General features: G+C 47.7%; 1 protein-coding gene across 1 annotated transcript; it reads left to right on the plus strand.

The window, feature by feature from the left end:
• Window positions 1-25172: 25172 nt before the first annotated feature.
• Window positions 25173-54950, plus strand: LOC137351657 (protein rapunzel-like). Its single transcript, XM_068016331.1, has 2 exons — window positions 25173-25314; window positions 51343-54950. The coding sequence occupies exon 2, from the start codon at window positions 51392-51394 to the stop codon at window positions 52574-52576; it is 1185 nt and encodes a 394-aa protein (XP_067872432.1). The 5' UTR covers window positions 25173-25314; window positions 51343-51391; the 3' UTR covers window positions 52577-54950.
• The last annotated feature ends 17139 nt before the right edge of the window (window positions 54951-72089 follow it).

Here is a 72089-nt window from a genome sequence, read left to right on the forward strand (position 1 = left end):
AGAGAGACAGTAGGGGACAAACAGAAAGACAGCGAGTGTGGGAGAGAGAGAGAGTCAGGGACAAACAGAAATACAGCAAGAGAGGGAGAGAGAGAGAGACAGGGACAAACAGAAAGACAGTGAGACAGGGAGAGGGAGAGACAGGGACAAACAGAAAGACCGAGAGACGGAGAGAGAGAGACAGGGACAAGCAGAAAGAGAGCCAGAGGGGTAGAGAGGGAGAGACAGGGACAAACAGAAATACAGCGAGAAATCGAGAGAGAGAGAGACAGAGACAGAGCCAAGCAGAAAGACAGAGAGAGAGGGAGAGAGAGACAGTCAGGGACAAACAGAAAGAGAGCCAGAGGGGTAGAGAGGGAGAGACAGGGACAAACAGAAAGACAGCGATAGAGGGAGAGAGAGAGAGAGACTGAGACAAGCAGAAAGACAGCGAGAGAGGGAGAGAGAGACACAGGGATAAACAGAAAGACAGCGAGAGTGGGAGAGAGAGAGAGACAGGGACAAACAGAAAGACAGCGAGAGTGGGAGAGAGAGAGACTCAGGGACAAACCGAATGACAGCGAGAGAGGGAGAGAGAGACACAGGGACAAACAGAAAGAGAGCCAGAGGGGGCGAGAGGGAGAGACAGGGACATACAGAAAGACAGCGAGAGAGGGAGAGAGAGAGACAGGGACAAACACAAAGACAGCGAGAGGGAGAGAGAGACACAGGGACTAGCAGACAGTCAGCGAGAGTGGGAGAGAGAGAGAGTCAGGGACATACAGAAAGACAGCGAGAGTGGGAGACAGAGAGAGACAGGGACAAACAGAAAGACAGCGAGAGTGGGAGACAGAGAGAGACAGTCAGGGACAAACAGAAAGACAGCGAGTGTGGGAGAGAGAGAGAGTCAGGGACAAACAGAAATACAGCAAGAGAGGGAGAGAGAGAGATTGGGACAAACAGAAAGACAGCGAGAGTGGGAGAGAGAGAGAGACAGGGACAAACAGAAAGACAGCGAGAGTGGGAGAGAGAGAGAGTCAGGGACAAACAGTAAGACAGCGAGTGAGGGAGAGAGAGAGAGAGACAGAGACAAGCAGAAAGACAGCGAGAGTGGGAGAGAGAGAGAGTCAGGGACAAACAGAAAGACAGCGAGTGTGGGAGAGAGAGAGAGTCAGGGACAAACAGAAATCCAGCGAGAGAGGGAGGGAGAGAGATAGGGACAAACAGAAAGACAGCGAGAGTGGGAGAGAGAGAGAGACAGGGACAAACAGAAATACAGCGAGAGAGGGAGAGAGAGAGAGACAGGGACAAACAGAAAGACAGCGAGAGTGGGAGAGAGAGAGAGAGACAGAGACAATCAGAAAGACAGCGAGAGAGGGAGAGAGAGAGACCCGGACAAACACAAAGACAGCGAAGAGGGAGAGAGAGACACAGGGACAAACAGAAAGTCAGCGAGAGGGAAAGCGAAAGAGAGAGAGACAGGGACAAACAGAAAGACAGCGAGAGTGGGAGAGAGAGAGAGACAAGGACAAACAGAAAGAGAGCCAGAGGGGGAGAGAGGGAGAGACAGAGACAAGCAGAAAGACAGCGAGGGAGGGAGAGAGAGAGACAGGGACAAACACAAAGACAGCGAGAGAGGGAGAGAGAGAGAGTCAGGGACATACAGAAAGACAGCGAGTGTGGGAGAGAGAGAGAGTCAGGGACAAACAGAAATACAGCGAGAGTGGGAGAGAGAGAGAGTCAGGGACAAACAGAAAGACAGCGAGAGTGGGAGAGAGAGAGAGTCAGGGTCAAACAGAAAGACAGCGAGTGTGGGACAGAGAGAGAGTCAGGGACAAACAGAAATACAGCGAGAGAGGGAGAGAGAGAGATAGGGACAAACAGAAAGACAGCGAGAGTGGGAGAGAGAGAGAGACAGGGACAAACAGAAAGACAGCGAGAGTGGGAGAGAGAGAGAGACAGGGACAAACAGAAAGACAGCGAGAGTGGGAGAGAGAGAGAGAGACAGAGACAAGCAGAAAGACAGCGAGAGTGGGAGAGAGAGAGAGTCAGGGACAAACAGAAAGACAGCGAGTGTGGGAGAGAGAGAGAGTCAGGGACAAACAGAAATCCAGCGAGAGAGGGAGGGAGAGAGATAGGGACAAACAGAAAGACAGCGAGAGTGGGAGAGAGAGAGAGACAGGGACAAACAGAAATACAGCGAGAGAGGGAGAGAGAGAGAGACAGGGACAAACAGAAAGACAGCGAGAGTGGGAGAGAGAGAGAGAGACAGAGACAATCAGAAAGACAGCGAGAGAGGGAGAGAGAGAGACCCGGACAAACACAAAGACAGCGAAGAGGGAGAGAGAGACACAGGGACAAACAGAAAGTCAGCGAGAGGGAAAGCGAAAGAGAGAGAGACAGGGACAAACAGAAAGACAGCGAGAGTGGGAGAGAGAGAGAGACAAGGACAAACAGAAAGAGAGCCAGAGGGGGAGAGAGGGAGAGACAGAGACAAGCAGAAAGACAGCGAGGGAGGGAGAGAGAGAGACAGGGACAAACACAAAGACAGCGAGAGAGGGAGAGAGAGAGAGTCAGGGACATACAGAAATACAGCGAGAGTGGGAGAGAGAGAGAGACAGGGACAAACAGAAAGACAGCGAGTGTGGGAGAGAGAGAGAGTCAGGGACAAACAGAAATACAGCGAGAGTGGGAGAGAGAGAGAGTCAGGGACAAACAGAAAGACAGCGAGAGTGGGAGAGAGAGAGAGTCAGGGACAAACAGAAAGACAGCGAGAGTGGGAGAGAGAGAGAGTCAGGGACAAACAGAAAGACAGCGTGTGTGGGACAGAGAGAGAGTCAGGGACAAGCAGAAATACAGCGAGAGAGGGAGAGAGTGAGATAGGGACAAATAGAAAGACAGCGAGAGTGGGAGAGAGAGAGAGACAGGGACAAACAGAAAGACAGCGAGAGTGGGAGAGAGAGAGAGATAGGGACAAACAGAAAGACAGCGAGTGTGGGAGAGAGAGAGAGTCAGGGACAAACAGAAAGACAGCGTGTGTGGGACAGAGAGAGAGTCAGGGACAAGCAGAAATACAGCGAGAGAGGGAGAGAGAGAGATAGGGACAAATAGAAAGACAGCGAGAGTGGGAGAGAGAGAGAGACAGGGACAAACAGAAAGACAGCGAGAGTGGGAGAGAGAGAGAGTCAGGGACAAACAGAAAGACAGCGAGAGTGGGAGAGAGAGAGAGTCAGGGACAAACAGAAAGACAGCGAGTGTGGGACAGAGAGAGAGTCAGGGACAAACAGAAATACAGTGAGAGAGGGAGAGAGAGAGATAGGGACAAACAGAAAGACAGCGAGAGTGGGAGAGAGAGAGAGACAGGGACAAACAGAAAGACAGCGAGAGTGGGAGAGAGAGAGAGACAGGGACAAACAGAAAGACAGCGAGAGTGGGAGAGAGAGAGAGTCACGGACAAACAGAAATACAGCGAGAGAGGGAGAGAGAGACATAGGGACAAACAGAAAGACAGCGAGATTGGGAGAGAGAGAGAGACAGGGACAAACAGAAAGACAGCGAGAGTGGGAGAGAGAGAGAGACAGGGACAAACAGAAAGACAGCGAGAGTGGGAGAGAGAGAGAGTCAGGGACAAACAGAAAGACAGCGAGAGTGGGAGAGAGAGAGTGTCAGGGACAAACAGAAAGACAGCGTGAGAGTGAGAGAGAGACACAGGGACAAACAGAAAGAGAGCCAGAGGGGGAGAGAGGGAGAGACAGAGACAAGCAGAAAGACAGCGAGAGAGGGAGAGAGAGACACAGGGACAAACAGACAGTCAGCGAGAGTGGGAGAGAGAGAGAGTCAGGGACAAACAGAAAGACAGCGAGTGTGGGAGAGAGAGAGAGTCACGGACAAACAGAAATTCAGCGAGAGAGGGAGAGAGAGAGATAGGGACAAACAAAAAGACAGCGAGATTGGGAGAGAGAGAGAGACAGGGACAAACAGAAAGACAGCGAGAGTGGGAGAGAGAGAGAGACAGGGACAAACAGAAAGACAGCGAGAGTGGGAGAGAGATAGAGTCAGGGACAAACAGAAATACAGCGAGAGAGGGAGAGAGAGAGAGACAGGGACAAACAGAAAGACAGCGAGAGTGGGAGAGAGAGAGATAGGGACAAACAGAAAGACAGCGAGAGTGGGAGAGAGAGAGAGTTAGGGACCAACAGAAAGACAGCGTCAGAGGGAGAGAGAGAGACAGGGACATACAGAAAGACAGTGAGACAGGGAGAGGGAGAGACAGGGACAAACAGAAAGACAGCGAGACGGAGAGAGAGAGACAGGGACAAGCAGAAAGTCAGCGAGAGAGGGAGAGAGACAGAGACAAGCAGAAAGACAGCGAGAGAGGGAGAGAGAGACAGTCAGGGGCAAACAGAAAGACAGCGAAAGAGGGAGAGAGAGAGAGTCAAGGAGAAACAGAAAGAGAGCGAGTGAGGGAGAGAGAGAGAGATAGAGACAAGCAGAAAGACAGCGAGAGAGAGAGAGAGAGAGACAGGGACAAACAGAAAGACAGCGAGTGTGGGAGAGAGAGAGAGTCAGGGACAAACAGAAATACAGCGAGAGTGGGAGAGAGAGAGAGTCAGGGACAAACAGAAAGACAGCGAGAGTGGGAGAGAGAGAGAGTCAGGGACAAACAGAAAGACAGCGAGAGTGGGAGAGAGAGAGAGTCAGGGACAAACAGAAAGACAGCGTGTGTGGGACAGAGAGAGAGTCAGGGACAAGCAGAAATACAGCGAGAGAGGGAGAGAGTGAGATAGGGACAAATAGAAAGACAGCGAGAGTGGGAGAGAGAGAGAGACAGGGACAAACAGAAAGACAGCGAGAGTGGGAGAGAGAGAGAGATAGGGACAAACAGAAAGACAGCGAGTGTGGGAGAGAGAGAGAGTCAGGGACAAACAGAAAGACAGCGTGTGTGGGACAGAGAGAGAGTCAGGGACAAGCAGAAATACAGCGAGAGAGGGAGAGAGAGAGATAGGGACAAATAGAAAGACAGCGAGAGTGGGAGAGAGAGAGAGACAGGGACAAACAGAAAGACAGCGAGAGTGGGAGAGAGAGAGAGTCAGGGACAAACAGAAAGACAGCGAGAGTGGGAGAGAGAGAGAGTGAGGGACAAACAGAAAGACAGCGAGTGTGGGACAGAGAGAGAGTCAGGGACAAACAGAAATACAGTGAGAGAGGGAGAGAGAGAGATAGGGACAAACAGAAAGACAGCGAGAGTGGGAGAGAGAGAGAGACAGGGACAAACAGAAAGACAGCGAGAGTGGGAGAGAGAGAGAGACAGGGACAAACAGAAAGACAGCGAGAGTGGGAGAGAGAGAGAGTCACGGACAAACAGAAATACAGCGAGAGAGGGAGAGAGAGACATAGGGACAAACAGAAAGACAGCGAGATTGGGAGAGAGAGAGAGACAGGGACAAACAGAAAGACAGCGAGAGTGGGAGAGAGAGAGAGACAGGGACAAACAGAAAGACAGCGAGAGTGGGAGAGAGAGAGAGTCAGGGACAAACAGAAAGACAGCGAGAGTGGGAGAGAGAGAGTGTCAGGGACAAACAGAAAGACAGCGTGAGAGTGAGAGAGAGACACAGGGACAAACAGAAAGAGAGCCAGAGGGGGAGAGAGGGAGAGACAGAGACAAGCAGAAAGACAGCGAGAGAGGGAGAGAGAGACACAGGGACAAACAGACAGTCAGCGAGAGTGGGAGAGAGAGAGAGTCAGGGACAAACAGAAAGACAGCGAGTGTGGGAGAGAGAGAGAGTCACGGACAAACAGAAATTCAGCGAGAGAGGGAGAGAGAGAGATAGGGACAAACAAAAAGACAGCGAGATTGGGAGAGAGAGAGAGACAGGGACAAACAGAAAGACAGCGAGAGTGGGAGAGAGAGAGAGACAGGGACAAACAGAAAGACAGCGAGAGTGGGAGAGAGATAGAGTCAGGGACAAACAGAAATACAGCGAGAGAGGGAGAGAGAGAGAGACAGGGACAAACAGAAAGACAGCGAGAGTGGGAGAGAGAGAGATAGGGACAAACAGAAAGACAGCGAGAGTGGGAGAGAGAGAGAGTTAGGGACCAACAGAAAGACAGCGTCAGAGGGAGAGAGAGAGACAGGGACATACAGAAAGACAGTGAGACAGGGAGAGGGAGAGACAGGGACAAACAGAAAGACAGCGAGACGGAGAGAGAGAGACAGGGACAAGCAGAAAGTCAGCGAGAGAGGGAGAGAGACAGAGACAAGCAGAAAGACAGCGAGAGAGGGAGAGAGAGACAGTCAGGGGCAAACAGAAAGACAGCGAAAGAGGGAGAGAGAGAGAGTCAAGGAGAAACAGAAAGAGAGCGAGTGAGGGAGAGAGAGAGAGATAGAGACAAGCAGAAAGACAGCGAGAGAGGGAGAGAGAGAGTCAGGGACAAACAGAAAGAGAGCCAGAGGGGGAGAGAGGGAGAGACAGGGACAAGCAGAAAGACAGCAAGAGAGGGAGAGAGAGACACAGGGACAAAAAGAAAGTCAGCGAGAGAGAAAGCGAGAGAGAGAGAGACAGGGACAAACAGAAAGACAGCGAGAGTGGGAGAGAGAGAGAGTCAGGGACAAACAGAAAGGCAGCGAGAGTGGGAGAGAGAGAGAGTCAGGGACAAACAGAAAGACAGCGTGAGAGGGAGAGAGAGAGAGACAGGGACAAACAGAAAGACAGTGAGACAGGGAGAGGGAGAGACAGGGACAAACAGAAAGACCGAGAGACGGAGAGAGAGAGACAGGGACAAGCAGAAAGAGAGCCAGAGGGGTAGAGAGGGAGAGACAGGGACAAACAGAAATACAGCGAGAAATCGAGAGAGAGACAGACAGAGACAGAGCCAAGCAGAAAGACAGAGAGAGAGGGAGAGAGAGACAGTCAGGGACAAACAGAAAGAGAGCCAGAGGGGTAGAGAGGGAGAGACAGGGACAAACAGAAAGACAGCGATAGAGGGAGAGAGAGAGAGAGACTGAGACAAGCAGAAAGACAGCGAGAGAGGGAGAGAGAGACACAGGGATAAACAGAAAGACAGCGAGAGTGGGAGAGAGAGAGAGACAGGGACAAACAGAAAGACAGCGAGAGTGGGAGAGAGAGAGACTCAGGGACAAACCGAATGACAGCGAGAGAGGGAGAGAGAGACACAGGGACAAACAGAAAGAGAGCCAGAGGGGGCGAGAGGGAGAGACAGGGACATACAGAAAGACAGCGAGAGAGGGAGAGAGAGAGAGAGAGACAGAGACAAGCAGAAAGACAGCGAGAGAGGGAGAGAGAGAGACAGGGACAAACACAAAGACAGCGAGAGGGAGAGAGAGACACAGGGACTAGCAGACAGTCAGCGAGAGTGGGAGAGAGAGAGAATCAGGGACATACAGAAAGACAGCGAGAGTGGGAGACAGAGAGAGACAGGGACAAACAGAAAGACAGCGAGAGTGGGAGAGAGAGACAGTCAGGGACAAACAGAAAGACAGCGAGTGTGGGAGAGAGAGAGAGTCAGGGACAAACAGAAATACAGCAAGAGAGGGAGAGAGAGATTGGGACAAACAGAAAGACAGCGAGAGTGGGAGAGAGAGAGAGACAGGGACAAACAGAAAGACAGCGAGAGTGGGAGAGAGAGAGAGTCAGGGACAAACAGAAAGACAGCGAGTGAGGGAGAGAGAGAGAGAGACAGAGACAAGCAGAAAGACAGCGAGAGTGGGAGAGAGAGAGAGTCAGGGACAAACAGAAAGACAGCGAGTGTGGGAGAGAGAGAGAGTCAGGGACAAACAGAAATCCAGCGAGAGAGGGAGGGAGAGAGATAGGGACAAACAGAAAGACAGCGAGAGTGGGAGAGAGAGAGAGACAGGGACAAACAGAAATACAGCGAGAGAGGGAGAGAGAGAGAGACAGGGACAAACAGAAAGACAGCGAGAGTGGGAGAGAGAGAGAGAGACAGAGACAATCAGAAAGACAGCGAGAGAGGGAGAGAGAGAGACCCGGACAAACACAAAGACAGCGAAGAGGGAGAGAGAGACACAGGGACAAACAGAAAGTCAGCGAGAGGGAAAGCGAAAGAGAGAGAGACAGGGACAAACAGAAAGACAGCGAGAGTGGGAGAGAGAGAGAGACAAGGACAAACAGAAAGAGAGCCAGAGGGGGAGAGAGGGAGAGACAGAGACAAGCAGAAAGACAGCGAGGGAGGGAGAGAGAGAGACAGGGACAAACACAAAGACAGCGAGACAGGGAGAGAGAGAGAGTCAGGGACATACAGAAATACAGCGAGAGTGGGAGAGAGAGAGAGACAGGGACAAACAGAAAGACAGCGAGTGTGGGAGAGAGAGAGAGTCAGGGACAAACAGAAATACAGCGAGAGTGGGAGAGAGAGAGAGTCAGGGACAAACAGAAAGACAGCGAGAGAGGGAGAGAGAGAGAGTCAGGGTCAAACAGAAAGACAGCGAGTGTGGGACAGAGAGAGAGTCAGGGACAAACAGAAATACAGCGAGAGAGGGAGAGAGAGAGATAGGGACAAACAGAAAGACAGCGAGAGTGGGAGAGAGAGAGAGACAGGGACAAACAGAAAGACAGCGAGAGTGGGAGAGAGAGAGAGACAGGGACAAACAGAAAGACAGCGAGAGTGGGAGAGAGAGAGAGAGACAGAGACAAGCAGAAAGACAGCGAGAGTGGGAGAGAGAGAGAGTCAGGGACAAACAGAAAGACAGCGAGTGTGGGAGAGAGAGAGAGTCAGGGACAAACAGAAATCCAGCGAGAGAGGGAGGGAGAGAGATAGGGACAAACAGAAAGACAGCGAGAGTGGGAGAGAGAGAGACTCAGGGACAAACCGAATGACAGCGAGAGAGGGAGAGAGAGACACAGGGACAAACAGAAAGAGAGCCAGAGGGGGCGACAGGGAGAGACAGGGACATACAGAAAGACAGCGAGAGAGGGAGAGAGAGAGAGAGAGACAGAGACAAGCAGAAAGACAGCGAGAGAGGGAGAGAGAGAGACAGGGACAAACACAAAGACAGCGAGAGGGAGAGAGAGACACAGGGACTAGCAGACAGTCAGCGAGAGTGGGAGAGAGAGAGAGTCAGGGACATACAGAAAGACAGCGAGAGTGGGAGACAGAGAGAGACAGGAACAAACAGAAAGACAGCGAGAGTGGGAGAGAGAGACAGTCAGGGACAAACAGAAAGACAGCGAGTGTGGGAGAAAGAGAGAGTCAGGGACAAACAGAAATACAGCAAGAGAGGGAGAGAGAGAGATTGGGACAAACAGAAAGACAGCGAGAGTGGGAGAGAGAGAGCGACAGAGACAAGCAGAAAGACAGCGAGAGTGGGAGAGAGAGAGAGTCAGGGACAAACAGAAAGACAGCGAGTGTGGGAGAGAGAGAGAGTCAGGGACAAACAGAAATCCAGCGAGAGAGGGAGGGAGAGAGATAGGGACAAACAGAAAGACAGCGAGAGTGGGAGAGAGAGAGAGACAGGGACAAACAGAAATACAGCGAGAGAGGGAGAGAGAGAGAGACAGGGACAAACAGAAAGACAGCGAGAGTGGGAGAGAGAGAGAGAGACAGAGACAATCAGAAAGACAGCGAGAGAGGGAGAGAGAGAGACCCGGACAAACACAAAGACAGCGAAGAGGGAGAGAGAGACACAGGGACAAACAGAAAGTCAGCGAGAGGGAAAGCGAAAGAGAGAGAGACAGGGACAAACAGAAAGACAGCGAGAGTGGGAGAGAGAGAGAGACAAGGACAAACAGAAAGAGAGCCAGAGGGGGAGAGAGGGAGAGACAGAGACAAGCAGAAAGACAGCGAGGGAGGGAGAGAGAGAGACAGGGACAAACAGAAAGACAGCGAGTGTGGGAGAGAGAGAGAGTCAGGGACAAACAGAAATACAGCGAGAGTGGGAGAGAGAGAGAGTCAGGGACAAACAGAAAGACAGCGAGAGTGGGAGAGAGAGAGAGTCAGGGTCAAACAGAAAGACAGCGAGTGTGGGACAGAGAGAGAGTCAGGGACAAACAGAAATACAGCGAGAGAGGGAGAGAGAGAGATAGGGACAAACAGAAAGACAGCGAGAGTGGGAGAGAGAGAGAGACAGGGACAAACAGAAAGACAGCGAGAGTGGGAGAGAGAGAAAGACAGGGACAAACAGAAAGACAGCGAGAGTGGGAGAGAGAGAGAGAGACAGAGACAAGCAGAAAGACAGCGAGAGTGGGAGAGAGAGAGAGTCAGGGACAAACAGAAAGACAGCGAGTGTGGGAGAGAGAGAGAGTCAGGGACAAACAGAAATCCAGCGAGAGAGGGAGGGAGAGAGATAGGGACAAACAGAAAGACAGCGAGAGTGGGAGAGAGAGAGAGACAGGGACAAACAGAAATACAGCGAGAGAGGGAGAGAGAGAGAGACAGGGACAAACAGAAAGACAGCGAGAGTGGGAGAGAGAGAGAGAGACAGAGACAATCAGAAAGACAGCGAGACAGGGAGAGAGAGAGACCCGGACAAACACAAAGACAGCGAAGACGGAGAGAGAGACACAGGGACAAACAGAAAGACAGCGAGAGGGAAAGCGAAAGAGAGAGAGACAGGGACAAACAGAAAGACAGCGAGAGTGGGAGAGAGAGAGAGACAAGGACAAACAGAAAGAGAGCCAGAGGGGGAGAGAGGGAGAGACAGAGACAAGCAGAAAGACAGCGAGGGAGGGAGAGAGAGAGACAGGGACAAACACAAAGACAGCGAGAGAGGGAGAGAGAGAGAGTCAGGGACATACAGAAATACAGCGAGAGTGGGAGAGAGAGAGAGACAGGGACAAACAGAAAGACAGCGAGTGTGGGAGAGAGAGAGAGTCAGGGACAAACAGAAATACAGCGAGAGTGGGAGAGAGAGAGAGTCAGGGACAAACAGAAAGACAGCGAGAGTGGGAGAGAGAGAGAGTCAGGGTCAAACAGAAAGACAGCGAGTGTGGGACAGAGAGAGAGTCAGGGACAAACAGAAATACAGCGAGAGAGGGAGAGAGAGAGATAGGGACAAACAGAAAGACAGCGAGAGTGGGAGAGAGAGAGAGACAGGGACAAACAGAAAGACAGCGAGAGTGGGAGAGAGAGAGAGACAGGGACAAACAGAAAGACAGCGAGAGTGGGAGAGAGAGAGAGTCAGGGACAAACAGAAAGACAGCGAGTGTGGGAGAGAGAGAGAGTCAGGGACAAACAGAAAGACAGCGTGTGTGGGACAGAGAGAGAATCAGGGACAAGCAGAAATACAGCGAGAGAGGGAGAGAGAGAGATAGGGACAAATAGAAAGACAGCGAGAGTGGGAGAGAGAGAGAGACAGGGACAAACAGAAAGACAGCGAGAGTGGGAGAGAGAGAGAGTCAGGGACAAACAGAAAGACAGCGAGTGTGGGACAGAGAGAGAGTCAGGGACAAACAGAAATACAGTGAGAGAGGGAGAGAGAGACATAGGGACAAACAGAAAGACAGCGAGATTGGGAGAGAGAGAGAGACAGGGACAAACAGAAAGTCAGCGAGAGTGGGAGAGAGAGAGAGACAGGGACAAACAGAAAGACAGCGAAAGTGGGAGAGAGAGAGAGTCAGGGACAAACAGAAAGACAGCGAGAGTGGGAGAGAGAGAGTGTCAGGGACAAACAGAAAGACAGCGTGAGAGTGAGAGAGAGACACAGGGACAAACAGAAAGAGAGCCAGAGGGGGAGAGAGGGAGAGACAGAGACAAGCAGAAAGACAGCGAGAGAGGGAGAGAGAGACAGGGACAAACACAAAGACATCGAGAGAGGGAGAGAGAGACACAGGGACAAACAGACAGTCAGCGAGAGTGGGAGAGAGAGAGAGAGAGTCAGGGACAAACAGAAAGACAGCGAGTGTGGGAGAGAGAGAGAGTCACGGACAAACAGAAATACAGCGAGAGAGGGAGAGAGAGAGATAGGGACAAACAAAAAGACAGCGAGATTGGGAGAGAGAGAGAGACAGGGACAAACAGAAAGACAGCGAGAGTGGGAGAGAGAGAGAGACAGGGACAAACAGAAAGACAGCGAGAGTGGGAGAGAGATAGAGTCAGGGACAAACAGAAATACAGCGAGAGAGGGAGAGAGAGAGAGACAGGGACAAACAGAAAGACAGCGAGAGTGGGAGAGAGAGAGATAGGGACAAACAGAAAGACAGCGAGAGTGGGAGAGAGAGAGACAGGGACAAACAGAAAGACAGCGTCAGAGGGAGAGAGAGAGTCAGGGACAAACAGAAAGACAGCGAGTGTGGGACAGAGAGAGAGTCAGGGACAAGCAGAAATACAGCGAGAGAGGGAGAGAGAGAGATAGGGACAAATAGAAAGACAGCGAGAGTGGGAGAGAGAGAGAGACAGGGACAAACAGAAAGACAGCGAGAGTGGGAGAGAGAGAGAGTCATGGACAAACAGAAAGACAGCGAGAGTGGGAGAGAGAGAGAGTCAGTGACAAACTGAAATACAGCGAGGGAGGGAGAGAGAGAGAGACAGGGACAAACAGAAAGACAGCGAGGGTGGGAGAGAGAGAGATAGGGACAAACAGAAAGACAGCGAGAGTGGGAGAGAGAGAGACAGGGACAAACAGAAAGACAGCAAGAGAGGGAGAGAGAGACACAGGGACAAAAAGAAAGTCAGCGAGAGAGAAAGCGAGAGAGAGAGAGATAGGGACAAACAGAAAGACAGCAAGTGAGGGAGAGAGAGACACAGGGACAAAAAGAAAGTCAGCGAGAGAGAAAGCGAGAGAGAGAGAGACAGGGACATACAGAAAGACAGTGAGACAGGGAGAGGGAGAGACAGGGACAAACAGAAAGACAGCGTCAGAGGGAGAGAGAGAGACAGGGACATACAGAAAGACAGTGAGACAGGGAGAGGGAGAGACAGGGACAAACAGAAAGACAGAGAGACGGAGAGAGAGAGACAGGGACAAGCAGAAAGACAGCGAGAGAGGGAGAGAGAGACAGTCAGGGACAAACAGAAAGACAGCGAAAGAGGGAGAGAGAGAGAGTCAAGGCGAAACAGAAAGAGAGCGAGTGAGGGAGAGAGAGAGAGATAGAGACAAGCAGAAAGACAGCGAGAGAGGGAGAGAGAGAGTCAGGGACAAACAGAAAGAGAGCCAGAGGGGGAGAGAGGGAGAGACAGGGACAAGCAGAAAGACAGCAAGAGAGGGAGAGAGAGACACAGGGACAAAAAGAAAGTCAGCGAGAGAGAAAGCGAGAGAGAGAGAGACAGGGACAAACAGAAAGACAGCGAGACAAAAACAAGAAATGCTGGATTCACTCAGCAGGTCTGGCAGCATCTGTGGAAAGAGAAGCAGAGTTAACGTTTCGGATCAGTGACCCTTCTACGGAACTGACAAATATTAGAAAAGTCACAGATTATAAACAACTGAGGTGGGGGTTGGGCAAGAGATAACAAAGGAGAAGGTGCAGATTGGACCAGGCCACATAGCTGACCAAAAGGTCACGGAGCAAAGGCAAACAATATGTTAATGGTGTGTTGAAAGACAAAGCATTAGTACAGATTAGGTGTGAATATACTGAAACATCAGAGGAATGTATGATGGCATGAAGAGAGCTCTTGGGCCAACCATCAAGAAGATCACCCCCCTCAAATCTAAATCGGGGGACATAATCACTGACCAACGCAAACAGATGGACCGCTGGGTTGAGCACTACCTAGAACTGTACTCCAGGGAGAATGCTGTCACTGAGACTGCCCTCAATGCAGCCCAGCCTCTACCAGTCATGGATGAGCTGGACATACAGCCAACCAAATCGGAACTCAGTGATGCCATTGATTCCCTAGCCAGCGGAAAAGCCCCTGGGAAGGACAGCATTACCCCTGAAATAATCAAGAGTGCCAAGCCTGCTATACTCTCAGCACTACATGAACTGCTATGCCTGTGCTGGGACGAGGGAGCAGTACCCCAGGACATGCGCGATGCCAACATCATCACCCTCTATAAAAACAAAGGTGACCGCGGTGACTGCAACAACTACCGTGGAATCTCCCTGCTCAGCATAGTGGGGAAAGTCTTTGCTCGAGTCGCTCTGAACAGGCTCCAGAAGCTGGCCGAGCGCGTCTACCCTGAGGCACAGTGTGGCTTTCGTGCAGAGAGATCGACTATTGACATGCTGTTCTCCCTTCGTCAGATACAGGAGAAATGCCGTGAACAACAGATGCCCCTCTACATTGCTTTCATTGATCTCACCAAAGCCTTTGACCTCGTCAGCAGACGTGGTCTCTTCAGACTACTAGAAAAGATCGGATGTCCACCAAAGCTACTAAGTATCATCACCTCATTCCATGACAATATGAAAGGCACAATTCAACATGGTGGCTCCTCATCAGAGCCCTTTCCTATCCTGAGTGGTGTGAAACAGGGCTGTGTTCTCGCACCCACACTTTTTGGGATTTTCTTCTCCCTGCTGCTTTCACATGCGTTCAAATCCTCTGAAGAAGGAATTTTCCTCCACACAAGATCAGGGGGCAGGTTGTTCAACCTTGCCCGTCTAAGAGCGAAGTCCAAAGTACGGAAAGTCCTCATCAGAGAACTCCTCTTTGCTGACGATGCTGCTTTAACATCTCACACTGAAGAATGCCTGCAGAGTCTCATCGACAGGTTTGCGTCTGCCTGCAATGAATTTGGCCTAACCATCAGCCTCAAGAAAACGAACATCATGGGGCAGGATGTCAGAAATGCTCCATCCATCAATATTGGCGACCACGCTCTGGAAGTGGTTCAAGAGTTCACCTACCTAGGCTCAACTATCACCAGTAACCTGTCTCTAGATGCAGAAATAAACAAGCGCATGGGTAAGGCTTCCACTGCTATGTTCAGACTGGCCAAGAGAGTGTGGGAAAATGGCGCACTGACACGGAACACAAAAGTCCGAGTGTATCAGGCCTGTGTCCTCAGTACCTTGCTCTACGGCAGCGAGGCCTGGACAACGTATGCCAGCCAAGAGCGACGTCTCAATTCATTCCATCTTCGCTGCCTTCGGAGAATACTTGGCATCAGGTGGCAGGACTATATCTCCAACACAGAAGTCCTTGAAGCGGCCAACATCCCCAGCTTATACACACTACTGAGTCAGCGGCGCTTGAGATGGCTTGGCCATGTGAGCCGCATGGAAGATGGCAGGATCCCCAAAGACACATTGTACAGCGAGCTCGCCACTGGTATCAGACCCACCGGCCGTCCATGTCTCCGTTATAAAGACGTCTGCAAACGCGACATGAAATCGTGTGACATTGATCACAAGTCGTGGGAGTCAGTTGCCAGCATTCGCCAGAGCTGGCGGGCAGCCATAAAGACAGGGCTAAATTGTGGCGAGTTGAAGAGACTTTGTAGTTGGCAGGAAAAAAGACAGAGGCGCAAGGGGAGAGCCAACTGTGCAACAGCCCCAAGAAACAAATTTCTCTGCAGCACCTGTGGAAGAGCCTGTCACTCCAGAATTGGCCTTTATAGCCACTCCAGGCGCTGCTTCACAAACCACTGACCACCTCCAGGCGCGTATCCATTGTCTCTCGAGATAAGGAGGCCCAAAAGAATACTGAATATTGAACATCAGCAAGTGCAAACCTGAAGAAAAACAACCTGAAAAAAACAGTGGGTGAGCAAACTGAACAAACTAAGATGAACTGAAATAAATACAAAAAAAGATTGTAAAAAATGTAAAAAGGAATGCCAAAAAAAAATAAAAAGGAAGAAAAAATAACTAAAAATGACTAAAAATGAAAGTAAAGTGGGGGGCTGTCATGCTCTGAAATTATTGAACTCAATGTTCAGACCGGCAGGCTGTAGTGTGCCTAATCGGTAGATGAGATGCTGTTCCTCGAGCTTGCGTTGATGTTCACTGGAACACTGCAGCAATCCCAGGACAGAGATGTGAGCATGAGAGCAGGGGGGAGTGTTGAAATGGCAAGCAACCGGAAGCTCAGGGTCCTGCTTGCGGACTGAGCGGAGATGTTCCGCAAAGCGGTCACCCAGTCTGCGCTTGGTCTCCCCAATGTAGAGGAGACCACACTGTGAGCAGCGAATACAGTATACTACATTGAAAGAAGTACAAGTAAATCGCTGCTTCACCTGAAAGGAGTGTTTGGGGCCTGGGATAGTGAGGAGAGAGGAGGTAAAGGGACAGGTATTACACCTCCTGCGATTGCAAGGGAAGGTGCCCTGGGATGGGGACGAGGTGGTGGGGGTAATGGAGGAGTGGACCAGGGTGTCGCGGAGGGAACGATCCCTTCGGAATGCTGACAGGGGAAGGGAGGGGAAGATGCGACTGGTAGTGGCATCACGCTGGAGGTGGCGAAAATGGCGGAGGATGATCCTTTGGATATGGAGGCTGGTGGGATGAAAAGTGAGGACAAGGGGAACCCTGTCACGGTTCTGGGAGGGAGGGGAAGGGGTGAGGGTAGAGGTGCGGGGAATGGGTCGGACACGGTTGAGGGCCCTGTCAACCACAGTGGGGGGAAATCCTCGGTTGAGGAAAAAGGAGGTCATATCAGAAGCACCGTCATGGAAGGTAGCATCATCAGAGCAGATTCGTCGGAGACGGAGAAACTGGGAGAATGGAATGGAGTCCTTACAGGAGGTAGGGTGTGAAGAAGTGTAGTCGAGGTAGCTGTGGGAGTCAGTGGGCTTATAATGGATATTGGTAGACAACCTATCCCCAGAGATGGAGACAGAGAAGTCGAGGAAGGGAAGGGAAGTGTCAGAGATGGACCATGTAAAGGTGAGAGAAGGGTGGAAATTGGAAGCAAAGTTGATAAAGTTTTCTAGTTCGGGGCGGGAGCAGGAAACGGCACCGATACAGTCATCAATGTACCGGAAAAAGAGTTGGGGGAGGGGGCCTGAGTAGGACTGGAACAAAGAATGCTCGACATATCCCACAAAAAGACAGGCATAACTAGGACCCATGCGGGTACCCATAGCGACACCTTTTACTTGAAGGAAATGCATGGAGTTGAAGGAGAAGTTGTTCAATGTGAGAACAAGTTCAGCCAGGCGGAGGAGGGTGTTGGTGGATGGGGACTGGTTGGGCCTCTGTTCCAGGAAGAAGCGGAGAGCCCTCAAACCATCCTGGTGGGGGATGGAGGTGTAGAGCGATTGGACGTCCATAGTGAAGAGGAGGCGGTTGGGACCAGGAAACTGGAAATTGTCAAAATGACGTAGGGCGTCAGAAGAGTCACGGATGTAGGTGGGAAGAGACTGGACCAGCGGAGAAAAGATAGAGTCTAGATAGGAAGAAATAAGTTCAGTTGGGCAGGAGCAGGCTGACACAATGGGTCTGCCAGGACAGTCCCGTTTGTGGATTTTGGGAAGGAGGTAGAAGCGGGCTGTCCGGGGTTGCGGGACTATGAGGTTGGAAGCTGTAGAGGGAAGATCTCCAGAGGAGATGAGGTCAGTGACAGTCCTTTGGACGGTGGCTTGATGTTCGGTGGTGGGGTCATGGTCCAGAGGGAGGTACTTGTACTTCTTTCAATGTAGTATACTGTATTCGCTGCTCACAGTGTGGTCTCCTCTACATTGGGGAGACCAAGCGCAGACTGGGTGACCGCTTTGCGGAACATCTCCGCTCAGTCCGCAAGCAGGACCCTGAGCTTCCGGTTGCTTGCCATTTCAACACTCCCCCCTGCTCTCATGCTCACATCTCTGTCCTGGGATTGCTGCAGTGTTCCAGTGAACATCAACGCAAGCTCGAGGAACAGCATCTCATCTACCGATTAGGCACACTACAGCCTGCCGGTCTGAACATTGAGTTCAATAATTTCAGAGCATGACAGCCCCCCACTTTACTTTCATTTTTAGTCATTTTTAGTTATTTTTTCTTCCTTTTTTTTTTTTTTTTTGGCATTCCTTTTTACATTTTTTACAATCTTTTTTTGTATTTATTTCAGTTCATCTTAGTTTGCTCAGTTTGCTCACCCACTGTTTTTTTCAGGTTGTTTTTCTTCAGGTTTGCACTTGCTGATGTTCAATATTCAGTATATTCACACCTAATCTGTACTAATGCTTTGTCTTTCAACACACCATTAACATATTGTTTGCCTTTGCTCCGTGACCTTTTGGTCAGCTATGTGGCCTGGTCCAATCTGCACCTTCTCCTTTGTTATCTCTTGCCCAACCCCCACCTCACTTGTTTATAATCTGTGACTTTTCTAATATTTGTCAGTTCCGAAGAAGGGTCACTGATCCGAAACGTTAACTCTGCTTCTCTTTCCACAGATGCTGCCAGACCTGCTGAGTGAATCCAGCATTTCTTGTTTTTGTTTCAGATTTCCAGCATCCGCAGTATTTTGCTTTTATTATAGAAAGACAGCGAGAGTGGGAGAGAGAGAGAGTCAGGGACAAACAGAAATGCAGCGAGAGTGGGAGAGAGAGAGAGTCAGGGACAAACAGAAAGACAGCGAGTGTGGGAGAGAGAGAGAGTCAGGGACAAACAGAAAGACAGCGAGAGTGGGAGAGAGAGAGAGTCAGGGACAAACAGGAAGACAGCGAGTGAGGGAGAGAGACAGAGAGACAGAGACAAGCAGAAAGACAGCGAGAGAGGGAGTGAGAGAGACAGGGACAAGCAGAAAGAAAGCCAGAGGGGGAGAGAGGGAGAGAGAGAGACAGGGACAAACAGAACGTCAGCAGGAGAGAGAGATAGAGAGAGAGAGAGACTGGGACAAACAGAAAGACAGCGAGAGTGGGAGAGAGAGAGAGAGAGACAGAGACAAGCAGAAAGACAGTGAGAGAGGGAGAGAGAGAGAGTCAGGGACATACAGAAATACAGCGAGAGTGGGAGAGAGAGAGAGACAGGGACAAACAGAAAGACAGCGAGTGTGGGAGAGAGAGAGAGTCAGGGACAAACAGAAATACAGCGAGAGTGGGAGAGAGAGAGAGTCAGGGACAAACAGAAAGACAGCGAGAGTGGGAGAGAGAGAGAGTCAGGGACAAACAGAAAGACAGCGAGTGTGGGACAGAGAGAGAGTCAGGGACAAACAGAAATACAGTGAGAGAGGGAGAGAGAGAGATAGGGACAAACAGAAAGACAGCGAGAGTGGGAGAGAGAGAGAGACAGGGACAAACAGAAAGACAGCGAGAGAGGGAGAGAGAGACATAGGGACAAACAGAAAGACAGCGAGATTGGGAGAGAGAGAGAGACAGGGACAAACAGAAAGACAGCGAGAGTGGGAGAGAGAGAGAGACAGGGACAAACAGAAAGACAGCGAGAGTGGGAGAGAGAGAGAGTCAGGGACAAACAGAAAGACAGCGAGAGTGGGAGAGAGAGAGTGTCAGGGACAAACAGAAAGACAGCGTGAGAATGAGAGAGAGACACAGGGACAAAGAGAAAGAGAGCCAGAGGGGGAGAGAGGGAGAGACAGAGACAAGCAGAAAGACAGCGAGAGAGGGAGAGAGAGACAGGGACAAACACAAAGACAGCGAGAGAGGGAGAGAGAGACACAGGGACAAACAGACAGTCAGCGAGAGTGGGAGAGAGAGAGAGTCAGGGACAAACAGAAAGACAGCGAGTGTGGGAGAGAGAGAGAGTCACGGACAAACAGAAATACAGCGAGAGAGGGAGAGAGAGAGATAGGGACAAACAAAAAGACAGCGAGATTGGGAGAGAGAGAGAGACAGGGACAAACAGAAAGACAGCGAGAGTGGGAGAGAGAGAGAGACAGGGACAAACAGAAAGACAGCGAGAGTGGGAGAGAGATAGAGTCAGGGACAAACAGAAATACAGCGAGAGAGGGAGAGAGAGAGAGACAGGGAAAAACAGAAAGACAGCGAGAGTGGGAGAGAGAGAGACAGGGACCAACAGAAAGACAGCGAGAGTGGGAGAGAGATAGAGTCAGGGACAAACAGAAATACAGCGAGAGAGGGAGAGAGAGAGAGACAGGGAAAAACAGAAAGACAGCGAGAGTGGGAGAGAGAGAGACAGGGTCAAACAGAAAGACAGCGTCAGAGGGAGAGAGAGAGACAGGGACATACAGAAAGACAGTGAGACAGGGAGAGGGAGAGACAGGGACAAACAGAAAGACAGAGAGACGGAGAGAGAGAGACAGGGACAAGCAGAAAGTCAGCGAGAGAGGGAGAGAGACAGAGACAAGCAGAAAGACAGCGAGAGAGGGAGAGAGAGACAGTCAGGGGCAAACAGAAAGACAGCGAAAGAGGGAGAGAGAGAGAGTCAAGGAGAAACAGAAAGAGAGCGAGTGAGGGAGAGAGAGAGAGATAGAGACAAGCAGAAAGACAGCGAGAGAGGGAGAGAGAGAGTCAGGGACAAACAGAAAGAGAGCCAGAGGGGGAGAGAGGGAGAGACAGGGACAAGCAGAAAGACAGCAAGAGAGGGAGAGAGAGACACAGGGACAAAAAGAAAGTCAGCGAGAGAGAAAGCGAGAGAGAGAGAGACAGGGACAAACAGAAAGACAGCGAGAGTGGGAGAGAGAGAGAGTCAGGGACAAACAGAAAGGCAGCGAGAGTGGGAGAGAGAGAGAGTCAGGGACAAACAGAAAGACAGCGAGTGTGGGAGAGAGAGAGAGTCAGGGACAAACAGAAAGACAGCGAGAGTGGGAGAGAGAGAGAGTCAGGGACAAACAGGAAGACAGCGAGTGAGGGAGAGAGACAGAGAGACAGAGACAAGCAGAAAGACAGCGAGAGAGGGAGTGAGAGAGACAGGGACAAGCAGAAAGAAAGCCAGAGGGGGAGAGAGGGAGAGAGAGAGACAGGGACAAACAGAACGTCAGCAGTAGAGAGAGAGAGAGAGAGAGAGAGAGACTGGGACAAACAGAAAGACAGCGAGAGTGGGAGAGAGAGAGAGAGAGACAGAGACAAGCAGAAAGACAGTGAGAGAGGGAGAGAGAGAGAGTCAGGGACATACAGAAAGACAGCGAGTGTGGGAGAGAGAGAGAGTCAGGGACAAACAGAAAGACAGCGAGAGTGGGAGAGAGAGAGAGTCAGGGTCAAACAGAAAGACAGCGAGTGTGGGACAGAGAAAGAGTCAGGGACAAACAGAAATACAGTGAGAGAGGGAGAGAGAGAGATAGGGACAAACAGAAATACAGCGAGAGTGGGAGAGAGAGAGAGACAGGGACAAACAGAAAGACAGCGAGAGTGGGAGAGAGAGAGAGTCAGGGACAAACAGAAAGACAGCGAGAGTGGGAGAGAGAGAGAGTCAGGGACAAACAGAAAGACAGCGAGTGTGGGACAGAGAGAGAGTCAGGGACAAACAGAAATACAGTGAGAGAGGGAGAGAGAGACATAGGGACAAACAGAAAGACAGCGAGATTGGGAGAGAGAGAGAGACAGGGACAAACAGAAAGACAGCGAGAGTGGGAGAGAGAGAGAGACAGGAACAAACAGAAAGACAGCGAGAGTGGGAGAGAGAGAGAGTCAGGGACAAACAGAAAGACAGCGAGAGTGGGAGAGAGAGTGTGTCAGGGACAAACAGAAAGACAGCGGGAGAGTGAGAGAGAGAGACACAGGGACAAGCAGAAAGAGAGCCAGAGGGGGAGAGAGGGAGAGACAGAGACAAGCAGAAAGACAGCGAGTGTGGGAGAGAGAGACAGGGACAAACACAAAGACAGCGAGAGAGGGAGAGAGAGACACAGGGACAAACAGACAGTCAGCGAGAGTGGGAGAGAGAGAAAGTCAGGGACAAACAGAAAGACAGCGAGTGTGGGAGAGAGAGAGAGTCACGGACAAACAGAAATACAGCGAGAGAGGGAGAGAGAGAGATAGGGACAAACAAAAAGACAGCGAGATTGGGAGAGAGAGAGAGACAGGGACAAACAGAAAGACAGCGAGAGTGGGAGAGAGAGAGAGTCAGGGACAAACAGAAAGACAGCGAGATTGGGAGAGAGAGAGAGACAGGGACAAACAGAAAGACAGCGAGAGTGGGAGAGAGAGAGATAGGGGCAAACAGAAAGACAGCGAGAGTGGGAGAGAGAGAGACAGGGACAAACAGAAAGACAGCGTCAGAGGGAGAGAGAGAGACAGGGACAAACAGAAAGACAGCGTCAGAGGGAGAGAGAGAGACAGGGACATACAGAAAGACAGTGAGACAGGGAGAGGGAGAGACAGGGACAAGCAGAAAGTCAGCGAGAGAGGGAGAGAGACAGAGACAGAGACAAGCAGAAAGACAGCGAGAGAGGGAGAGAGAGACAGTCAGGGACAAACAGAAAGACAGCGAAAGAGGGAGAGAGAGAGAGTCAAGGAGAAACAGAAAGAGAGCGAGTGAGGGAGAGAGAGAGAGATAGAGACAAGCAGAAAGACAGCGAGAGAGGGAGAGAGAGAGTCAGGGACCAACAGAAAGATAGCGAGAGAGGGAGAGAGAGAGACAGGGGCAAACAGAAAGACAGCGAGAGTGGGAGAGAGAGAGACAGGGACAAACAGAAAGACAGTGAGACAGGGAAAGGGAGAGACAGGGACAAACAGAAAGACAGAGAGACGGAGAGAGAGAGACAGGGACAAGCAGAAAGAGAGCCAGAGGGGGAGAGAGGGAGCTACAGGCACAAACAGAAAGTCAGCGAGAGAGAGAGAGAGACAGAGACAGAGACAAGCAGAAAGACAGCGAGAGAGGGAGAGACAGTGACAGGGACAAACACAAAGACAGCGAGAGACGGAGAGAGAGAAACAGGGACAAACAGAAAGACTGTGAGAGAGCGGGGGTGGCGGTGGCGTAGTGTTATTGTCACTGGACTAGTAACCCAGAGACCCAGGTATTGCTCTGGGGACATGGGTTCGAATCCCACCACAGCAGAAGGTGGAATTTGAATTCAATTAATAAATCTGGAATTTGAAAGCTAGTCTAATGATGTCCATGAAACCATTGTCGATAGTTGTAAAAACCCATCTGGTTCACTAATGTCCTTCAGGGAAGGAAATCTGCCGTCCTTACCTGGTCTGGCCTACATGTGACTCCAGACCCACAGCAATGTGGTTGACTCTTACAAGTCCTCGAAATGCCCTCGTTAAAAAGCCGCTCAGTTCGGGCCATTAGGGACGGGCAATAAAATGCTGGCCTGGCCAGTGACGCCCACATCCCATGAATGAATAAATTTAAAAAAATGAGGGAGAGAGGGAGAGACAGGGGCAAGCAGAATGACAGCGAGAGAGACAGAGAGACAGACAGAGAGACAGACAGATGGAAAGAAAGACAGCGCGAGAGGGAGAGAGAGAGACAGGGACAATCAGAAAGACAGGGAGAGAGAGAGACAGGGACAAACAGAAAGACATCGCGAGAGGGAGAGAGAGAGACAGGGACAAACAGAAAGACGTGGAGAGAGAGAGACAGGGACAAACAGAAAGACAGGGAGAGAGGGAGAGAGACAGACAGATAGACAGAGAGAGAGACAAAGAGACTGACAGATAAAGAAAAAGACAGAGAGAGACAGTGAGACAGACAGAGAGACAGACAGACAGATGGAGAGAAAGACAGACAGACAGACAGAGGAGAGATAGTGAGACAGACAGATAGAGAAAAAGACAGAGAGAGACAGAGAAAAAGACAGTGAGGCAGAGAAACAGACAGAGATAGAGAGATAAAGCGGCAGACAGAAATAGAGTGAGAGAGACGCAGAGAAGGAGACGAGGAGACAAAGAGAGGGAGAGAGGGAGACGGGGACAAAGAGAGAGAGAGAGAGGGAACTGGAGACAAAGAGGAGGGAGGGAGAGAGAGAGAGATGGGGTCAAAGAGAGGGAGCGAGAGAGAGGGAAAGACGGGGAGACAGAGAGAGGATGAGAGAAAGAGGTGGTTAGATAGAGTGAGAAAGAGACAGGGACAGAGACAGAGAGAGAGAGAGGGAAAGACGGGGAGACAGAGAGAGGAAGAGAGAGGGAGGTAGATAGACAGAGTGAGAAAGAGACAGGTAGAGAGGAAGAGGGAGTGGCAGAAAGAGAGAGACAAACAGAAAGACAGAGAGAGAGAGAGACAAACAGAAAGACAGGCAGAGAGAGAGAGAAAGACAAACAGAAAGACAGAGAGCGAGAAAGACAGTGAAACGGACAGAGATAGAGGGAGAGAGAATGAGACAGACAGAAAGATAGAGAGACAGGGACAGAGACAGACAGACAGACAGAGAGACAGAGACAGAGAGAGATAGATAGATAGCTAGATAGAGAGAGAGAGAGAGACAGATCATGGCTGATCATCCAACTCAGTAACCTGTTCCCGCTTTCGCCCCATACCCTTTGGTCCCTTTAGGCCCAAGAGCTATATCTATATCTAACTCCTTCTTGTAAACATACAATGTTTTGGCATCAACTGCTTTCTGTGGTAGTGAATTCCACAGGCTCACCACTCTCTGGGTGAAGAAATTTCTCATCTCAGTCCTGAAAGGTTTACCCTGCATCCTTAGAGTATGACCCCTGGTTCTGGACTCCCAGAGAGAGAGGGAGAGACAGAGAGAGAGAGAGAGATTCGGAGAGTGAGAGAGAGAGAGAGAGCTTGAAAGAGAGAGAGAGAGACAGAAAGAGAGAGAGAGACTGAAAGAGAGAGAGAGACTGAAAGAGAGAGAGAGAGAGAGACTTAAAGAGAGAGAGAGACTGAAAGTTAGACTGAGAGAGAGAGAGAGAGAGAGACTGAAAGAGAGAGAGAGACTGAGAGAGAGAGAGAGAGAGAGACTGAAAGAGAGAGAGAGCCAGAAAGAGAGAGAGCCAGAGAGAGAGGGAGAGTGATCTGTAGGCAACCACCATCCAACCCGTGAACTGTACGTGACCTGTTATGTGGGGAAATAATGTGTGCGGCTACAAGTGTGAACACGTCCACAGCAGGGAAGTAGGATATGCTGAGACAGCAATGTGTTTTAACTGGACAGTAAAGGGGAAGTGGATATGCTAATACTGAGAAGTTTGATGAAGACATGTCTAAACTTACTGCTAAGTTTCTAACTTATGCGCCACGTGGGCTGGTTGCTTGGAGACCAGGTGGTCAGCGGAGTGAAGTAATGCCTTGTTATCTGACAAGGGCTGGAGAACAGAGAAATGACTATGCAATGTGGTCAAAGCTTGAGGGATGAGGCTACCAAAAATAAGCAGATAACAAAACCGGTGAAAGGTTGACCGAGTGTGACTGACGTAGAGCACCCGCGGCGTTAGGAACAGCTGACCGACCAATCAGTGTACATCGGGTAGTCAGGTCCGGCCCATCCCGAGCTGATCATGCAGGCAGCATGCAGGAAGAAGGGTATAAGAAAGCGTGCTCCAAAGTGCTGGCTATCTAGCTCAGGACTAAGTAGTCGTGTGAGCTACTTGGAGATTCGGAAGGGGAGGACTGATCATCTCTTCCGTTCCGACTCTTGGATGAACCTCAGTAACCTAGCTTAAGTGGTCGTGTGAGTATAATCTCTGCTGAAAATAAGATTTTGAAACGCTGAATAAAAGTGCTATGTGTGAATATTAATTTGGTAGCTTTCAGTTGTTGATACCCAGAGTAAACGTCCGGACCAGGACCAGGACCAGGACTAGGACCAGGACCAGGACCAGGACCAGGACCAGGACCAGGACCAGGACCAGTGTTAGCGATAGGCTACAGACAGAAAGACAAAGAGAGAGAGAGAGACAGAGACAGAGATGGAGAGAGACAGAGAGAGAGAGACAGAGAATGAGAGGCACACAAAGAAAGCGTGAGGGAGAGTGAGACAGAGAAACAGAGAGAGGCATAGAGAGAGAGGTAGAGAGAGAGAGGCAGAGAGAGAGAGAGGTAGAGAAAGAGAGAGAGACAGAGAGAGAGGAGGGGGAGTTGCACTATTGATTAGGGAGGACATCACAGCAGTACTGAGAGAGGATATCCCGGGTGGAATGTCCAGCGAGGGCATATGGGTAGAACTTAGAAATAAGAAAGGGGTGATCACTCTGATGGGATTATACTATAGGCCCCCCAATAGTCAGAGGGAAGTGGAGGAGCATATATGTAGGGAAATCACAGATAGGTGTAGGAATTATAGGGTTGTAATAGTCAGTGATTTTAACTTCCCTAAATTGACTGGGACTGACTTACTGCTAAGGGATCAGATGGGGAAGAATTTGTTAAGTGTGTCCAGGATAGTTTTCTGAAACAGTATGTGGATGGCCCTACTAGAGAAGGGGCTACACTCGACCTCCTCTTAGGAAATGAGGCTGGGCAGGTGGTTGATGTGTCAGTGGGGGAGCACTTTGGGACCAGTGACCATAACTCTATTAGCTTCAAGATAGTTATGGAAAAGGATAGGACTGGTCCTCAGATTGAAGTCCTAAATTGGGGGAAGGCTAATTTCGATGGTATCAGACAATTTTGATGGCAAGTGGGAGGCTTTTAAAAGTGAGATAGGAAGAGTTCAGGGCCGGCATGTTCCTGTTAGATGGAAGGGCAAGGCTGGCAAGTTTAGGGAACCTTGGTTGACGAGGGATATTGAGGGTCCGGTCAGGACAAAGAAGGAGACATATGTCAGGTATAGACAGCTGGGATCGAGTGAGTTCCTCGAGGAGTATAGGGGATGTAGGAGTACAGTTAAGGAAATTATGAGGGCAAAAAGGGGCCATGAGATTTCCCTGGCAAATAAGATAAAGGAGAATCCTAAAAGATTCAAAAAATATATTAAGAGTAAAAGGGTAGCTAGGGAGAGAGTAGGTCCCCTTAAGGATCAGCGTGGTAATCTATGTGTGGAGCCATGGGAAATGGGCGAGGTCTTAAATGAAAATTTCTTGTCCGTATTTACCGTGGAGAAGGTCATGGAAGCTAGTGAGTTCAAGGGAGGGAACAGCGATATCCTGGAGCATATCAACATTACAAAGGAGGAGGTGTTGAAGCACATTAAGGTGGATAAATCCCCAGGGCCTGACCAGGTGTATCCTAGGATGCTATGGGAAGCAAGGGAGGAGATTGCTGGGGCCCTGGCGGAGATTTTTGTATTATCGTTAGCCACAGGTGAGGTACCGGAAGACTGGAGGATAGCTAATGTTGTACCTTTATTTAAGAAGGGCAGCAGGGATAAGCCAGGGAACTACAGGCCGGTGAGCCTTACATCAGTGGTGGGAAAGTTATTGGAAGGGATTCTGAGAGACGGGATTTATATGCATTTGGAAAGGCATGGTCTGATTAGGGATAGTCAGCATGGCTTTGTGTGTGGGAAATCATGTCTCACGAATTTGAGTTTTTTGAGGAGGTGACCAAGAGGATTGACAAGGGCAGGACGATGGACGTTGTCTACATGGACTTTAGCAAGGCCTTTGACAAGGTCCCACATGGTCGGCTGGTCCAGAAAGTTCAAACACATGGGATCCAGGGTGAGCTAGCCAATTGGATTCAAAATTGGCTTGGTGATAGGAGGCAGAGGGTGGTTGTGGAGGGCTGTTTTTCAGATTGGAGGCCGGTGACCAGTGGTGTGCCGCAGGGATCGGTGCTGGGCCCCCTGTTGTTTGTCATATATATTAATGACTTGGATGTGAATGTAAGGGGCATGATTAGTAAGTTTGCAGATGACACCAAAATTGGTGATATAGTGGGTAGTGAAGAAGGTTGTCTAAGGTTACAACAGGATATAGATCAACTGGGAAAGTGGGTAAGGGATTGGCAAATGGAATTTAACGCAGACAAGTGTGAAGTGATGCAATTTCGGAAGTTAAACCAGGGCAGGACATATACAGTGAATGGCAGGGCCCTGGGGAGTGTTGTTGAGCAGAGAAACCTTGGGGTGCAAGTACATAGTTCCCTGAAAGTGGCAACGCAGGTAGACAGGGTGGTGAAGAAGGCGTATGGCATGCTTGCCTTCATCGGCCGAGACATTGAGTACAAGAGTTGGGACGTCATATTACAGTTGTACATAACGTTGGTTAGGCCGCATTCGGAGTACTGTGTGCAGTTCTGGTCGCCGCACTACAGGAAAGATGTGATTAAGCTAGAGAGGGTGCAGAAAAGATTCACAAAGATGTTGGCTGGTTTGGAGGGCTTGAGTTATAAAGAGAGATTGGATAGGCTGGGTCTGTTTTCCCTGGAGCGAAGGAGGCTGAGAGGGGACATGATCGAGGTATATAAAATTATGAGGGGCATAGATAAGGTAGATAGCCAGAGTCTGTTTCCCATGGTAGGGGTGACTAAAACTAGAGGGCATAGATGTAAGGTGAGACGGAGGAGGTTTAAAGGGGATCAAAGGGGTAAATATTTCACACAAAGAGTAGTGGGTATCTGGAATGAGCTGCCTGAGGAGGTGGTGGAGGCAGGAACAGTAGCAACATTTAAGAGGCATCTGGACAGGTACTTGAATGAGCAAGGCATAGAGGGATATGGAATTAATGCAGGCAGGTGAGATTAGTATAGATAGGCATTATGGTCGGCATGGACGTGGTGGGCCGAAGGGCCTGTTTCTATGCTGTACGACTCTATGACTCTATAAATCACCTCTCAGTCTTCTCTTCTCCAAGGAAAACAGTCCTAACTTCTCCAATCTATTGTCAGAACTGTACTATCCTCTTCACAGTTCACAAAGTTTCATATCATCTGCAAACTTTGAAATTATGCCCTGTACACCAAGGTTAGGTCATTAATATATATCGGGAAAAGCAAGGATCCCAACACTGATTAAAAGCAAAATACTGCAGATGCTGGAAATCTGAAATAAAAACAAGAAATGCTGGAAACACTCAGCAGGTCTGGCAGCATCTGTGGAGAGAGAAGCAGAGTTAATGTTTCAGGTCAGTGACCCTTCTTCAGAACTGGAAAATATTAGAAATGTAAAAGGTTATAAGCAAGTAAAGTGGGGGTGGGGCAAGAGATAACAAAGGAGAAGGTGTAGATAGGACAAGGTCACAGAATAGCTGACCAGAAGGTCATGGAGCAAAGATATGTTAATGGTGTGTTGAAAGACAAAGCATTAGTACAGAAAGGAAAATAAAAGTAAAACGGGGGGCCCGTCATGCTCTGAAATTATTGAACTCAGTGTTCAGTCCGGCAGGCTGTAGTGTGCCTAATCAGTAAATGAGATGCTGTTCCTCGAACTTGCGTTGATGTTCACTGGAACACTGCAGCAATCCCAGGATAGAGATGTGAGCATGAGAGCAGGGGGGAGTGTTGAAATGGCCAGCAACCGGAAGCTCAGGGTCCTGCTTGCGGACTGAGCGGAACACACCCATTTTACTTTTATTTTTAGTTATTTTTTCTTTTTCCTTTTTTAAAATTTTTTTTGTGTTTATTTTATTTTATTTCATCTTAGTTTGTTCAGTTTGCTTACGCACCTTTTTCATGTTTGTACTTGTGGCTGTTCAATTTTCAGTCCATTAACACCCTTTCTGTACTAATGCTTTGTCTTTCAACACACCATTAACATATCTTTGCTCAATGACCTTCTGGTCAGCTATTCTGTGACCTTGTCCTACCTACACCTTCTCCTTTGTTATCTCTTGCCCCACCCCCACTTTACTTGCTCATAACCTTTTACATTTCTAATATTTGCCAGTTCTGAAGGGTCACTGACCTGAAACGGTAACTCTGCTTTTCTCTCCACAGATGCTGCCAGATCTGCTGACTATTTCCAGCATTTCTTTTTTTATCCGAACAATGATCCCTGGGAACTCCACTACAAACCTTCTTCCAGCCCGAAAAACATCCATTAACCACTACTCTGTTTCCTGTCACTCAGCCAATTTTGTATCCATGTTGCTACCATCCCTTTTATTTCATGAGCTACAAGTTTGCTCACATGTCTGTTATGTGCCACTGTACCAAATGCTTCTGAAAATCCATGTACACCACATCCACCACATTGCCCTCATCAACCCTCCCTGTTACCTCCTCAAAAAACTCCATTCGGTTAGTTAAACATGATTTTCCCTTAAGAAATCCAAGCTGATTTTCCTTAATTAACTCGTTTAGAGTCATAGAGTTTTACAGCACAGAAACAGGCCCTTCGGCCCATCGTGTCTGTGCTGGCCATCAAGCACCTATCTATTCTAATCCCATTTTCCAGCACTTGACCCGGAGCCTTGTATACTATGGCGTTTCAAGTGCTCATCTAAATAATTCTTAAATGTTGTGAGGGTTCCTGCCTCTACCACCCCTTCAGGCAGTGCGTTCCAGATTCCAACCACTCTCTGGGTGAAAATAATTTTCCTCAAATCCCCTCTAAACCTCCTGCCCCTTACCTTAAATCTATGCCCCCTGGTTCTTGACCCCTCCGCTAAGGGAAAAAGTTTCTTCCTATCTATCCTATCAATGCCCCTCATAATTTTGTATACCTCAATCATGTCCCCCTCAGCCTTCTCTGCTCCAAGGAAAACAACCCTAGCCTATCCAGACTCTCTTCATAGCTGAAATGCTCCAGCCCAGGCAACATCCTGGTGAATCTCCTCTGCACCCTCTTCAGTGCAATCACATCCTTCCTACAGTGTGGTGACCAGAACTGTACACAGTACTCCAGCTGTGGCCTAACCAGCGTTTTATACAGCTCCATCATAACCTCCCTGCTCTTATATTCTATGCCTCGGCTAATAAAGGCAAGTATCCCATATACCTTCCTAACCACCTTATCTACCTGTGCTGCTGCCTTCAGTGATCTATGGACAAGTACACCAAGGTCCTGACCATTTCTGACCCGAGGAAGTACAGTGAGTCAGAGGGACCTTGGTGTACTTGTCCATAGATCACTGAAGGCAGCAGCACAGGTAGATAAGGTGGTGAGAAGGGCATATGGAATACTTGCCTTTATTAGCTGAGGCATAGAATATAAGAGCAGGGAGGTTATGATGCAGCTATACTATGATTAGATTCCAGCCTGTGACTGATTCCCAGGTGCCTGTTAGTCTAGAGATAACCCGCTCAACCCCCTCGATTAGATTCCAGTCTGTAACTCATTCCCAGGTATCTGCTACTCTATATATAGATCTTCTAAACCCCATGCTTAGATTCCTGCCTATAACTCACTGCCAGGTATCTGTTATTCTCTTTGTAAACCCTCCGAATCTCTTGATTAGATTCCACCCTCTACCTCACTCCTGCTTATCTGTTATTCAATATATGCAGCCCCCCAAACACCTTGATTCGATTCCAGTCTGTAACTCACCCCCAGATCAATGTGTTAATCTTTGCTCAGCATTTTACAATGATCTGTCTGTTTGCTGTTTGCTTCTTAATATCTTCTTGTCTCATTCGAATCTGTTCTCTGAGTAACCTTGTTGTCGACCTACAGGGTAATGGGGTCCAGTCCTGTTCTGAAAGAGGGATAGGAACATAGGAATATAGGAACAGGAGTAGGCCATTCAGCCCCTCATGCCTATCCCACCATTCAATGAGATCATGGCTGATCCGCGGCCTAACTCCATATACCTGCCTTTGGCCCATATCCCTTAATATCTTTGCTGAACAAAAATCTATCTATCTCAGATTTAAAATGAAAACTGTTCTAGCTTCAACTGCTGTTTGTGGGAGAGAGTTCCAAACCTCTACCACCCTTTGTGTGAAGAAGTGCCTCCTAACATCTCTCCTGAACGGTCTGGTCCTAATTTTTAGACTCTGCCCCCTAGTTTTAGAATCTCCAACCAGTGGAAAGAGTTTATCTTTATCTAGCCTGTCTTTTCCTGTTAATATCTTGAAGACTTCGATCAGATCACCCCTTAACCTTCTAAATTCTAGTGAAAACAGGCCTAATTTGTGTAATCTCTCCTCGTAACTAAACCCCTGTAGTCCAGGTATCATTCTTGTAAACCTACGTTACACTCCCTCCAAGACCAATATATCCTTCCTAAGGTGTGGTGCCCAGAACTGCTCACAGTACTCCAAGTGGGGTCTAACCAGGGTTTTGTACAGCTGCAGCATAACCTCTGTGTCTTTATACTCCAATCCTCTCGATATAAAGGCTAGCATTCCATTAGTCTTTTTGATTATTTTCTGCACTTGCTCGAGGCATTTTAAAGATCTATGCACCTGAACCCCCAAGTCTCTTTGGACATCCACTGTACTTAACCTCTTCCCATTTAGAAAGTATCCTGCTCTATCCTTTTTTGGTCCAAAATGGATAATCTCACACTTGCCCGCATTGAAATCCATCTGCCACAGTTTTGCCCATTCACCTAGTCTGTCAATATCTCTGCAATTTTATGCTACAATCTAGACTGTCTACAATGCCACCTAACTTTGTATCATCAGCAAATTTGAATATATGACTTACTATGCCATCATCCAAGTCGTTAATGAATAATGTGAATAATTGAGGCCCCAACACAGATCCCTGATGGACACCACTAGTCACATCCTGCCAATCAGAGTACTTACCCATTATCCCCACTCTCTGTCGTCTACTACTCAACCAACTTTCTAACCATGTCAATAATTTGCCCTCAACTCCATGGACTGCTACCTTAGTTAACAGTCTCTTATGTGGGACTTTATCAACTGCCTTCTGGAAGTCCATATAAATAACATCCATAGACATTCCCCTGTCCACTACCTTAGTCACCTCTTCAAAAAACTCAATGAGATTTGTCAGGCATGACCTTCCCGTCATGAATCCATGCTGGCTGTCCCTGATTAACTGAAATTTTTCTAGGTGTTCAGTCACCCTATCCTTGATTATAGACTCCAGCAACTTGCCCACCACAGATGTCAGGCTAACTGGTCTGTAATTTCCTTGGTTCCCCCTTTCACCCTTCTTAAAAAGTGGAGTGACATGTACAACTTTCCAATCCAGAGGGACCACTCCTGAATCTAGGGAACTCTGAAAGACTACAGTTAGGGCATCTACAATGTGCTCCCCTACTTCCTTTAACACCCTCGGATGGAAACCGTCAGGTCCTGGGGATTTCTCACTCTTTAGTTCAAGTAATTTCCTTGTTTTACTTAGGTTAATTGTATTAAATCCCTGTCCCCTACCTGCTATTTTCGGGACTTCCAGCAAGTTATCCTCCTTTTCAACTGTAAATACTGAGGCAAAGTAATTGTTCAACATGTCTGCCATTTCCCCATTATCAATGACAATATCTCCAGTTTCAGCTTTTAGTGGGCCTACTTTGCTCTTGACCACCCGCTTTCCCTTTATGTAACTATAAAATTTATTTTTATTGATTTTGATGTCCGTTGCAAGTTTCCTTTCATAATCTCTTTTAGTAGCTCTTATAAGCTGCTTTGTGACCCTTTGCTGGTCTTTGTATCGATCCCATTCGGCTGGATCTGTGCTGCATTTTGCATTTTTGTAAGCCCTTTCTTTTTGTTTTATGCTAATCCCTAATCTCTTTAGTTGTCCATGGCTGTTTTTTCTGTGAAGTGGAGCTTTTTCCTCTCAGGGGTATATACTCGCTCTGTATTTCATTAAATGTTTCTTTAAATATTCTCCACTGTTCTTCAGTCGTTTGACCCATTAACAGATCTACCCAGTTTACCGTGGACAGTCTCTGTCTCATCCCAGTAAAGTCAACCTTACCCAAGTCTAAAATTCTAGTCGCTGATTCGTGCTTTTCACTTTCAAACACTACCTTGAATTCGATCATGTTGTGATCACTATCTGATAAATGTTCACGCACAGTTAGGCTACTAATTAAATTTGGCTCATTACTCATAACTAAATCTAATATTGCCTGTCCCCTTGTTACATCTAGGACATATTACTGTAGGAAACTATCCCGGACACATTCCAGAAATTCACTACCTTTCTGACAGGTGTTAGTCTGCCTCTCCCAATCTATGTGGAAGTTAAAATCCCCCATTAATACTACTCTGCCTTTGTTACACACTTGCCTAATTTGTGCATTTATACAATCTAACGCCTCAGAACTGCTACCAGGGGGTCTATAGACAACACCTATTACAGTTTTAGATCCTTTTCTCTTCCTCAATTCCACCCAAAAGGTGTTTTCCCCTCATTATATCCTCCCTCACCAATGAGGTGATATTATTTCTAATCAGTAAGGCTACTCCACCCCCTCTGCTATTTTCCCTGTCTCTCCTGTAAACTTTATAACCAGGTATATTTAGTTCCCAGTCCCGACCATCCTGCAGCCACGTCTCCACAATGGCCACCACATCATAATCTTCCATTTGAATTTGCGCCTGCAGTTCATCTAGTTTATTCCTTACACTCCGTGCATTTGTATATAGAACTCTTATTTGGGCTATACCCCCTAACCTGTCCCTCAGCACTGATGCTTTATTCACCTGTTTATTATTTCTCTCTTCTGATTTAACCAGAAGAATATCACAGCTGTACTGTGGGTGGACACCTCGGAGGGATCATGCAGCGAGGCAATATGGGTGGAGCTCAGGAATAGGAAGGGTGCAGTCACGATGTTGGGGGTTTTCTACAGGCCTCCCAACAGCCAGCAGGAGGTAGAGGAGCAGATATGTAGACAGATTTTGGAAAGATGTAAAGGTAACAGGGTTGTGGTGATGGGTGATTTTAACTTCCCCTATATTGACTGTGACTCACTTAGTGCAAGGGGCTTGGATGGGGCAGAATTTGTAAGGAGCATCCAGGAGGGCTTTTTGAAACAGTATGTAAATAGTCCAACTAGGGATGGGGCCGTACTGGACCTGGTATTGGGGAAATGAGCCCCACCAGGTGGTGGAAGTTTCAGTGGGGGAGCATTTCGGGAGCAGTGACCATAATTCCGTAAGTTTAAAGGTACTTGTGGATAAGGATAAGAGTAGTCCATGGGTGAAGGTGCTAAATTGGGGGAAGGCGAATAATAACAATATTAGGCAGGAACTGAAGAACTGAGGGTGTCACAGTGGCGCAGTGGTTAGCACTGCAGCCTCACAACTCCAGGGACCCAGGTTCGATTCTGGGCACTGCCTGTGTGCAGTTTGTAAGTTCTCCCTGTGTCTGCGTGGGTTTTCGCCGGGTGCTCCGGTTTCCTCCCACAGCCAATGACTTGTAAATTGCATTTGTATATAGAATTTGTAAATTGGCCATTGCTAGTGTAGGTAGGTGGTAGGGAATATGGTATTACTGTAAGGTTAGTATAACTGGGTGGTTGTTGGTCAGCACAGACTCGGTGGGCCGAAGGACCTGTTTCAGTGTTGTATCGCTAAAAAAAATAAATAAAATAAAAATAAAAAATTTAGATTGGGGGCGGCTGTTTGAGGGTAAATCAACATCTGACATGTGGGAGTCTTTCAAACGTCAGTTGACTAGAATCCAGGACCAGCATGTTCCTGTGAGGAAGAAGGATAAGTTTGGCAAGTTTCAGGAACCTTGGATAACGAGGGATGTTGTGAGCCTCGTCAAAAAGAAAAAGGAAGCATTCGTAAGGGCCGGAAGGCGAGGAACAGACGAATCCCTTGAGGAATATAAAGACAGTAGAAAGGAACTTAAGCAAGGAGTCAGGAGGGCCAAAAGGGGTAATGAAAAGTCATTGGCAAACAGGATTAAGGATAATCCCAAGGCTTGTTTACACATACAAAGAGCAAGAGGGTAACCAGGGAAAGGGTTGGCCCACTCAAGGACAGAGATGGGAATCTATGTGTGGAGCCAGAGGAAATGGGCGAGGTGCTAAATGAGTACTTTGCATCAGTATTCACCAAGGAGAAGGACTTGGTGGATGATGAGCCGAGGGAAGGGAGTGTAGATAGTCTCAGTCATCTCATTATCAAAAAGGAGGTGGTGTTGGGTGTCTTGCAAACCATTAAGGTAGATAAGTCCCCAGGGCCGGATGGGATCTACCCCAGAATACTGAGGGAGGCAAGGGAAGAAATTGCTGGGGCCTTGACAGAAATCTTTGTATCCTCATTGGCTGCAGGTGAGGTCCCAGAGGATTGGAGAATAGCCAATGTTGTTCCGTTGTCTAAGAAGGGTTTCAAGGATAATCCAGGAAATTATAGGCCGGTGAGCCTTACGTCAGTGGTGGGGAAATTATTCGAGAGGATTCTTCGGGACAGGATTTACTCCCATTTGGAAACAAATAAACTTATTCGCGAGAGACAGCATGGTTTTGTGAAGGGGAGGTCGTGTCTCACTAATTTGATTGAGTTTTTTAAGGAAGTGACAAAGATGATTGATGAAGGAAGGGCAGTGGATGTTATCTATATGGACTTCAGTAAAGCCTTCAGTAAAGTCCCTCATGGTAGACTGGTACAAAAGGTGAAGTCACTTGGGATCAGAGGTGAGCTGGCAAGATGGATACAGAACTGGCTCTGTGAAAGAAGACAGAGGGTAGCAGTGGAAGGGTGTTTTTCTGAATGGAGGGATGTGACTAGTGGTGTTCCGCAGGGATCAGTGCTGGGACCTTTGCTCTTTGTAGTATACATAAATGACTTGGAGGAAAATGTAGCTGGTCTGATTGGTAAGTTTGCGGACGACACAAAGGTTGGTGGAGTTGCGGATAATGATAAGGATTGTCAGAGGATACAGCAGGATATAGATCGGTTGGAGACTTGGGCGGAGAAATGGCAGATGGAGTTTAATCCGGACAACTGTGAGGTAATGCATTTTGGAAGGTCTAATGCAGGTGGAAAGTATACATTGAATGGCAGAACGCTTAGGAGTATTGACAGGCAGAGAGATCTGGGTGTACAGGTCCACAGGTCACTGAAAGCGGCAACGCAGGTGGATAAGGTAGTCAAGAAGGCATATGGCATGCTTGCCTTCATCGGTCGGGGCATAGAGTATAAAAATTGGCAAGTCATGCTGCAGCTGTACAGAACTTTAGTTAGGCCACACTTAGAATATTGCGTGCAATTCTGGTCGCCACACTACCAGAAGGACATGGATGCTTTGGAGAGGGTACAGAGGAGGTTTACCAGGATGTTGCCTGGTCTGGAGGGCATTAGCTATGAGGAGAGGTTGGAAAACTCGGATTGTTTTCACTGGAACGACGGAGGTGGAGGGGCAACATGATAGAGGTTTACAAAGTTATGAGCGGCATGGACAGAGTGGATAGTCAGAAGCTTTTTCCCAGGGTGCAAGAGTCAGTTACTAGGGGGACATAGGTTTAAGGTGCGAGGGGCAAAGTTTAGAGGGGATGTGCGAGGCAAGTTCTTTACACAGAGGGTGGTGAGTGCCTGGAATTTGCTGCCGGGGGAGATGGTGGAAGCAGGTACGATAATGACGTTTAAGAGGCATCTTGACAAATACATGAATAGGATGGGAATAGAGGGATACGATTCCCGGAAGTGCAGAAGGTTTTAGTTTAGGCAGGCATCAAGATAGGCGCAGGCTTGGAGGGCCGAATGGCCTGTTCCTGTGCTGTACTGTTCTTTGTTCTTTGTTCTTTGTTCTGAACCAGTATACTTCTTGCAGTTAGATAACAATCAGCCTCACCACTAACCTGCACTCCTACCTTCTCCTTTAACTTCCTGTTTTTTATGTAACTGAACCCTCCCCCCCACTATTTTGTTTAAAGCCCTATCTACAGCCCTTGTTCTGTGATTCACCAGAACTCTGGTCCCAGCATGATTCAGGTGGAGCCCGTCCCATCAGAACAGCTCGCTCCTTCCCCAGTACTGGTGCCAGTGACCCACGAATTCGAACCCATTTCTCCCACATCAATCTTTGAACCATGCATTTACCTCTTTAATCTTATTGACCCTTTGCCAATTTGCTCGTGGCTCAGATAGGAATCCAGAGATTATTACCTTTTTGGTTCTGCTTTTTAATTTAGCCCCTAGCTGCTCATTTTCCCTCAGCAGAACCTCTATCCTCATTCTACCTGTATCGTTGGTACCTACGTGGACCATGACAACTGGATCTTTCCCTTCCCACTCCAAGTTCCTCTGCAGCCCAGATGAGATATCCTGAACCCTGGCACCAGGTAGGCAACACAGCCTTCGGGACTCTCGATCCTGGCCACAGAGAACAGTATCTATGCCCCTAACTACACTATCCCCGATGATGACTACATTTCTCTTTTCTCCCCCCACTTGAATGGCTCCCTGTACCACGGTGCTGTGGTCAGTTTGCACATCCTCCCTACAGTCCCTGCTCTCGTCCACACAGGGAGCAAGAATCACGAACCTGTTGGACAATGACAAGGGCTGAGGCTTCTGCAACACTACCTCCTGGACCCCTCTACCTGCCTCACTCATAGTCACACCTTTCTGTCCCTGACCACTGGCCAAATTCAAAGTAGTTAATCTAAAGGGTGTGACTGTCTCCTGAAACACAGCGTCCAGGTAACTCTCCCCCTCCCTGATGTGTCACAGTGTCCGAAGCTCAGACTCCAGCTCATCAACTCTGAGCCCGGGTTCCTCAAGCAGTCGACACTTGCTACAGATGTGGTCACAAGGCACCACAATGGGGTCCACCAGCTCCCACATCATGCAGGTACAACACATCCCCTGGCCCGGCATCTCTATTTTATTTAATTAGATTTTAATTTGTTTTTTAAATTTCCGACGGGTCTTTAGTTTTTAATCTGTGAAATATTTCTCCTATTCACCTTTAATCTGAAATCACTTTCGAATAGGTAATTCAAATTAGCAGTTACTTACCAACCAATGAACCGACAGTTTTCCTGTGATGTCACTCTTTGTTTTTTTCACTCTGTTTTTACTCCCTTAAATTATGCAAAAATTAGATTACTGACACCAGGAGCATTAAATCTCGAAAACAAACACTCCTTACTATCTTAAAAAAGAACTGTAGACCTTAATTTACAAACCCAGCAATTTACAGTTATTTCCAAACAGCTGTGACTCACCAACCAATTGCCTTGCAGCTTTCCTGTGATGTCACTGTTGACGATTTTACAAATCTCGAGTGCTGTCCGAGTGAAATCCCGCTCTCTCTCTCCCGGTCTCTTTATACTCCGTCTCCGCTCTCGCTCTTTCCCCCTATCTGAGTGAACTCTCTCTCTCTCTCCCGGTCTCTTTATACTCCGTCTCCGCTCTCGCTCTTTCCCCCTGTCTGAGTGACCTCTCTCTCTCTCTCCCGGTCTCTTTATACTCCGTCTCCGATCTCGCTCTTTCCCCCTGTCTGAGTGACCTCTCTCTCTCCCGGTCTCTTTATACTCCGTCTCCGCTCTCGCTCTTTCCCCCTGTCTGAGTGACCTCTCTCTCTCTCCTGGTCTCTTTATACTCCGTCTCCGCTCTCGCTCTTTCCCCCTGTCTGAGTGACCTCTCTCTCTCCCGGTCTCTTTATACTCCGTCTCCGCTCTCGCTCTTTCCCCCTGTCTGAGTGAACTCTCTCTCTCTCTCCCGGTCTCTTTATACTCCGTCTCCGCTCTCGCTCTTTCCCCCTGTCCGAGTGAAATCCCGCTCTCTCTCTCCCGGTCTCTTTATACTCCGTCTCCGCTCTCGCTCTTTCCCCCTGTCTGAGTGACCTCTCTCTCTCCCGGTCTCTTTATACTCCGTCTCCGCTCTCGCTCTTTCCCCCTGTCCGAGTGAAATCCCGCTCTCTCTCTCCCGGTCTCTTTATACTCCGTCTCCGCTCTCGCTCTTTCCCCCTGTCCGAGTGAAATCCCGCTCTCTCTCTCCCGGTCTCTTTATACTCTGTCTCCGCTCTCGCTCTTTCCCCCTGTCTGAGTGACCTCTCTCTCTCCCGGTCTCTTTATACTCCGTCTCCGCTCTCGCTCTTTCCCCCTGTCTGAGTGAACTCTCTCTCTCTCTCTCCCGGTCTCTTTATACTCCGTCTCCGCTCTCGCTCTTTCCCCCTGTCTGAGTGAACTCTCTCTCTCTCTCCCGGTCTCTTTATACTCCGTCTCCGCTCTCGCTCTTTCCCCCTGTCTGAGTGAACTCTCTCTCTCTCTCCCGGTCTCTTTATACTCCGTCTCCGCTCTCGCTCTTTCCCCCTGTCCGAGTGAAATCCCGCTCTCTCTCTCCCGGTCTCTTTATACTCCGTCTCCGCTCTCGCTCTTTCCCCCTGTCTGAGTGACCTCTCTCTCTCCCGGTCTCTTTATACTCCGTCTCCGCTCTCGCTCTTTCCCCCTGTCTGAGTGAACTCTCTCTCTCTCTCCCGGTCTCTTTATACTCCGTCTCCGCTCTCGCTCTTTCCCCCTGTCTGAGTGAACTCTCTCTCTCTCTCCCGGTCTCTTTATACTCCGTCTCCGCTCTCGCTCTTTCCCGCTGTCTGAGTGAACTCTCTCTCTCTCTCCCGGTCTCTTTATACTCCGTCTCCGCTCTCGCTCTTTCCCCCTGTCTGAGTGAACTCTCTCTCTCTCTCCCGGTCTCTTTATACTCCGTCTCCGCTCTCGCTCTTTCCCCCTGTCTGAGTGAACTCTCTCTCTCTCTCCCGGTCTCTTTATACTCCGTCTCCGCTCTCGCTCTTTCCCCCTGTCTGAGTGACCTCTCTCTCTCCCGGTCTCTTTATACTCAGTCTCCGCTCTCGCTCTTTCCCGCTGTCTGAGTGACCTCTCTCTCTCTCTCCCGGTCTCTTTATACTCCGTCTCCGCTCTCGCTCTTTCCCCCTGTCTGAGTGACCTCTCTCTCTCCCGGTCTCTTTATACTCCGTCTCCGCTCTCGCTCTTTCCCCCTATCTGAGTGAACTCTCTCTCTCTCTCCCGGTCTCTTTATACTCCGTCTCCGCTCTCGCTCTTTCCCGCTGTCTGAGTGAACTCTCTCTCTCTCTCCCGGTCTCTTTATACTCCGTCTCCGCTCTCGCTCTTTCCCCCTGTCTGAGTGACCTCTCTCTCTCCCGGTCTCTTTATACTCCGTCTCCGCTCTCGCTCTTTCCCCCTGTCTGAGTGACCTCTCTCTCTCCCGGTCTCTTTATACTCCGTCTCCGCTCTCGCTCTTTCCCCCTGTCTGAGTGAACTCTCTCTCTCTCTCCCGGTCTCTTTATACTCCGTCTCCGCTCTCGCTCTTTCCCGCTGTCTGAGTGAACTCTCTCTCTCTCTCCCGGTCTCTTTATACTCCGTCTCCGCTCTCGCTCTTTCCCCCTGTCTGAGTGACCTCTCTCTCTCCCGGTCTCTTTATACTCCGTCTCCGCTCTCGCTCTTCCCTGCTGTCTGAGTGACCTCTCTCTCTCTCTCCTGGTCTCTTTATACTCCGTCTCCGCTCTCCCTGTTTCCCGCTGTCTGAGTGAACTCTCTCTCTCTCCCGGTCTCTTTATAATCCGGCTCCGCTCTCCCTGTTTCCCGCTGTCAGAGTGAACACTCTCTCTCTCTCCCGGTCTCTTTATACTCCGTCTCCGATCTCGCTCTTTCCCCCTGTCTGAGTGACCTCTCTCTCTCCCGGTCTCTTTATACTCCGTCTCCGCTCTCGCTCTTTCCCGCTGTCTGAGTGAACTCTCTCTCTCTCTCCCGGTCTCTTTATACTCCGTCTCCGCTCTCGCTCTTCCCTGCTGTCTGAGTGACCTCTCTCTCTCCCGGTCTCTTTATACTCCGTCTCCGCTCTCGCTCTTTCCCGCTGTCTGAGTGAACTCTCTCTCTCTCTCCCGGTCTCTTTATACTCCGTCTCCGCTCTCGCTCTTTCCCGCTGTCTGAGTGAACTCTCTCTCTCTCTCCTGGTCTCTTTATACTCCGTCTCCGCTCTCGCTCTTTCCCGCTGTCTGAGTGACCTCTCTCTCTCTCCCGGTCTCTTTATACTCCGTCTCCGCTCTCGCTCTTCCCTGCTGTCTGAGTGACCTCTCTCTCTCTCTCTCCTGGTCTCTTTATACTCCGTCTCCGCTCTCCCTGTTTCCCGCTGTCTGAGTGAACTCTCTCTCTCTCCCGGTCTCTTTATAATCCGGCTCCGCTCTCCCTGTTTCCCGCTGTCAGAGTGAACACTCTCTCTCTCTCCCGGTCTCTTTATACTCCGTCCCCGCTCTCCCTTTTTCCCGATGGCTGAGAGAACTCTCTCTCTCTCCCAGTCTCTTCATACTCCGTCTCTGCTCTCGCTGTTTCCCACATTCTGACTGAACTCTCGCTCTCTCTCCCAGTCTCTCTCTCCCGGTCTCTTTATACTCCGGCTCTGCTTTCGCTGTTTCCCACTGTCTGAGTGAATTCTCTCTCTCTCTCCCCTTCTCTCTCTCTCCCGGTCTCTTGATACTCCGTCCGCGCTCTCCCTTTTTCCCGATGGCTGAGAGAATTCTCTCTCTCTCCTGGTCTCTTTATACTCCGTCTCCGCTCACCCTGTTTCCCGATGGCTGAGAGAACACTCTCTCTCTCCCGGTCTCTTTATACTCCGTCTCTGCTCTCGCTGTTTCCCACATTCTGACTGAACTCTCGCTCTCTCTCCCAGTCTCTCTCTCCCGGTCTCTTTATACTCCGGCTCTGCTTTCGCTGTTTCCCGCTGCCTGAGTGAACTCTCTCTCTCTCCCGGTCTTTTTATACTCCGGCTCCGCTCTCGCTTTCTGAATGAACTCTCTCTCTCTCTCTCCCGGACTCTTTATACTCCAGCTCCACTCTCGCTGTTTCCCTCTCTCTGAGTGAACTCTCTCTCTCTCTCTCCCGGACTCTTTATACTCCTGCTCCGCTCTCGCTGTTACCCGCTCTCTGAGTGAACTCTCTCTCTCTCTCTCCCGGACTCTTTATACTCCTGCTCCGCTCTCGCTGTTACCCGCTCTCTGAGTGAACTCTCTCTCTCTCCCGGACTCTTTATACTCCAGCTCCACTCTCGCTGTTACCCGCTCTCTGAGTGAACTCTCTCTCTCTCTCTCCCGGTCTCTTTATACTCCTGCTCCACTCTCGCTGTTTCCCGCTGTCTGAGTGAACTCTCTCTCTCTCCCGGTCTCTTTATACTCCAGCTCCACTCTCGCTGTTACCCGCTCTCTGAGTGAACTCTCTCTCTCTCTCTCCCGGTCTCTTTATACTCCTGCTCCACTCTCGCTGTTTCCCGCTGTCTGAGTGAACTCTCTCTCTCTCTCTCCCGGACTCTTTATACTCCAGCTCCACTCTCGCTGTTTCCCTCTCTCTGAGTGAACTCTCTCTCTCTCTCTCTCCCGGACTCTTTATACTCAGGCTCCGCTCTCGCTGTTTCCCGCTGTCTGAGTGAACTTTCTCTCTCTCCTGGTCTCTTTATACTCCAGCTCCGCTCTCCCTGTTTCCCTCTGTCTGAGTGAACTCTCTCTCTCTCTCCTGAACTCAGAAATAGGAAGGGTGCGGTAACAATGTTGGGGCTGTACTACAGGCCTCCCAACAGCGAGCGTGAGATAGTGGTACAAATATGGAAACAGATTATGGAAAGATGTAGGAGCAACAGGGTGGTGGTGATAGGAGATTTTAATTTTCCCAACATTGACTGGGATTCACTTAGTGTTAGAGGTCCAGATGGAGCAGAATTTGTAAGGAGCATCCAGGAAGGTTTTCTAGAGCAGTATGTAAATAGTCCAACTCGGGAAGGGGCCATACTGGACCTGGTGTTGGGGAATAAGCCCGGCCAGGTGTTTGAAGTTTCAGTAGGGGACTACTTTGGGAATAGTGATCACAATTCCGTAAGCTTTAAAATACTCATGGACAAAGACGAGAGTAGTCCTAAAGGAAGAGTGCTAAATTCGGGGAAGGCCAACTATACCAAAATTCGGCAGGAGCTGGGTTATGTAGATTGGGAGCAGCTGTTTGAAGGTAAATCCACATGTGATATGTGGGAGGCTTTTAAAGAGAGATTGATTAGTGTGCAGGAGAGACATGTTCCTGTGAAAATGAGGGATAGAAATGGCAAGATTAGGGAACCATGGATGACAGGTGAAATTGTGAGACTAGCTAAGAGGAAAAAGGAAGCATACATAAGGTCTAGGCGGCTGATGAAAGACGAAGCTTTGAAAGAATATCGGGAATGTAGGACCAATCTGAAAAGAGGAATTAAGAGGGCTAAAAGGGGTCATGAAATATCTTTAGGGTTAAAGAAAATCCCAAAGCCTTTTATTCATATATAAGGAGAAAGAGGGTAACTAGAGAAAGGATTGGCCCACTAAAGGACAAAGGAGGAATGTTATGTTTGGAGTCAGAGAAAATGGGTGAGATTCTAAACGAGTAGAACAAAGAACAAAGAAAATTACAGCACAGGAACAGGCCCTTCGGCCCTCCAAGCCTACGCCGATCCAAATCCTCTATCTAAACCTGTCGCCTATTTTCTAAGGGTCTGTATCTCTTTACTTCCTGCCCATTCATGTATCTGTCTAGATACATCTTCAAAGACGCTATCGTGCCCGCGTCTACCACCTCCGCTGGTAATGCGTTCCAGGCACCTACCACCCTCTGCGTAAAGAACTTTCCACGGATATCCCCCCTAAACCTTTCCCCTTTCACTTTGAACTCGTGTCCCCTTGTAATTGATTCCCCCACTCTGGGAAAAAGCTTCTTGCTATCCACCCTGTCTATACCTCTCATGATTTTGTACACCTCAATCTGGTCCCCCCTCAACCTCCGTCTTCCTAATGAAAATAATCCTAATCTACTCAACCTCTCTTCATAGCTAGCGCCCTCCATACCAGGCAACATCCTGGTGAACCTCCTCTGCACCCTTTCCAAAGCATCCACATCCTTTTGATAATGTGGCGACCAGAACTGCACGCAGTATTCCAAATGTGGCCGAACCAAAGTCCTATACAACTGTAACATGACCTGCCAACTCTTGTACTCAATACCCCGTCCGATGAAGGAAAGCATGCCGTATGCCTTCTTGACCACTCTATTGACCTGCGTTGCCACCTTCAGGGAACAGTGGACCTGAACACCCAAATCTCTCTGGACATCAATTTTCCCCAGGACTTTTCCATTTACTGTATAGTTCACTCTTGAATTGGATCTTCCAAAATGCATCACCTCGCATTGGCCCTGATTGAACTCCATCTGCCATTTCTCTGCCCAACTCTCCAATCTATCTATATTCTGCTGTACTCTCTGACAGTCCCCTTCAGTATTTGCTACTCCACCAATCTTAGTGTCGTCTGCAAACTTGCTAATCAGACCACCTATACTTTCCTCCAAATCATTTATGTATATCACAAACAACAGCGGTCCCAGCATGGATCCCTGTGGAACACCACTGGTCACACTTCTCCATTTTGAGAAACTCCCTTCCACTGCTACTCTCTGTCTCCTGTTGCCCAGCCAGTTCTTTATCCATCTAGCTAGCACACCCTGGACCCCATGCGACTTCACTTTCTCCATCAGCCTACCATGGGGCACCTTATCAAACACCTTACTGAAGTCCATGTATATGACATCTACAGCCCTTCCCTCATCAATCAACTTTGTCACTTCCTCAAAGAATTCTATTAAGTTGGTAAGACATGACCTTCCCTGCACAAAACCATGTTGCCTATCACTGATAAGCCCATTTTCTTCCAGATGGGAATAGATCCTATCCCTCAGTATCTTCTCCAGCAGCTTCCCTACCACTGACGTCAGGCTCACCGGTCTATAATTACCTGGATTTTCCCTGCTACCCTTCTTAAGCAATGGGACAACATTAGCAATTCTCCAGTCCTCCGGGACCTCACCCGTGTTTAAGGATGTTGCAAAGATATCTGTTAAGGCCCCAACTATTTCCTCTCTCGCTTCCCACAGTAACCTGGGATAGATCCCATCCGGACCTGGGGACTTGTCCACCTTAATGCCTTTTAGAATACCCAACACTTCCTCCCTCCTTATGCCGACTTGACCTAGAGTAATCAAACATCTGTTCCTAACCTCAACATCCGTCATGTCCCTCTCCTCGGTGAATACCGATGCAAAGTACTCGTTTAGAATCTCACCCATTTTCTCTGACTCCACGCATAACTTTCCTCCTTTGTCCTTGAGTGGGCCAATCCTTTCTCTAGTTACCCTCTTGCTCCTTATATATGAATAAAAGGCTTTGGGATTTTCCTTAACCCTGTTTGCTAAAGATATTTCATGACCCCTTTTAGCCCTCTTAATTCCTCGTTTCAGATTGCGCCTACAATCCCGATATTCTTTCAAAGCTTCGTCTTTCTTCAGCCGCCTAGACCTTATGTGTGCTTCCTTTTTCCTCTTAGCTAGTCTCACAATTTCACCTGTCATCCATGGTTCCCTAATCTTGCCATTTCTACCCCTCATTTTCACAGGAACATGTCTCTCCTGCACGCTAATCAACCTCTCTTTAAAAGCCTCCCACATATCAAAAGTGGATTTACCTTCAAACAGCTGCTCCCAATCTACATTCCCCAGCTCCTGCCGAATTTTGGTATAGTTGGCCTTCCCCCAATTTAGCACTCTTCCTTTCGGACCACTCTCGTCTTTGTCCATGAGTATTCTAAAACTTACGGAATTGTGATCACTATTCCCAAAGTAGTCCCCTACTGAAACGTCAACCACCTGGCCCGGCTCATTCCCCAACACCAGGTCCAGTATGGCCCCTTCCCGAGTTGGACTATTTACATACTGCTCTAGAAAACCCTCCTGGATGCTCCTTCCAAATTCTGCTCCATCTAGATCTCGAACATTAAGTGAATCCCAGTCAATGTTGGGAAAATTAAAATCTCCTGTCACCACCACCCTGTTGCTCCTACATCTTTCCATAATCTGTTTACATATTTGTACCACTATCTCACGCTCGCTGTTGGGAGGCCTGTAGTACAGCCCCAACATTGTTACTGCACCCTTCCTATTTCTGAGTTCTGCCCATATTGCCTCACTGCTCGAGTCCTCCATAGTGCCCTCCTTCAGCACAGCTGTGATATCCTCTTTGAACAGTAATGCAACTCCTCCACCCCTTTTACCTCCCTCTCTATCCCGCCTGAAGCATCGGTATCCTGGGATATTTAGTTGCCAATCATGTCCTTCCCTTAACCAAGTCTCAGTAACAGCAATAACATCATACTCCCAGGTACTAATCCAAACCCTAAAATAAAAGCAAAATACTGCGGATGCTGGAAATCTGAAACAAAAACAAGAAATGCTTGAGTCACTCAGCAGGTCTGGCAGCATCTGTGGAAAGAGAAGCAGAGTTAACGTTTCGGGTCAGTGACCCTTCTTCGGAATCCAAACCCGAAGTTCATCTGCCTTACCTACTACACTTCTTGCATTAAAACAAATACACCTCAGACCACCAGTCCCTTTGCTTTCATCATCTGCTCCCTGCCTACTCTTTCCCTTAGTCACGCTGACTTCATTATCTAGTTCCTTACAGGCCTTAGTTACTACATCCTTACTCTCCACTGACCTCATTTGGTTCCCATCCCCCTGCCACATTAGTTTAAACCCTCCCCAACAGCATTAGCAAAAGCACCCCCAAGGACATTGGTTCCAGTCCGGCCCAGGTGTAGACCGTCCAATTTGTAATCGTCCCACCTCCCCCAGAACCGGTCCCAATGTCCCAAAAATCTGAACCCCTCCCTCCTGCACCATCTCTCAAGCCACGCATTCATCCTGACTATTCTTTCATTTTTACTCTGACTATCATGTGGCACTGGTAGCAATCCTGAGAGTACTACCTCTGAGGTCCTACTTTTTAACTTGGCTCCTAACTCCCTAAATTCTGCTTGTAGGACCTCATCCCGTTTTTTACCTATATCATTGGTGCCTATGTGCACAACGACAACTGGCTGTTCACCCTCCCCCTTTAGAATGTTCTGCAGCCGATCTGAGACATCCCTGACCCGTGCATCTGGAAGGCAACATACCATTCGGGAGTCTCGTTTTCGACCACAGAACCGCCTATCTACTCCCCTTACAATCGAATCCCCGAAGACTATAGCCCTTCCACTCTTTTTACCGCCCTTCTGAACAGCAGAGCCAGCCACGGTGCCATGAACCTGGCTACTGCTGCCTTCCCCTGGTGAGCCATCTCCCTCAACAGTATCCAAAACGGTATACCTGTTGTGGAGGGAGATGACCGCAGGGGACACCTGCACTGCCTTCCTGCTCTTTCTCTGCCTTTTGGTCACCCATTCCCTTTCTCCCTCAGCAATCCTAATCTGCGGTGTGACCAATTCACTAAACGTGCTATCCACGACCTCCTCAGCATCGCGCATGCTCCAAAGTGAGTCCATCCGCAGCTCCAGAGCCGTCATGCGGTCCAACAAGAGCTGCAGCTGGACACACTTCCTGCACGTGAAGGAGTCAGGGACATCAGCCGTGTCCCTGAGCTCCCACATTGAGCAAGAGGAGCATAACACGGGTCTGAGATCTCCTGCCATTTTTAATCTTAAGCTTAAACTTAGTTAAATGAAAAAGGGACAAAAAGTTTTTTACCAATCACACGATTAAAAAAAAAAGAGAAATAGAAAAAACCTTATCGACACACTACCGAGTCCTTTTTTTTGGTTAGAGGAGGAGGGCGGGTGGGAGACACTACAGGTGTAGTGTCTCGGGTTCAGAAACGGTCCAAATATATAGGGTTTTACTTACCCAGCAGCCCCCTGGTCTCCGCCGAAAACAAAAAGAAATTAAGTTTACTTTCAAACTGACCTTCCCAGCTGCTCACTCGCTCGCACTCTCTGCTCCCGAAAAAGCTGCTGCAATGAAAGGCAAGTTATTTTAAACGGCCCAAATATATAGGGTTTTACTTACCCAGCAGCCCCCTGGTCTCCGCCTGGTGATAGGAGATTTTAATTTTCCCAACATTGACTGGGATTCACTTAAGTCTAGATGGAGCAAAATTTGCAATGCCACCCTCTCATCACGTATTATCAGTTTTTCTCAGACTGTCGCCTCTCAAAACAAAACAAATAAAATCATACACTGCGTCATGATCACAATAAATTTGCCCTATCTGCGGCAGTTAACTAACAAAGAAAATTCATTTCTGGCCTTTCATAGTCACCAAGGAGCCTGACCTGAAAATATGATGTGATTTTATTCACTGAAATCACAGCAAAAAAAAAATGATCCTGTGAAAATGAGGGATAGAAATAGCAAGATTAGGGAACCATGGATGACAGGCGAAATTGTGAGACTAGCTAAGAGGAAAAAAGAAGCATACATAAGGTCTAGGCAGCTGAAGGAAGACGAAGCTTTGAAAGAATATCGGGAATGTAGGACCAATCTGAAACGAGGAATTAAGAGGCTAAAAGGGGTCATGAAATATCTTTAGCAAACAGGGTTAAGGAAATTCCCAAAGCCTTTTATTCATATATAAGAAGCAAGAGGGTAACTAGAGAAAGGATTGGCCCACTAAAGGACAAAGGAGGAATGTTATGCTTGGAGTCAGAGAAAATGGGTGAGATTCTAAATGAGTACTTTGCATCGGTATTCACCGAGGAGAGGGACATGACGGATGTTGAGGTTAGGGACAGATGTTTGATTACTCTAGGTCAAGTCGGCATAAGGAGGGAGGAAATGTTGGGTATTCTAAAAGGCATTAAGCTGGACAAGTCCCCAGGTCCGGATGGGATCTATCCCAGGTTACTGTGGGAAGCGAGAGAGGAAATAGCTGGGGCCTTAATAGATATCTTTGCAACATCCTGAAACACGGGTGAGGTCCCGGAGGACTGGAGAATTGCTAATGTTGTCCCCTTGTTCAAGAAGGGTAGCAGGGATAATCCAGGTAATTATAGACCGGTGAGCCTGACGTCAGTGGTAGGGAAGCTGCTGGAGAAGATACTGAGGGATAGGATCTATTCCCATTTGGAGGAAAATGGGCTTATCAGTGATAGGCAACATGGTTTTGTGCAGGGAAGGTCATGTCTTACCAACTTAATAGAATTCTTTGAGGAAGTGACAAAGTTGATTGATGAGGGAAGGGCTGTAGATGTCATATACATGGACTTCAGTAAGGTGTTTGATAAGGTTCCCCATGGTAGGCTGATGGAGAAAGTGAAGGCACATGGGGTACAAGGTGTACTAGCTAGATGGATAAAGAACTGGCTGGGCAACAGGAGACAGAGAGTAGCAGTGGAAGGGAGTTTCTCAAAATGGAGACGTGTGACCAGTGGTGTTCCACAGGGATCCGTGCTGGGACCACTGTTGTTTGTGACATACATAAATGATTTGGAGGAAAGTATAGGTGGTCTGATTAGCAAGTTTGCAGACGACACTAAGATTGGTGGAGTAGCAGATAGTGAAGGGGACTGTCAGAGAATACAGCAGAATATAGATAGATTGGAGAGTTGGGCAGAGAAATGGCAGATGGAGTTCAATCAGGGCAAATGCGAGGTGATGCATTTTGGAAGATCCAATTCAAGAGTGAACTACACAGTAAATGGAAAAGTCCTGGGGAAAATTGATGTACAGAGAGATTTGGGTGTTCAGGTCCATTGTTCCCTGACGGTGGCAACGCAGGTCAATAGAGTGGTCAAGAAGGCATATGGCATGCTTTCCTTCATCGGACGGGGTATTGAGTACAAGAGTTGGCAGGTCATGTTACAGTTGTATAGGACTTTGGTTCGGCCACATTTGGAATACTGCGTGAAGTTCTGGTCGCCACATTTCCAAAAGGATGTGGATGCTTTGGAGAGGGTGCAGAGGAGGTTCACCAGGATGTTGCCTGGTATGGAAGGTGCTAGCTATGAAGAGAGGTTGAGTCGATTAGGTTTATTTTCATTAGGAAGACGGAGGTTGAGGGGGGACCAGATTGAGGTGTACAAAATCATGAGAGGTATAGACAGGGTGGATAGCAAGAAGATTTTTCCCAGAGTGGGGGATTCAATTACTCGGGGACACGAGTTCAAAGTGAAAGGGGAAAAGTTTAGGTGGGATATGCATGGAAAGTTCTTTACGCAGAGGGTGGTGGGTGCCTGGAACGCATTGCCAGCGGAGGTGGTAGACGCGGGCACGATAGCGTCTTTGAAGATGTATCTAGACAGATACATGAATGGGCAGGAAGTAAAGAGATAAAGACCCTTAGAAAATAGGCGACATGTTTAGATAGAGGATCTGGATCGGCGCAGGCTTGGAGGGCCGAAGGGCCTGTTCCTGTGCTGTAATTTTCTTTGTTCTCTGTTCTCTTTGTTCTTTGGTCTCTTTATACTCCGGCTCCGCTCTCGCTGTTTCTCACTTTCTGAGTGAACTCTCTCTCTCTCTCCCGGTCTCTTTATACTCCGTCTCCGCTCTCGCTGTTTACCTCTGTCTGAGTGAACTCTCTCTCTCTCTCTCTCTCTCTCTCCCGGTCTCTTTATACTCCGTCTCCGCTCTCGCTGTTTACCTCTGTCTGAGTGAACTCTCTCTCTCTCTCTCTCTCTCCCGGTCTCTTTATACTCCAGCTCCGCTCTCACTGTTTCTCCCTTTCTGAGTGAACTCTCTCTCTCTCTCCCAGTCTCTTTATACTCCGGCTCTGCTCTCACTGTTTCTCCCTTTCTGAGTGAACTCTCTCTCTCCCAGTCTCTTTATACTCCGGCTCCGCTCTCGCTGTTTCCCTCTGTCTGAGTGAAGTCTCTCTCTCTCTCTCTCCCGGTCTCTTTATCCTCCGGCTCCGCTCTCACTGTTTCTCGCTGTCTGAGTGAACTCTCTCTCTCTCTCCCGGTCTCTTTATACTCCGGCTCTGCTCTCACTGTTTCTCGCTGTCTGAGTGAACTCTCTCTCTCTCTCCCAGTCTCTTTATACTCCGTCTCTGCTCTCGCTGTTTCTCGCTGTCTGAGTGGGCTATGAGAACGGATCCCCTCCTTATAAATTATAGAGTTACACATGAAATATCAATGCTTTTTTTTCAGGAACAACTGAAGTAAGGGACCATCCAAACACACTTCTCCGATACTCAGGATGGCTGAAACTGCAATAGATTCATTGAAACTGGCAAAATCCAGCACAGAGGTTGTGCAGGCAGTGGTTGCTGTGAAAAATGCCATGTCTGTCATTACCAGTTTGGAAAAGCTGGCGTCTGCTGCTGGAGCAGTGGGAGCTATTATTGGGGTAGCAGCAGCCATTGTTAAACTTGCTTTAGGTAATGTGGAGAGTGAGGAAATGAGATATATGAAGGAGCAGTTCCAGATAGTCAAGAACCAGCTAGATGTCATTTCAGAGCAGATTCAGCAAGTCCTTCAAGCGATAGAACAAAGTACAGTAAATAATCAATATTTCCCCATCGAAGAGAATTTGAAAAACCAGTTCAGGAAGTACATGGAAATCCTCAACGCAGAATCAGAATTCCGGGAGAATGAGAAACGAGAATTCCTGACACACTTTGATGCGAGTAAAGGTGACCAGAACCTTCACACTCTCTTTGATGGTGTGATGAGTAATTCTGCCATCTTTGGGAAATCCATCCTGGAAACCGCCATGGGATATGACCAGAGGAATCGGCGTCTCATGGAAGGTCTGTGCTGCCGTCTGAAAGAGCTCTTCTGTATCGGCCTGATTGCCCTGCTGGGTCATGCTGCCATCACTGGGAATGATGCAGAGGCATTAAAGAAAGAATGGGATGGGAAATTGGCTGAAGTTGAGAGTAAAATGAAATCCATGATGGATCGGTGCATAAATGAGTTTGCAGAGCAGGCAGAAATAGATGTTGAAAAAATGATAAAGGATAAGGGTGGGAGAGATAATGAGGCATGTGTAGGGTATATAAAAGATGGTTTGGTGAAGAAATACGACTGGGTTAAATGGTCTGTGCGGGTCTACAATGATATCAGTGGGTTCGACAATCACTGTGTCATTGGCTATAATTACTTTCATTTTTTCAGACTCAATGGTGTTAATGCTGTTGTCTCCTATGCTATTGACCCCAAACCAATTGATGAAGGGCGTATAAGGCAGTTAATGGAGGGGAAAAATGGCTGGAGTGATGCAAGAAAAGTTGCTGAACATGTGCACAATAACCTTCCCTCTGGGCATGTTGTACACACGGTGAGACGCCTCAAGGGGCTGTGGGGTTCCTGGAACTTTCCCAGCGATTGTCACTTCTGGGAGAATTATAGTGGAGTCACCCTGTGTGTCCATTCAATATAAACCATATCCTGACATTCCCAGTTACTCTTCCCCTTGAGGGGATGTCAGTTTTTGATATTCAGATACAATACGCTATTGTTCATCACTATCTGTTCCGCTTGTAATAGATTAATACTGAAAATTATTGTGATTCTGGTACTGAACCAACCTTTACTGAAAGCTGATCCATGACATCCAATCAGACAGCAGCTCAGTCTGTGCCACCACAGAGACTGAGATTCTCGGACTGCAACTGGATCCAGTGTGATGGGCTGTGTGATGAGCTTGAGCTGAGGAGCTAAAGCAGGTTAGATATGTCAGATTTGGGATGGACAATAAATGCTGGCCGAGCCAGTGACGCCAACATCCCATGAATGAATAAAATAAATGAGGCAAACCCAGCTCTCATTTAATGGAAACATCAGCCAGTGAGGAGAATATAGACAAGAGACAGAGCTCATAGTCTCCATCCATCCACCACTGTTCAATGATAAAGCTCCACCGGAAATCCCCACACTCTTAGAATTCATTGGCAATAGACTGTCTGTACAATTGTACAATCCACTGTTTTACACACAATACACTGTCAATAGACTGTCTGTACAATTGTGCAATACACTGTTTTACACACAATACACTGTCAATAGACTGTCTGTACAATTGTACAATCCACTGTCTTACACACAATACACTGTCAATAGACTGTCTGTACAATTGTACAATCCACTGTTTTACACACAATACACTGTCAATAGACTGTCTGTACAATTGTGCAATACACTGTTTTACACACAATACACTGTCAATAGAATGTCTGTACAATTGTACAATACACTGTTTTACACACAATACACTGTCAATAGATTGTCCGTACAATTGTGCAATACACTGTTTTACACACAATACACTGTCAATAGACTGTCTGTACAATTGTACAATCCACTGTCTTACACACAATACACTGTCAATAGACTGTCTGTACAATTGTACAATCCACTGTTTTACACACAATACACTGTCAATAGACTGTCTGTACAATTGTACAATACACTGTTTTACACACAATACACTGTCAATAGACTGTCTGTACAATTGTACAATCCACTGTCTTACACACAATACACTGTCAATAGAATGTCTGTACAATTGTACAATACACTGTTTTACACACAATACACTGTCAATAGACTGTCTGTACAATTGTACAATCCACTGTCTTACACACAATACACTGTCAATAGACTGTCTGTACAATTGTACAATCCACTGTTTTACACACAATACACTGTCAATAGACTGTCTGTACAATTGTGCAATACACTGTTTTACACACAATACACTGTCAATAGACTGTCTGTACAATTGTACAATCCACTGTCTTACACACAATACACTGTCAATAGAATGTCTGTACAATTGTACAATACACTGTTTTACACACAATACACTGTCAATAGACTGTCTGTACAATTGTACAATCCACTGTTTTACACACAATACACTGTCAATAGACTGTCTGTACAATTGTACAATCCACTGTTTTACACACAATACACTGTCAATAGACTGTCTGTACAATTGTACAATCCACTGTTTTACACACAATACACTGTCAATAGACTGTCTGTACAATTGTACAATCCACTGTTTTACACACAATACACTGTCAATAGACTGTCTGTACAATTGTACAATCCACTGTCTTACACACAATACACTGTCAATAGACTGTCTGTACAATTGTACAATCCACTGTTTTACACACAATACACTGTCAATAGACTGTCTGTACAATTGTGCAATACACTGTTTTACACACAATACACTGTCAAGAGACTGTCTGTACAATTGTACAATACACTGTTTTACACACAATACACTGTCAATAGACTGTCTGTACAATTGTACAATCCACTGTCTTACACACAATACACTGTCAATAGACTGTCTGTACAATTGTACAATCCACTGTTTTACACACAATACACTGTCAATAGACTGTCTGTACAATTGTACAATCCACTGTTTTACACACAATACACTGTCAATAGATTGTCTGTACAATTGTACAATCCACTGTTTTACACACAATACAATGTCTTTCATTTGTGTAAGCAATCAGTATGTATTGTAATAACTCACTAATACAAAGATGATGTTTTAATTTCTGATTGATAGACTGTAATAATCTGATCTCTCTCACTTTCTCAGTCTGTAATGTTGAAGGTCCCACTGTAATAGGGACACTCACTGAGCTACACTCTGATATTTTGTACTCTTTCAGTTTAATTGCTGTAAATACTGGGGTTTGCTTAAGATGATTGGAATTGTTGAAATAAAGTTGTTTCTGTCTGTTCACTGAAATATGCTGAATAAACTCTGTCAGATAACAGGCTCTTACTGTGTGTGGAATTATTACTAAACTCTATTATATACATTGCCTCAGTCATCTCTTCAGTCACACACTGAGGCTGAGACACTTTTTTAATTCATTCATGGGATGTGGACGTCGCTGGCCAGGCCAGCATTTATTGCCCATCCCTAATTGCCCTTGAGAAGGTAGTGGTGAGCTGCCTTCTTGAACTGCTGCAGTCCATGTGGGGTTGGTACACCCACAGTGCTGTTAAGAAGGGAGTTCCAGGATTTTGACCCAGCGACAGTGAAGGAACGGTGATATAGTTCCAAGTCAGGATGGTGTGTGACTTGGAGGGGAACTTGCAAGTGGTGGTGTTCCCATGTATTTGCTGCCCTTGTCTTTCGAGGTGGTCGAGGTCGCGGGTTTGGAAGGTGCTGTCGAAGGAGCCTTGATGCATTGCTGCAGTGCATCTTGTAGATGGTACACACTGCTGCCACTGTGTGTCGGTGATGGAGGGAGTGAATGTTTGTAGATGGGGTGCCAGTCAAGCGGGCTGCTTTGTCCTGGATGGTGTCGAGCTTCTTGAGTGTTGTTGGAGCTGCACCCATCCAGGCAAGTGGAGAGTATTCCATCACACTCCTGACTTGTGCCTTGTAGATGGTGGACAGGCTTTGGGGAGTCAGGAGGTGAGTTCTCACTGCAGGATTCCTAGCCTCTGGCCTGCTCTTGTAGCCACGGTATTTATATGGCTACTCCAGTTCAGTTTCTGCTCAACGGTAACCCCCAGGCTGTTGATAGTGGGGGATTCAGCAATGGTAATGCTATTGAATGTTAAGGGGAAATTGTTAGATTCTCTCTTGTTGGAGATGGTCATTGCCTGGCACGTCTGTGGCACAAATGTTACTTGTCACTTATCAGCCCAAGCCTAGATATCGTCCAAGTCTTGCTGCATTCCTACACGGACTGCTTCAGTATCTGAGGAGTCGTGAATGTTGCTGAACATTGTGCAATCATCAGTGAACATCCCTACTTCTGACCTTATGATTGAAAGAAGGTCATTGATGAAGCAGCTGAAGATGGTTGGGCCTTGGACACTACCCTGAGGAACTCCTGCAGTGATGTCCTGGAGCTGAGATGATTGACCTCCAACAACCACAACCATCTTCCTTTGCACTAGGTATGACTCCAACCAGCGGAGGGTTCTCCCCCTGATTCCCATTGACCTCCATTTTGCCATACTCGGTCAAATGCTGCCTTGATGTCAAGGGCAGTCACTCTCACCTCACCTCTTCAGTTCAGCTCTTTTGTCTATGTTTGAACCAAGGTTGTGATGAGGTCAGGAGCTGAGTGGCCCTGGTGGATCCCAAACTGAGTCACTGAGCAAGTTATTGCTAAGCAAGTGCTGCTTGATTGCACTGTTGATGACACATTCCATCACTTTACTGATGATTGAGAGTAGACTGATGTGGCGGTAATTGGCCGGGTTGGACTTGTCCTGCTTTTTGTGTACAGGACATACCTGGGCAATTTTCCACATTGCAGGGTAGATGCCAGTGTTGTAGCTGTACTGGAACAGCTCGGTTAGGGGCACGGCAAGTTCTGGAGCACAGGTCTTCAGTACTATTGCCGGAATATTTTCAGGGCCAATAGCCTTTGCAGATCCAGTGCCTTCAGTCATTTCTTGATATCACGTGCAGTGAATCGAATTGGCTAAAATCTGGCATCTGTGATGCTGGGGACTTCAGGAGGAGGCCAAGATGGATCATCAACTCGGCACTTCTGGCTGAAGATTGTTGCAAAAGCTTCAGCTTTATCTTTTGCACTGATGTGCTGGGCTCCCCCATCATTGAGGATGGGGATATTTGTGGAGCCACCTCCTCCAGTTAGTTGTTTAATTGTCCACCACAATTCACGGCTGGATGTGGCAGGACTGCAGAGCTTAGATCTGATCCGTTGGTTATGGGATCGCTTAGCTCTGTCTATCGCATGCTGCTTACGCAGTTTGGCACGCAGATAGTCCTGGGTTGTCACGTGATGCACCAAATCCACAGTCACATGACACCATTCTAACTGGTCACATGACATGCAATGTAACCATTCACATGACAGTCAGTGCAATCAGTCCCATCCAAAGCTTATTTAAATCATTAACTCACCTTTCCCAAGCTATGGAACCGTTCCATTGCCCCCAGGTTAAACACGGAGCAGCTTCCTGACACGGTCACATTTTCAGTGAACTTAATGCTCCTCCCCTCCCCCACTGTGCACACCAAAAACCACGTGGCAGAAAATGTTAAAATTCCTTCCAATATCACCCACAGAGTCTGTCCTGCTCTTTCCTTGTGTGAACTAATGTCTATGAGCTGATGTTAGTCAACAGCACAATGGGTAGCACAAGGATTTTGATTGATGCTGAAGACTGGGCTTCGGCATCTCTTTATCTTCGAGGGTCAGAACATACTATAGAAACTGGCAGTGAGACAGGTCCTGCAGCCAAGGTTCCATGGTCAGACAGTCAAGTACATCATGCTGAGCGTATTCGTGTTTGCCTATCCATAAACAAGTTAATACAGAGATAGAGAATAATAAACAATAGATGTCACCAGCCATGAGCCTTCTGGATTGCTGCTGTAAACTGAACCATTATTATAGATTCCATCTAGTCTCACGCTGCACATGCTGCACCAAGCATGTATAGAGTCACAGAGTTATTACAGCACAGAAACAGTCCATTCGGCCCATCGTGTCAGTGCCAGCCATCAAGCACCTAACTATTCTAATCCCATTTTCCTGCACTTAGCCCAATGCCTTGTATACTATGGCATTTCAAGTGCACATCTAAATACTTAAATGTTGTGATGGTTCCTGCCTCTACCATCCCTTCAGGCAACGTGTTCCAGATTCCAAACACCCTCTGGGTGAAAAAAAGTTTCCTCAAATCCCCTCTCAACCTCCTGCCCCTTACCTTAAATCTATGGCCCCTGGTTATTGATTCCTCCGTTAAGGGAAAATGTTTCTTCCTATATATCCTATCTGTGCCCCTCATAATTTTGTATACCTCAGTCATTTCCCCCTCATCCTTCTCTGCTCTAAGGAAAACAACCCTAGCCTTTTCAGTCTCTCTTCATAGCTGAAATGCTCCAACCCAGGCAACATCCTGGTGAATCTCCTCTGCACCCTCTCCAGGGCAATCTCATCCTTCCTATAGTGTGGTGACCAGAACAGTACACAGTACTTCAGCTGTGGCCTAACTAGTGTTTTATCTAGCTCCATCATAAACTCCCTGCTCTTATATTCTATGCCTCAGCTAATAAAGGCAAGTATCCCATATGTCTTCCTAACCACATTATCTACCTGTGCTGCTGCCTTCAGTGATCTATGTACAAGTACACCAAGGTCCCTCTGCCCTCTATACTTCCGAGGGTCCTACCATCCATTGTATATTCCTTTGCCTTGTTAGTCCTCCCAAAATGCATCCCCTCACACTTCTCAGGATTAAACTCCATTTGCCACTGCTTTGCCCATCTTACCAGTCCATCTATATCGTCCTGCAACCTAAGGCTTTCCTCCTCATTATTAATGACACCACCAATTTTCATGTCATCTGCGTACTTACTGATCATACCTCCTAAATTCACGTCTAAATCATTAATATACACTACAGACAGCAAGGGTCCCAGCACCGATCCCTGTGGTACACCACTGGTCACAGGCTCTTTACAAGCTCAGCTTGATGGTAATGGTAGAGTGGGGGATATGTCGGGCCATGTGGTTACAGATTGTGGTTGAGTACAATTCTGCTGCTGCTGATGGCCCCCAGTGCCTCATGGATGCCCAGTTTTGCATTGCTAGATCTGTTTGAAATCTATCCCATTTAGCACGGTGGTAGTGCCACACAACATGATGGAGGGTATCCTCAATGTGAAGGCGGGACTTCACTCCACAACGACTGTGCGGTGGTCACTCCTACCAATACAGTCATGAACACATGCATCTGCGGCAGGCAGATTGGTGAGGACGAGGTCGAGTCGGTTTTTCTCTCTTGTTGGTTCCCCCACCACCTGTCGCAGACCCAGTCTAGCAGCTACGTCCCTTAGGACTCGGCCAGCACTGAGCTTGTGATGGACTTTGAAGTCCCCCATCCAGAGTACATGCCGTATCCTTGCTATCCTCAGAGCAACTCCCAAGTGTTGTTCAACATGGAGGAGTACTGATTCATCAGCTGAGGGACGGTGGTAGGTGGTAATCAGCAGGAGGTTGCCTGCCCCTGTTTCCGTGATACCATGAGACTTCATGGGGTTAATAGTGCCATGGAATCTTTTACCCCCACCTGAGAGAGCAGGCAGGGTCTCAGTTTAATGCCTCATCTGAAAGATGGTGTCTCCGAGAGTGCAGTGCTCCCTCAGTATTGAAATGTGGTGTCAGCCTTGCTTCTTATGCTCAAGCTCTGAAGTGGGATTTGAACCCACAACCTTCAGACACAAAGGCGAGAGTGCTACCCACTGAGACACAGCCAACACTGATGGCAAACATGTCACTATTTCTTGGAAACCATATAACTCAGATTGTATTTACTGGACCAATACAGAGTGAGCACAGAGATCACAGAGACACAAATGTCTCGCACCTGCATAAACAGATGATGGCATGCATTCCTCTAGTATAAAAACTATGACTTATTAACTACTTTGTTAACATCTCCTGCCACCTTCAAAGGTTTGTGGAGAAACACCTCCAGGTCTCTCCAACTTGGCACCCTCACTTGCCAGGATTTGTGCAGCTCCAACACTCAAGAAGCTCGACATCATCCAGGACAAAACAACCCTCTTGATTGGCACCCCATCCAAAAACATTCATTCCCTCCACCATCGACGCACAGTGGCAGCAGTGTGTACCATCTACAAGATGCACTGCAGCAATGCACCAAGGCTCCTCAGACAGCACCTTCCAAACCCGTGACCTCTACCAACCAGAAGGACAAGGGCAGCAGATGCACGGGAGCCCCACCACCTGCAAGTTCCCCTCCAAGTCACACACATCCTGACTTGGAACTATATCGCCGTTCCTTCACTGTTACTGGGTCAAAATCCTGGAACTCCCTTCGTAACAGCACTGTGGGTGTACCTGCCCCAAATGGACTGCAGCGGTTCAAGAAGGCAGCTCAGCACCACCTTCTCAAGGGCAATTAGGGATGGGCAATAAATGCTGGCCTGGCCAGCGACGCCCACATCCCATGAATGATTAAAAAATGGTACCATTTTGAAGACACTTACCCCACACGCACCCCCCCCCCCCCCCACCCCCAACCTCACAGCAATGTGCACTCACCTGCTCCTGGACTTATCTCTCTTTGCCCACTTTACCTGGGTAACTTAGGAGGAAATGCTGTGGAACAAATTTGTGTCTTCACAACACAAATTACAAACCCTACAAATCCTCAGTCAGCAAAGTGACACACATCAACATTCCATTCTTCTGAAGAAGATTGTTTAAAGAATAATTATCAAACAACAGTGATCGTCATCATTGTGTACATTGTATTTTAAATAACCAGTTAGGAATTTGAAACTGTTTTCAATTTAATCATCTTCTACACTTAAAAATATATTTCTAATGTATTTTACTCAAGTTAAATGTGTTAAACGATGCATAAGTATGAATTATATGAGCAATTAATATTTATTTGAAGGAAATATTGGGGTTTCTCACTTTTCATACGACAACAATATTATTACGGTAAAGTTAGGCAATAAGACCATTAAAACCTCAGCAATTCCACTGGACTTTGAGACATTTAGACAAATGCTGATGAGGGTAAAATCAATCAGCTTTTGCTGATCAGGATTAATTTATTACAATGTGAACCAGATTGAACTAATTTTAACCTCTTTGTTCACATTGTATTCATGTCATAAAATGTTATCAACTGCTTTTTATTGAAAGATTTAATCTCAGTGAAATATGGGATTGCACAAGCGATCACACCCAGCCACTCTGATTGATCAGGAAACCTGCAGTGGGCTGTGAATGCTGTGGTTGAGTGAAAGAGCCACTGAAAACTCACTCTGTGAACATTCAGGTTCCTGATCCGCTACTGGCCATTTTCCCCTGGTTGTGAGCCAGTGCAAAAGTTAAAATTCAGTTCTAAGAGTCTAAACAGGGTAGAGAAACAGGGATCTGTGCATACAGATACACAAATCGCCATAAGTAACAACTGCGGTTAATAAGGCATTTTTGAAAAAGCAAACCAAGCGCTGGGTTTTATTTTTAGAGGGTTACATTTAAAATCTTGATTAGACCACACTTGGAGAGCTGTACACTGTTCTGGTCTCCATGTTATGAAAAGGATGTGGAAGCACTGGAAAAGTTCCAAAACACATTCACTAGAATGAACCCAAACTGGGAGGTTATACTCATCAGGAAGGACAGAACAGTTGGAACTCTTTACTCGAGAACATATTAAGTATTAATGACGAGTGGGTAGCTGGGGAGTCTTAGCTTTTATTTTTAAGTGAGGTTATTGCTATTATTATGGTTATTATTACTATTGGTAAGGTTAATTACTACTGGTAGGATTATTAGTATTAGTAGCAACAGGGTTTATTAGTAGCAGGGTTTATTTGTAATAGCGAGGTTTATTATCTAATAGATAAAGGAATAGCAGGGCTGCTCTGACCTCTGGAGTGCACAGCCTGTGCTATGTGGGAACTCCATGACTCTTCCTATGCCCTGGATAACCACATAATGTGCAGCTTGAACATGCGGTTTTGGAACTTGAGCAGCAGCTGGTGTCACTGAGGCAGAATTGTGAGGTTGAGAGCTTCATGGATAGCACATTTATAGATGTGGTCCTGGAATGCAGAGATAGAGGGATGGGTGACCACTAGACAGTCAAGAAGAAACAGGCAGATAGTGCAGGAGATCCCTGAGTGCATCTTACTCTCCAACAGGTATTCAGTCCTGAACAGGAGTTCCTCAGGGTAGTGGCCTAGGCCCAACCATCTTCAGCTGCTTCATCAATGACCTTCCTTCAATCATACCATTCACAACTTCTCAGACACCGAAGCAGTCCATGTAGAAATGCAGCAGGATCTGGACAATATCTGGGCTTGGGCTGATAAGTGGCCAGTAACATTCACGACATACAAGTGTCAGGCAATGACCATCTCTAACAAGAGAGAATCTAACCATCTCCCCTTGACATTCAATGGCATTATGACTGCTGAATCTCCCACTATCAACATCATGAGGGTTACCATTGACCAGAAACTGAACTGGAGTAGCCATATAAATACCGTGACTACAAGAGCAGGTCAGAGGCAAGGATTCCTGCGGTGAGTAACACACCTCCTGACTCCCTAAAGCCTGTCCACCATCTACAAGGCACAAGTCAGGAGCGTGATGGAATACTCTCCACTTGCCTGGTTGGGTACCACTCCGCCAACACTCAAGAAGCTTGACACCATCCAGGACAAAGCAGCCTGTTTGATTGGCACCCCATCTACAAACATTCACTCCCTCCACCACTGATGCACAGTGGCAGAAGTGTGTACCATCTACAAGATGCACTGCAGCAATGCACCATGGCTCCTTAGACAGCACCTTCCAGACCCACGACCTCTACCAGCTAGAAGGACAAGGGCAGCAGATGCATGGGAACATCACCACCTGCAAGTTCCCCTCCAAGCCGCACACCATCCTGACTTGGAACTATATCCTGGAACATCCTTCCTAATGGCACAGTGGGTCTACCTACCCCACATGGACTGCAGTGGTTCAAGAAGGCATCTCACCATCACCTTCTCAAGTGAAATTAGGGATTGACAATAAATGCTGGCCTAGCCAGTGACACCCACATCCCATGAAATGATTAAAAAAAGATACTGAAGAAGCTGATGGTTCACCTGGGGAGTGCAGCCAGAGCCAAGTCCATGGCACCATGGGTGGATCAGCTGCACAGTGGGGTACAGGGAAGACTGCAAGAGCCATAGTGAACATAGAACATAGAACATGGAACAGCACAGCACAGTACAGGCCCTTCGGCCCACGATGTTGTGCCGAACCTTTAACCTACTCTAAGATCAAACTAACTACCTACCCTTCATTCTACTATCATCCATGTACCTATCCAAGAGTTGCTTAAATGCCCCTAATGTATCTGCTTCTACTACCACCGCTGGCAGCGCATTCCACGCACCCACCACTCTCTGTGTAAAGAACCTACCTCTGACATCTCCCCGAAACCTTCCTCCAATCACCTTAAAATTATGCCACCCTGGGAAAAAGTCTCTGGCTATCCACTCTATCTATGCCTCTCATCATCTTGTACCCCTCTATCAAGTCACCTCTCATCCTTCCTCGCTCCAATGAGAAAAGGCCTAGCTCCCTCAATCTTTCTTCATAAGACATGCCCTCCAGTCCAGGCAGCATCCTGGTAAATCTCCTCTGCACCCTCTCTAAAGCTTCCACATCCTTCCTATAATGAGGCGACCAGAACTGAACACAATATTCCAAGTGTGGTCGAACCAGGGCCTTATAGAGCTGCAGCATAACCTCACGGCTCTTAAACTCAATCCCCCTGTTAATGAAAGCCAACACACCATACGCCTTCTAAACAACCCTATCAACTTGGGTGGCAACTTTGAGCGATCTATGGACATGGACCCCAAGATCCCTCTGTTCCTCCACACTACCAAGAATCCTGTCTTTAAGCCTGTATTCTGCATTCAAATTCGACCTTCCAAAATGAATCACTTCACACTTTTCCAGGTTGAACTCCATCTACCACTTCTCAGCCCAGCTCTGCATCCTGTCAATGTCCCGTTGCAACCTACAACAGCCTTCCACACTATCCACAACTCCAGCAACCTTCGTGTCATCGGCAAACTTGCTAACCCAGCCTTCCACTTCCTCATCCAAGTCATTTATAAAAATCACAAAGAGCAGAGGTCCCAGAACAGATCCTTGTGGAACACCACTGGTCACCGAGCTCCATGCTGAATACTTTCCATCTATTACCACCCTCTGACTTCTATGGGCCAGCCAATTTTGTATCCAGACAGCCAACTTTCCCTGTATCCCATGCCTCCTTACTTTCTGAATGAGCCTACCATGGGGAACCTTATAGTGATAGGTTATTCAATAGTCAAGGGAACAGACAGGCCTTTCTGCAGCCACGGGCATGTATCCAGGAAATTGTGTTGCCTCCCTGGTGCCAGGGCCAAGGATGTCACTGAATGGTTGCAGACCATCCTGAAGAGGGAGGGTGAACAGACAGCAGTCATGGTCCACATTGGTATCAATGACATAAGGTGGGAAGAGGGACGTGGTCCTTCAGAAAGAGTTTAGTGAGCTAGGTAGGAAATTAGCAAGCAAGGCCTCAAAAAGGTTGGCTATGCTTAGGTTAGATAAATCACCTGGTCCAGGTTGCTAAAGGAAGTGGGGGTGGAGATAGCTGAACAGCTTGTCATAATCTTCCAATCTTCCCTGGAGACTGGGGAGGTGCCAGAGGATTGGAGAGTGGCAAATGTGACACTTTTATTCAAGAAAGTGAGTAAGGACAATCCTAGTAACTACAGGTCAATTAGTTTAACATCAGTGATGGGTAAGGTTTCAGAAATTATAATTAGGGAAAATATCAACAGGCACTTGGAGAGGTTTGAGCTAATTAAGGAGAGACAGCACAGATTTGTAAAAGGCAGATCATGCTTGACAAATCTAATTGAACTTTTTTAGGAAGATAGAAAATAGGAGGAGGAGTAGGCCATTCGGCCCCTCCAGCCTGCTCCGTCATTCAACTAGATCGTGGCCGATCTTCTGCTTGAGCGCCATTTTCCTGCATTATCCCCATATCCCTTGATATCTTTAACGTCTGGAAATCTATTGATCTCTGTCTTGAATATACCCCATGATTGAGCTTCACAGCCCTCTGGCATAGAGAATTCCAAAGAGTCACCACCCTCTGAAAGAAGAAATTCCTCCTCATCTAGTCCGAAATGGTCTGCCCCTTATTCTGAGACTGTGTCCTCTGGTTCTGCATCCATGTAGAATTCATGCCTCAATTAGATAATTTTTGATGAAGTAAAAGAGAATGTTGATGAAGGGAATGCAGTGGATGTTGTTTATATGGATTTTAAGAATGCGTTTGATAAAGTACCACATGAAAGGCTGGTTAACAAAATTGAGGCTCATGGAATAAGAGGATCAGTGTCCAGTTGGATAAAAAAAATTGGCTTAATGACAGAAAGCTCAGTCATAGCAAATGATTGTTTCTCAGACGAGAGGATTGTAGACAGTGATGTTCCCCAAGGGTCAGTGCTGGGACCACTACTTTTTTGAGATACATAAATCACTTGGATCTTGGAATACAGAATAGAATCTCAAAATTTACCGATGACACCAAACTTGGAGGTTTGGCTAACAATGAAGAAGCGCTTGTCAAGAGGAAGAAGAAGGCTTATGTTAGGATGAGACGTGAAGGCTCAGTTAGGGCGCTTGAGAGTTACAAGCTAGCCAGGAAGGATCTAAAGGGAGAGCTAAGAAGAGCGAGGAGAGGACACGAGAAGTCATTGGCGGATAGGATCAAGGAAAACCCTAAGGCTTTCTATAGGTATATCAGGAATAAAAGAATGACTAGAGTTAGATTAGGGCCAATCAAGGACCGTAGTGGGAAGTTGTGTGTGGAATCAGAGGAGATAGGGGAAGCGTTAAATGAATATTTTTCGTCAGTATTTACAGTAGAGAAAGAAAATGTTGTCGAGGAGAATACTGAGATACAGACTACTTGGCTAGATGGGATTGAGGTTCACAAGGAGGAGGTGTTAGCAATTTTGGGAAGTGTGAAAATAGATAAGTCCCCTGGGCCAGATGGGATTTATCCTAGGATTCTCTGGGAAGCTAGGGAGGAGATTGCAGAGCCTTTGTCCTTGATTTTTATGTCGTCATTGTCGACAGGAATAGTGCCGGAAGACTGGAGGATAGCAAATGTTGTCCCCTTGTTCAAGAAGGGGAGTAGAGACAGCCCTGGTAATTATAGACCTGTGAGCCTTACTTCGGTTGTGGGTAAAATGTTGGAAAAGGTTATAATCATCTTGAAAAGAATAAGTTCATTAGCACGGTTCGTCAGCACGGTTTTGTGAAGGGTAGGTCGTGCCTCACAAACCTTATTGAGTTTTTCGAGAAGGTGACCAAACAGGTGGATGCGGGTAAAGCCGTGGATGTGGTGTATATGGATTTCAGTAAGGCGTTTGATAAGGTTCCCCACGGTAGGCTATTGCAGAAAATACGGAAGTATGGGATTGAAGGTGATTTAGTGCTTTGGATCAGAAATTGGCTCGCTGAAAGAAGACAGAGGGTGGTGGTTGATGGCAAATGTTCATCCTGGAGTTTAGTTACTAGTGGTGTACCGCAAGGATCTGTTTTGGGGCCACTGCTGTTTGTCATTTTTATAAATGACCTGGATGAGGGTGTAGAAGGGTGGGTTAGTAAATTTGCGGATGACACGAAGGTCGGTGGAGTTGTGGATAGTGCCGAAGGATGTTGTAGGTTACAGAGGGACATAGATAGGCTGCAGAGCTGGGCTGAGAGATGGCAAATGGAGTTTAATGCGGAAAAGTGTGAGGTGATTCACTTTGGAAGGAGTAACAGGAATGCAGAATACTGGGCTAATGGGAAGATTCTTGGTAGTGTAGATGAACAGAGAGATCCTGGTGTCCAGGTACATAAATCCCTGAAAGTTGCCACCCAGGTTAATAGGGCTGTTAAGAAGGCATATGGTGTGATGGCTTTTATTAGTAGGGGGATCGAGTTTCGGAACCACGAGGTCATGCTGCAGCTGTACAAAACTCTGGTGCGGCCGCACCTGGAGTATTGCGTGCAGTTCTGGTCACCACATTATAGGAAGGATGTGGAAGCTTTGGAAAGGGTGCAGAGGAGATTTACTAGGATGTTGCCTGGTATGGAGGGAAGGTCTTACGAGGAAAGGCTGAGGGACTTGAGGTTGTTTTCGTTAGAGAGAAGGAGGAGGAGAGGTGACTTAATAGAGGCATATAAGATAATCAGAGGGTTAGATAGGGTGGATAGTGAGAGTCTTTTTCCTCGGATGATGATGGCAAACACGAGAGGACATAACTTTAAGTTGAGGGGTGATAGATGTAGGGGCATGGAACGCCCTGCCTGCAACAGTAGTAGACTCGCCAACTTTAAGGGCATTTAAGTGGTCACTGGATAGACATATGGATGAAGATGGAATAGTGTAGGTCAGATGGTTTCACAGGTCGGCGCAACATCGAGGGCCGAAGGGCCTGTACTGCGCTGTAATGTTCTATGTTCTATGTTCTATATGAACCACCTACAACAGGACGTAGATAGACTAGTAGATTGGGCAGAGAGGTGGCAGATGGAATTTAACACTGACAACTGTGAGGTGATGCATTTTGGCAGAAGGGATAGGGAGAGGCAATATATAGTTAATGGCACTGTTCAATAGTTTTATTTTATTTGTTCACTGGCTAGGGCAACATTTATTGCCCATTCCTAATTGCCCTTGAGAAGGTGGTTGTGAGCTGCCTTCTTGAACCGCTGCAGTCCATGTCGGTAGGTACACCCACAGTGCTGTTAGGAAGGGAGTTCCAGGATTTTGACTCAGCGACAGTGAAGGAAAGGCGAGATAGTTCCAAGTCAGGATGGTGTGTGACTTGGAGGGGAACTTGCAGGTGGTGGTGTTCCCATGCATCTGCTTCCCTTGTCCTTCTAGCTATTAGAGGTTGTGGTTTTGGAAGGTGCTGTCCAAAGAGCCTTGGTGCATTGCTGAAGCGCATCTTGTAGATGGTACACACTGCTGCCACTGTGCGTCAGTGGCGGAGGAAGTGAATGTTGAAGGTGGTGAATGAGGTGCCGATCAAGCGGGCTGCTTTGTCCTGGATGATGACAAGTGCCTTGAGTGTTGTTGGAGCCGCACCCATCCAGGCAAGTGGACGGTATTCCATCACAGTCCTGACTTGTGCCTTGTAGATGGAGGACAGGCATTGGGGAGTCAGGAGGTGAGTTACTTTCTGCAGAATTCCCAGCCTCTGACCTGCTCTTGTAGCCACAGTATTTATGTGGCCGGTCTAGTTCAGTTTCTGGTCAATGGTAACCCCCAGGATGTTGAGAGTGGGGGATTCAGTGATATAATGCCATTACACAACAAAGCGAGATGGTTAGATTCTTTCTAGTTTCAGATGGTCATTGCCTGGCACGTGTGTGATGCGAATGTTACTGCATGTTGTCCAGGTCTTGCTGCATCTGGACATGGCAGCTTCAGTATCTGAGGAGTCATGAATGGTGCTGAACATTGTGAAATAATTTGTGAATATCCCCACTTCTGACTTTATGATGAAGGGAAGGTCATTGATGAAACGGAAGATGGTTGGGCCTTGGACACTAACCTGAGGAACTCCTCCAGTGGTGTCCTGGGACTGAGATGATTTACCTCCAACAACCACAACCATCTTCCTTTGTCCTCGGTATGAGTTGAACCAGCAGAGAGTTTTCTCCTTGATTCCCATTGATCCAGTTTTGCTAGGGCTCCTTGATGCCATCGTCGGTCAAATGCTGCCTTGATGTCAAGGGCAGTCACTTTAATCTCATCTCTTGAGTTCAGCTCTTTTGTCCATGTTTGAACAAAGGCTGTAATGAGGTCGGGTGCTGAGTGGACCTGGCGGAAACCAAACTGAGCGTCACTGAGCAGGTGTCACTGGGTAGCACGATCGGCAACACCTTCCATCACTTTACTGATGATTGAGAGTAGGCTGATGGGTAACGGTAATTGGCCGGGTTGGATTTGTCCTGCTTTTTGTGCACAGGACATACCTGGGCAATTTTCCACATTGCCAGTAGATGCCAGTGTTGTAGCTGTATTGGAACAGCTTGGCTAGGGACGTGGCAAGTTCTGGAGCACAGGTCTTCAGTACTATTGCTGGAATATTGTCAGGGCCCATAGCTTTTGTAATATTTGTGTCGATCTTTGGAGGTGGCAGGGAATATTGAGAATGTAGTTAGTAAGGCATATGGGATATTGGGATTCATTAATAGAGACATTGAGTACAAAAGCAGGGAAGTTATGCTGAACCTTTATAAAGCTCTGGTTCGGCCCCAACTGGAGTATTGTGTCCAGTTCTGGTCACCACACTTCAGGAAGGATGTGACGGTCCTTGTGAGAGTGCAGAGGAGATTTACCAGAATAGTTCCAGGGATGGGGGATTTTAGTTACAAGGTTAGTTTGGAGAAACTGGGGTTGTTTCCCTTGGAACAAAGCAGATTGTGGGGAGGTTTAAGACAAGTGTACAGGATTATTACGGGTTTAGATAAATTAGATAAGGAAAGACTGTTCCTATTAACAAATGTTACAAGGAGAAGGGGACATAGATTGAAAGATTTGGGCAAGAGATGCATGGGGAATATGAGGAAGAACATTTTTACACAACAGCTGCAATGACCGGGAACAAGCGGCCCACGAGGGTGGTGGAAACAGAGACTTCAAAGGGGAGGTTGATGGCCATATGAAGGAGATAAACTTACAGGTCTATGGGAATTGAGTGGGGGAGTGGGACTGACCGGATAGTTCCGGTCGGCATAGAGAAGATATTTCCACTTGTGGGCAAGGCCAGAACTAGGGGCCATCAATAAACGATAGTCGCTAATTAATCCAATGGGGATTTCAGGAGAAACCTCTTTCCAACAAGAGTGGTGAGAATGTGGAACTCCATACCACAGGGAGTGGTTCAGGTGAATCGTATCGATACATTTAAGGGGAAGCTGGATAAGCACATGAGGGAGAAAGGAATATGTTGATGGGGTGAGATACAATTACATGTGAGGAAGTGAGTTCCACATCCGACAACAAAAGCAACAGATTGAAAGTGGATTTGAACATTGGGTGGGCCTGAGTGGTGGGAGGAGGTGTATAACACAGGACAACATCCCTGGTTCAGAATGAGTGGCAGGAGGTGGTGTATAACACAGGACAACATCCCTGGGTCAGAATGAGTGGCAGGAGATGGTGTATAACACAGGACAACATCCCTGGTTCAGAATGAGTGGCAGGAGATGGTGTATAACACAGGGCAACATCCCTGGGTCAGAATGAGTGGCAGGAGATGGTGTATAACACAGGACAACATCCCTGGGTCAGAATGAGTGGCAGGAGATGGTGTATAACACAGGGCAACATCCCTGGGTCAGAATGAGTGGCAGGAGGTGGTGTATAACACAGGACAACATTCCTGGTTCAGAATGAATGGCAGGAGGTGGTGTATAACACAGGACAACATCCCTGGTTCAGAATGAGTGGCAGGAGGTGGTGTATAACACAGGACAACATCCCTGGGTCAGAATGAGTGGCAGGAGGTGGTGTATAACACAGGACAACATCCCTGTTTCAGAATGAGTAGCAGGAGGTGGTGTATAACACAGGACAACATCCCTGGGTCAGAATGAGTGGCAGGAGGTGGTGTATAACACAGGACAACATCCCTGGGTCAGAATGAGTGGCAGGAGGTGGTGTATAACACAGGACAACATCCCTGTTTCAGAATGAGTAGCAGGAGGTGGTGTATAACACAGGACAACATCCCTGGGTCAGAATGAGTGGCAGGAGGTGGTGTATAACACAGGACAACATCCCTGTTTCAGAATGAGTAGCAGGAGGTGGTGTATAACACAGGACAACATCCCTGGGTCAGAATGAGTGGCAGGAGGTGGTGTATAACACAGGACAACATCCCTGGGTCAGAACGAGTGGCAGGAGGTGGTGTATAACACAGGACAACATTCGTGGGTCAGAATGAGTGGCAGGAGGTGGTGTATAACACAGGACAACATCCCTGGTTCAGAATGAGTGGCAGGAGGTGGTGTATAACACAGGACAACATCCCTGGGTCAGAATGAGTGGCAGGAGGTAGTGTATAACACAGGACAACATTCCTGGTTCAGAATGAGTGGTGGGAGGTGGTGTATAACACAGGACAACATTCCTGGTTCAGAATGAGTTGCAGGAGGTGGTGTATAACACAGGACAACATTCCTGGTTCAGAATGAGTGGTGGGAGGTGGTGTATAACACAGGACAACATCCCTGGGTCAGAACGAGTGGCAGGAGGTAGTGTATAACAGAGGACAACATACCTGCTTCAGAATGAGTGGCAGGAGGTGTTGTATAACACAGGACAACATACCTGGGTCAGAATGAGATCTCCGCTCTTTGTAATTGTGAAAATGTTACGTGTATTACTTTGCATTCTTATCTGATGCAGTATTAAGAGAACTTGGAAAAGGTTATGAATTGTGTTTTGTATAATTATTAACTTGAGAGTGATATCTGTTAGAATACCTGATATCTCACTGGATGAAGGAATGATGGTTCATTTTCAACATTTCTTTGTAACTGTGTGATTTTAGTTTAGTTTAGTTTAGTTTAGAGATACAGCACTGAAACAGGCCCTTCGGCCCACCGCTTCTGTGCCGACCATCAACCACCCATTTATACTAATCCTAAACTAATCCCATATTCCTACAACATCCCCACCTGTCCCTATATTTCCCTACCACCTACCTATACTAGGGGCAATTTATAATGGCCAATTTACCTATCAACCTGCAAATCTTTCGGCTGTGGGAGGAAACTGGAGCACCCGGAGAAAACCCACACAGACACAGGGAGAACTTGCAAACTTCACACAGGCAGTACCCGGAATCGAACCCGGGTCGCTGGAGCTGTGAGGCATTTATTGGTTTATGATACAGACTCCAGAAATCACAGGGACACAAATATCTCACACCTGGATTGCACATGTTCCAAAGTGACTTTGCATCCCGACACCTGAAAGGAGTGTTTGGAGCCTTGGATAGTGAGGAGCGAGGAAGTAAATTGGCAGGCATTCCACCTCCTGCGATTGCATGGTAAGGCGCAGTGGGACGGGGATGAGGTGGTGGGGGTAATGGAGGAGTGGACCAGGGTTTCACGGAGGGAATGATCCCTTTGCAATGCTGACAGGGAAGAAGAGGGGAAGATGCGTTTGGAAGTGGCATCACGCTGGAGGTGGCGGAAATGGCGGAGGATGATCCTTTGGATGTTTCGGCTGGTAGGGTGGAAAGTGAGGACAACAACTAGACATGCCACAGAAAGTTCAGCTTGAGGAAA

The sequence above is a fragment of the Heterodontus francisci genome, chromosome 2, assembly GCF_036365525.1.
Source record: "Heterodontus francisci isolate sHetFra1 chromosome 2, sHetFra1.hap1, whole genome shotgun sequence".
NCBI classification, from domain to species: domain Eukaryota; kingdom Metazoa; phylum Chordata; class Chondrichthyes; order Heterodontiformes; family Heterodontidae; genus Heterodontus; species Heterodontus francisci.

What these genes read in the sequence shown, in the direction of transcription:
- LOC137351657 (XM_068016331.1), top strand. Translation starts at nt 51,392, where the DNA reads ATGGCTGAAACTGCAATAGATTCATTGAAACTGGCAAAATCCAGCACA.